Source organism: Sturnira hondurensis, unplaced genomic scaffold, assembly GCF_014824575.4.
Source record: "Sturnira hondurensis isolate 20B ecotype Veracruz unplaced genomic scaffold, ASM1482457v3 Scaffold0011472, whole genome shotgun sequence".
NCBI lineage: Eukaryota > Metazoa > Chordata > Mammalia > Chiroptera > Phyllostomidae > Sturnira > Sturnira hondurensis.
This window is the reverse complement of record NW_028084103.1, coordinates 181,154-253,242: the sequence shown is the minus strand read 5'-3', so window position 1 is coordinate 253,242 and position 72,089 is coordinate 181,154. Positions and strand designations below refer to the sequence as shown.

The window sequence follows — 72,089 nt, the reverse complement described above, 5'->3', positions numbered from 1 at the left end:
GAACATTGTCATTGCTGGTCTTCTGGGGATTGGGCTGGGCTGAGAGGCAGGCTTTGTGGAGAAGTATATATTGGAAAGTGAACAGAGGTGTTCTGCAATAGCAGCTTGCCTTACTGCCCACCCAGCCCAGCAGCCATCCAGGGGAGGGGCAGGAGCACTTGGGTCCTGCCACAGGACTGGGAAGGACAGTGCCAGATCCTGAGGGACCCAGACAGCATGCCGGGTATGCGGGCGCCTGCATCCCAGTCTGGTAGCCTGGCTGATGCACTGGCATGAGCGTGCGTGCCTGCATCCCAGCTCACAGAGAGGTCTTGCTGCAACCAGGAAAAGCAGTTTGGACAGTTTGAAACCACCAAGGGAAGGTTTTTATTATTTATTTTTTTATTATTATTTTTTACCAACTTATTTTCTAAATAATCTTATATATATATTTATTTTATTTTATTTTATTTTATTTTATTTTAAATATAGTTTATTGATTATACCATTACAGTTGTTCTATTCCCCCCTTCATTCCCCTCCACCCGCACACTCCCTCCCCCACCCTTCTCCCCCCTTAGTTTATAATCACCTGTCTCAACTTCTTTAGATTCTATATTTCCCCCACTATTCTCGCCCTCCCCCTATCTATTTTCTACCTACCATCTATGCTATTTTCTGTGCTTTCTCCCCCCTTCTCCTCCTCCCACCCCCCTGTTTCTAACCCTCCATGTGTTCTTCATTTCTATAGTTCCACTCCTGATCTAGCTGTCCTCTTGGTTTGCTTTTGTTTTAGGTGTGGTTGTTAATAACTGTGTGTTTGCTGTCCTTTCACTGTTGATATTTTTCATCATCTCTTTCTTATATAAGTCCCTTTAGCATTTCATATAATAAGGGCTTGTTGATGATGAACTCCTTGAACTTGACCTTGTCTGACAAGCACTTTATCTGTCCTTCCATTCTAAATGAAAGTTTTGCTGGATAAAGCAATCTTGGCTGTAGGTCTTTGGATTTCATGACTTGGAATACTTCTTTCCAGTCCCTTCTTGCCTGTAAGGTCTCTTTTGAGAAATCCACTGACAGTCTGATGGGTACTCCTTTGTAGGTGAGTGTCCCCTTATCCCTTGCTGCTTCTAGGATTCTCTCCTTCATTTTAGTCTTGGCTAATGTAATTATGATGTGCCTTGGTGTGTTCCTTCTTGGGTCCAACTTCTTTGGCACTCTCTGAGCTTCCTGGATTTCCTGGAAGTCTATTTCCTTTGCCAGACTGGGGAAGTTCTCCTTTATTATTTGTTCAAATACATTTTCCACACATGGCTGTTTCTTCAAATAATCTTATATATTTTTTAAATTTTATTATTGTGCTATCTTTCAATACTTTGTCCCTCTCCTTTCTTTTTTTCCGGTTTTAGTCCTTCTTCCCTTCTTCCCAAACTTTTCACTTATTCCTCCTTTCTCCTGACTTTTTTTTTGTTGTTGGATTGTTTGTTTGTTTGTTGCTTAGCTTTCTTTTACCCACAAGAGACACAAATAACTGGGAACGGTGAAAGGACCATAGTGGGAACTAAAGAGGGGGCATCTGAACAATAGAGACAGAGAGGCAAATTTCACTGTGCCATAGCAGAGAAGCCTCAAGTTGCTGCATAGTTGTATTACTTTTTTCATTATTCTCACTCCTTTTTTATTTTAATAGTATCTTTGTATTCCTCCTCTTCTGTATAGGTTTCTTAGTCCTGGCTGGTTATATTGTACTATTTCACAGGTTTCCCCTGTTCTTTCCTCCACAGTGTATTGCTAATTTTCTATGCTTCACACCACTTGTTTTCCTTTGGCACACTACCCAAGCTCTATACCCATCATTAAGACAGATCAAATAGAGTCTGTCATATGAGTGTTGCTCTAATGTTATTGTAAATAATAGCTGTTCTATACAACAGTAAATACTTCACAACACATTTGTCAGATCTTAGCCCACTTTACAGGTTCCTGAATTCTATTACTGTAGTGGTTAACTCTATTGGCTCACACGCTACATCTAGTTACTATTCTTTACTCTCACCGTACCTCAAAATCTGACTGCCCGCAACCTCATTGCTTTCTAGATACAACTCACAAACAAGCCTTCCCTTCCCAACAAGAGACTTATCTTCTGTCTATTCTTTCTTAAAAGTGGCAAGCTGGGTTGAAGATTATGGTTAACACTATATATAGCTTAAAGAGTTTCTATTTCTTCTCTATTGGCTGTGATTGTAAATAACATTAAATACTCTTCTGCTGTCATAAACCATTTTGCCTCGCCCTCCAACTGATCACACACACAAAAAGGAATAGGTGGAAGCCAAGAATGCCAAGATACCTGCAGGAGACTGCACCACTGAATTTCACAGGCATTCTACCACAGAAGTTCAGACCATAAACCGAGGGCATCAGGACAGATCAATTTAAGAAGCTGAGGCTAACAAGAAGAGGTTCACAAAAAAACGGGAAGACAAAGAAACAGTCTCCAAATGAAAGAAAAGGTGGAAGTCTCAGAAAGAAAGTTAGATGAAATAGAGGCAAGTCAACTATCAGATATTGAATTCAAAGCACTGGTTTTCAGGAAATTCAAAGAGCTTACAACTAGCTACCAGAAACTACAGGGGAGCTACAATGAACTCTCCACAAACGATATCAACATGAAAAAGGAAATAGAAACTATCAGCAAAGGCCAAGAGGAAATAAAGAATACAATTTCTGAACTGAAGAACACAGTAGAAGGAATGAAAAGCAGGATCGATGAGGCAGAAGATTGGATCAGTGAGTTGGAGGACAAAGTAGAAAGAATCTCTCAGAAAGAGCAAGAAAGGAAAAAGAGGCTCAAAAAGAATGAGGAGGGATTAAGAGAAATGCAAGACAATACGAATCGTAATAATATCCAAATACTAGGAATACCAGAAAGAGAAGAAGAAGAAGAAGAAGAAGAAGAAGAAGAAGAAGAAGAAGAAGAAGAAGAAGAAGAAGAAGAAGGGAGGGAGGGATCACAATACCTGGTATCAAACTGTATTACAAGGCCACTGTAATCAAAACAGCATGGTACTGACATAAAAACAGGCACATAGACCAATGGAATAGAACAGAGAGCCCAGAAATAAACCCAAGTCTCTACAGGCAATTAATATTTAACAAAGAGGGCAGTAACATAAAACGGAGTAAAGATAGCCTCTTCAACAAATGGTGTTGGGAGAACTGGATAGCTACAGGCAAAAAAATGAAACTTGAGCACGAACTTACACCATAAACCAAAATAAATTCAAGGTGGATAACAGACTTAAATATAAGCTGTGACACCATTAAAGTCCTAGAGGAGAACATTGGCAGGAAAATCTCAGATATTTCATGCAGCAATATTTTTACTGATATGTCCCCTAGAGCAAGGGACATAAAGGAAAGAATAAACAAATGGGATCTCATCAAAATTAAAAGCTTCTGCACGGCTAAGGAAAACAGTATCAGGATAAAAAGAGAACCAACTGTTTGGGAAAACATATTTGCCAATGATACCTCAGACAAAGGTTTAATCTCCAAAATATACAAAGAACTTACTCAACTCCACCTTAAGAAGACAAGCAGCCCAGTTAAAAAATGGGCAAAGGACTTGAGCAGACAATTCTCCAAGGAGGAGATACAGAGGATCCAGAGACACATGAAAAGATGCTCAATATCACTAGCTGTCAGAGAGATGCAAATTAAAACCACAATGAGATACCACTTCACACCAGTCAGAATAGCCATCATAAACAAAGCAACAAACAACAAGTCCTGAGAGGATGTGAGGAAACAGGGACCCTAGTTCACTGTTGGTGGGAATGCAGACTGGTACAACTACTATGGAAAACAGTATGAAATTTTCTAAGAAAACTAAAAATGAACCCGTTGTGACACTATGGATGGATCTAGAGAACATTATGCTAAGTGAAAAAAAAAACAGTCAAAGAAGGACAAATACCATGATTTCACTTTTATGTGGAACCTAATGAACAAACTGAACTAACAAGCAAAGTAAAGACAGACTCACAGGTAGTAGGATGTCCGCTGAGGGGTGGAGGAGGGTAGGGGATGAAAGGATTAATTAAAAATGAAAAGAACTCATGGACATGGACAACAATATAGTGATTGCTGAGGACGGGGATTAAGGGACTAAATGATAATGGAAAAATACAATTAAAAAAGTAAAATACATCAAGAAAGCAATAACAAAGATGAAAGAATATCTGAATAAAAAAAGAAAACTGAAAATGAAAATGGCTTTTGACCCAGCAATTCCACTGTTAGGAGTATATCCTAAGAACCCTGAAACACCAATCCAAAAGAACCTATGCACCCCAATGTTCATAGCAGCACAATTTACAATAGCCAAGAGTTGGAAACAACCTAGGTGCCCATCAGTAAATGAATGGATCAAAAAACTATGGTGCATATACACAATGGAATTTTATGCTGCAGAAAGAAAGAAGGAGCTCCTACCCTTTGCAACATCATGATGGAACTGGAAAGCATTGTGGTGAGTGAAATAAGCCAGGCGGTGAAAGACAAATACCATATGATCTCACCTTTAATAGGAATCTAAACAACAAAACAAACAAGCAAGCAAAATGTGACCAAAGACACTGAAATACGGAACAGGCTGACAGGGACCAGAGGGGAGTGGAGAGAATCACAGGGGAAAATGGGAAGGATTCACATGAACAAGTATGAAGGACACATGGACAATAACTAAGGTGGGGGGATGGAAATGGGAGGGAGGTGGGGAGCACTGGGTGGGGGTGGGCAGGGCTGGGAATATATATAAGACAGAAAACTGTACTTGAACAATAAATAAATAAATAAATAAATAAATAAATAAATAAATAAATACATACATACATATTTTGATTATATGGGCCTTCCCCAGATCAAATATGTGAGACTCCAGGTCCTGGGTCAGTAAGTGTGAAAGTTCTGCAGTTGATTCTGATTTTTGATTGTCAATGCTTACTATGCTGAAGGGTCACATATGGACCTTTTAAAAACTATGACACCAGATCTCCTTCTCCGAGGGGCTGAAGCCATAGACTTGGGGTGGGCCTCAAGCATCATGTTTTTTTAAAATTTAATCTTTATTGTATTTTTCATTATTATTTAGCCTCTGTATACCCCCATGCCCTCAGAAACTCCCACTGTGTTCCACGCCCATGAGTCCTTTTACCTCTTTGTTCAATACCTCCACTCCCTAACCTCCTGCCCCAATAGCTGTCATCCTGCTCTTCATCTCTGAGTCCATTCCCATTTTCCTTGTTCAGGTTGTTCATTAGATTCCACAAGAGTGAAGGCATGGTATTTGTCTTTCTGATTGGCTTATTTCACTTAGCATAATGTTTTCCAGGTCCATCCATATTATTGCAAAGGGTAAATTTTTTTCTTTTTTATGTCTGATTAGCATTCTATTGTGTAAATGTCCCATAGTTGTTTTACCCACTCATCTACTGATGGATCCTTGGACTGTTTCTATATCTTAGTAATTGTAAATAATGCTGCAATGGACACAGGTATGCTTATGATTTTTCAAATTAGTTTTTAGGTATCTTCAGTTATATTCCCAGAAGCGGGACCATTGTGTGAAAATGGTGATCCATTTTCAATTTGTTGAGCTATCTCCATACTGCTTTCCACACTGTCTGCACAAATCTGCATTCCCACCAACAATACAAAAGGATTCCCCTTTCCCTCCATCCTCACCAGCACATTTGTTGATTTATTGATGATAGCCATTCTGACAGGTGTGAGATGATATCTCATTGTGGCTTTAATTTGCATTACTCTGATGATTAGGGATATTGAACATCTTGTCATATGTTTATAGGCCATCTATATGTCCTCTTTGGAGAAGTGTCTATTCAAGTACTTTGCCCATTTTTTAATTGGGTTGGTTTTTGAGGGTTTTTTTTTTTGGTGTTGAGGTTTATACCTTTATAAATTTTGGATATTAACACCTTATTGGCTGTATTGATAAATATGTTCTCCAATTATGTGGGTTGCCTTTTTATTTTATTGATGATTTTTGCTGTATAAAACCTTTTTAGTTTGATGAAGTCATATTTGTTTATTTTTTTCAGTTCCCATTGTCTTGGGAGACATATATGATAAAATATTGCTATGAGTAATGTCTTAGATTTTGCTGCTTATGTTTTTTTCTACTATTTTTATGGTTTCGGGTCTAACACTCTAGTCTTTGATCTATTTTTAATTTATTGTATGTGGTGTAAGAAGGTCATCTAGCTTCAATTTTCTCAACACCATTTATTGAATAAACTATCTTTGTATATGCTTGCTTCCTCCATTGAATATTAATTGACTATAAAGATGTAGGTTCATTTCTTGGTTTTCTGTTCCATTAATCTATGTGTCTGTTTTTTTATTCTTTTAGCTGTGTATTTTATTGGTTTTATTATTTTTCATTTTAATCATTGTTCAAATAGAGTTTTTTGCTCTTTGCTCCCACTGCAGCCTTACCTGCACAACCCTCCCCACCTCCCTCCCACCTCCACACCCCCTTGTTTTTCTCCATGTGTGCTTTATGCTTGTGCCTGTAAATCCTTCCCCCTTTCCCCTGAAATTCCTTCCTCTCTCCCCTCTGGTCACTGTCAGCCTGTTCTCTATTTTAGTGTCTTTGGTTATATTTTGCTTATTTGTTTGTTTTGTTGATTAGATTCCTGTTAAAGGTGAGATCATACGGAATTTGTCTTTCATGTGCTGGCTTATTTCACTTAGCATAAACCTTTCAAGTTCCATCCATGCTGTCACAAAGAATAGGAGCTCCTTTTTTTCTTTCTGCTGCATAGGATTCCATTGTGTAAATGTGCCATAATTTTTTCAACCATTCCTTTATTGATGGATACCTAGGTTGCTTCTAACAGTTGGCTATTGTAAATTGTGCTGCTATGAACATTGGGGTGCGTAGGTTATTTTGGATTGATGTTTCAGGCTTCTTAGAATAATCCTAGCAGTGGAATTGCTGGGTTAAAAGGCAAGTCCAATTTTAGTTTTCTTTGAAAATTTCATACTGTTTTCCATAGTGGTTGTACCAATCTGCAATCCCACTAACAGTGCACTACGGTTCCCTTTTCTCCACAACCTCTCCAACACATGTTTTTTTGCTTTGTTTATGATGGCCATTTTGATTGTTGTGAAGTGGTATCTCATTGTGGTTTTAATTTGCATCTCTCTGAGAGCTAGTAATATTGAGCATCTTTTCATGTGTCTCTGGATCCTCTGTACATCCTCTTTAGAAAAGCGTTCAAGTCCTTTGCCCATTTTTTAATTGGGTTGCTTGTGTTCTTAGAGTGGGGTCATGTGAGTTCTTTACATATTTTGGAGATTAAACCTTTCTCTGAGGTATCATTGGCAAATATGTTTTCCCAAACAGTTGGTTCTCTTTTTATTTTAATACTGTTTTCTTTAGACATGCAGAAGCCTTTTATTTTGATGTGATTCTATTTGTTTATTCTTTTCTTTATGTTTTTTGCTCTAGGGGACATATCAGTAAAAGTGTTGCTGCATGAAATATATGAGATTTTCCTGCCAATGCTCTCCTCTAAGACTTTATTGGTGTCACAGTTTATATTTAAATCTTTTATCCACCTTGAATTTATTTTGGTGTATGGTGTAAGTGGGTCCTCAAGTTTCATTTTTTGGCATGTAGCTGTCCAGTTCTCCCAACACCATTTGTTGAAGAGGCTATTATTAGTCCATTTTATGTTACTGCCACCTTTGTCAAATGTTAATTGCCTGTAGAGACTTGGGTTTATTTCTGGGCTCTCTGTTCTTTTCCATTGATCTATGTGCCTGTTTTTATGCCAGTAGCAGGCTGTTTTTATTACAGTGGCCTCATAATTCAATACCTGATTCCAAACTGTATTACAAGGCCACTGTATACATGGAACATTTTCAAAGGTAGACCACATGAAAGGACACAAAACAAACTATAACAAATTCAAGAAAATTAAAATCATATCAAGCATTTTCTAGGACCACAATAGACTGAAACTAGAAACCAACCTCAATGAAAAAATTCAAAACTATTCAAACTCATGGAGACTGAATAGCATGCTATTAAACAATGAATAGGTTAATAATGAGGTCAAGTAAGAAATCAAAAAGTATCTGGAAACAAATGAAAATGAACAGACAAGAGTCCAAAACTTAGGGGACCCAGTGAAGGCATTCTTGAGAAGGAAGTACATACCAAGACAGGTCTACTTAAAAAAGATAGAAACATTTCAAATAAACAACCTAACCCTACATCTACAAGAACTGGAGAAAAAAACAAGAAACAAAACCAAGAGCAAGGAGGAGGGAAATAATGAAGATCAGAGCAGAATTAAATTACATAGATACTAAAAGAACAATTCAAAAATCAATAAATCCAGGAGCTGGTTTTTCTAAAAAATAAACAAAAATTGACAAGCCTTTAACCAGATTCATCAATGGAAAAAAGAGAAGATCCAAATAAATGAAATCAGAAATGAAAGAGGAGAAATTACAACTGATGCTACAGAAATACAAAGGATTATTAGAAATTACTATGAACAGCTATATGCCAGGAAATTTTCAAAACCTGGGTGAAACGGAAAATTTTCTAGAAAAATATAATCTTCCAAAACAGAATCAAGAAGCAGAAAGCCTAAACACTGATGACAGCTAGTGATATTGAGGCAGCAATGAGCAAACTCCCAAGATACAAAATCCCTAGACTAGACAGCTTCACAGGAGAATGTTACAAATCATTTAAGAAACAGCCAACCCCTATCCTTCTCAGACTATTCCAAAAAATCACAGAAAAGGAAAGACTCCCAAAATCTTTTTATGAGGCTAGCATCTTCCTAATCCCAAAACCAGACAAAAACACAACAAAGAAAGAAAACTACATACCAATATTGCCGATGAGCATAGACGCTAAAATTCTCAACAAAATATTGGCAAATCTCATTCAGCAATACATCAAAAACATCATACACCATGATCAAGTGAGATTCACCCCAGAGATGCAAGGATGGTACAATATTCAGAAATCAATAAATGTAATATAGCACATAAACAAAAAACAACTATGACACAACATATCAATAGATGTGGATAAAGCACTTGATGAGGTACAGCACCCATTCATGACAAAAAACTCAAGAAAGTGGGAGTATAGTGAGCATATTGCAACATAATAAAGGCCATATATGAAAAACCTACCGCCAACATCATATTCAATGGGCAAAAACTAAAAGCTTTACCACTAAGATCAGAAACAAGTCAAGGTTGCCTGCTTTCACCACTTCTATCCAGCATAGTATTGGAAGTCCTGGCCAGAGTGATTAGACCAGAAGAAATAAAAGGCATCTAGAAGGAGGGGAAAATGGAGGCAGAGTAGGACCGAGCGACTCCAGTTCTCATACCCCTGGGAGAAAATCCTGGCAGATCTACTGAGGAACAGTGCAATCAATTCCCCAACCAACAATTCCACAGCATTTATGAAAATAAGAGACCAGCGATAGTGATGGACAAGACAGCTACAGGTGGGTGGAGTCTCAGGGACACGAGTAAGGATGGAGGTGGCTGGGCCAGGAGCCCTTGGCGGGCACATAAGGGCCCTGGAACCACGGCTGTCACATCGGTCAGGGCACAGAGGCTTCCGTCAGTGGCCAGCATCGGGGCGTCTGCCGCAGAGGACTCATTGGGAGCCCGGCACCCAGTGGAGCCTTGGGCTGGCTGCAGGGTCCTTGGAAGAGAGCTGGCTCCTTCCCTCCCCAACTAGGTAGGGCTAGGTGGAAGAGACCTGTCTGCCAAGGTTTGCAGGGAGAGTGACAAAAACAGGGGGTCATATTCAGTTACGATCTCTGTGGTCGCCAGGCCACCAGCCCAACAGCCCACCAGCCTGGGAGATTTAAGAGGAGCATTGTCCTAAATGGTCGGGTTGGGGGTTGGGCTGGGCTGAGAGACAGGGTTTCTGGAGAAGTTTTTATTGGAAAGTTGACTGAGGTGTTCTCCTTTGAAGGTAGCTTGACTTTCTTCTTACCCAGCCACAGGACTGGAAAAGACCATACCAGATCCCCTGGGACCAAGGCAGCCTGTTGGGTGTGCGGTCGCCCACACACCAGTCTGATAACCTGGCTGGTGAGTGTGTGTGCGCCTGCGCCTACAACCCGGCCCACAGAGAGGTCCTGCTGAAACCATAAAAATTGGATTGGACAGTTTGAAACCAACAAGGGAGGGTGGTTTTTTTAACTTTTTTCTCAGTAATCATATATTTTTTCAATATTATTGTTGCTGTATCTTTCAGTACTTTCTTCCTCTCCTTCCTTTTTTCCTGTTTTAGTCCTTCTTCCTTTCAACTCAAACTTATTGCTTTTTCCTCACCTCTACTGCCCTTTTTTGTGTTTGTTTGTTGTTTCCTATACCACTGTAAATATTTCACAACACATCTCTCAGGTCTTAGCCCACTTTACAGGTTCCTGAATTCTATTACTGTAGTGATTAACTCTACTGGCTCACATGCTACATCTAGTTATTATTCATTACTCTCACTTTACCTCAAAATCTGACCACCCGGAACCTCACTGCTTTCTAGATACAACTCACAAGCCTTCTCTCCCCAACAAGTGACTTATCTTCGGTCTATACTTTCTGAAAAATGGAAAATTGGGTTGAAGACTACAGTTAACACTATATATAGCCTAAAGTTCTTCTATTTCTTCTCTACTGGCTGTGACAGTAAATATCATAAAGTACTCTCCTGCTGTCATAAACCATTTTGCCTGCCCCTCCAACTGATCACACACACACAAAGAAAGGAGTAGGTGGAAGTGGAGAACATCAAGATACCTGCAGGAGACTGCACCATTGAATTTCACAAGTATTCTACCACCAAAGTTCACACCATAAAACCAGAGCATCAGAAGAGATCAATTTAAGAAGTGGAGGCTAACAAGAAGAGTCTCATAAAAAATGGGAAGACAAAGAAACAATGCCCAAATGAAAGAAAAGGTGGAATTCTCAGAAAGAATGTTAGATAAAAGAGAGGCAACTCAGCTATCAGATATTGAATCCAAAGCACTAGTTTTCAGGAAATTCAAAGAGCTCACAATGAGCTACCAGAAACTAGAGGAGAGCTACCAGAAACTAGAGGGGGAGCTACAATGAGCTTTCCAGAAACTATATCAACATGAAAAAGGAAATAGAAACTATCAACAAATGCCAAGAGGATATAAAGAATACAATTTCTGAACTGAAGAACACAGTATAAGGAAAGAAAAGCAGGATCAATGAGGCAGAAGATTGGATAAGCGAGTTGGAAGACACAGTAGAAAGAATCTCTCAGAAAGAGCAAGAAAGGGAAAAGAGGCTCAGAAAGAATGAAGAGGGATTAAGAGAAGTGAAAGACAATATGAAATGTAATAATATCCGAATAATAGGAATACCAGAAGGAGAAGGAGAAGAGCAAGGGATAGAAAACCTATTTGAAAGAGTAATGATAAAAATTTTTCCTAATTTGATGAGAGAAAAAGTTATACGAATCCAGGAATCACAGAGAGTCCCATTCAAGAGGAACCCAAAGAGGCCCACTTCAAGACACATTATCATTAAAATTGCAAAATTCCAATACAAAGAGAGAATCTTACAGGCAGCAAGGGAGAAAAAGGAAGTAACATACAAGGGAGACCCAATAAGGTTAGATCTGACTTCTCAATGAAAACACTCCAAGCAAGAAGAGAATGGCAAGAAATATTTCAAGTATAGAGAACCAGAGGCCTACAACCAAGGCTACATTACTCAGCAAGGCTGTCAATCAAGATAGAAGGCCAAATAAAGAGCTTCCAAGACAAAAGAAGCCTAAAAGAATATGCTTCCACCAAACCTGCTCTACAAGAAATACAAAAATAACTGCTTTAAGGAAAGGAAGGAAAAGATAGAGACAGAGAGGAACTGTGGTACAAAAATGGCAATGAATAAGTACCTATCAATAATAACCTTAAATGTAAATGGATTAAATGCTCCAATCAAAAGACATCAAATAGGTGAATGGATAAAAAAGCATGACCCACACATATGCTGCCTACAAGAGACCCACCTGAGGACAAAGGACCATCACAGTCTAAAAGTGAAAGGTTGGAAACAAATTTTCCCAGCAAACAGACAAGAAAAAATTCAGGAGTAGCAATACCCATATCAGACAAAATAGACTTCAAGAAAAGGGCCATAAAGAGAGACCCAGAAGGACACTTCATAATACTCAAGGGAAGAATCCACCAAGAAGATATTAACATTGTAAATATATATGCACCCAACATAGGAGCACCCAAATATATAAGGAAAACCTTAGAGGACTTCAAGAAAAATATTGACAGCAACACAAATATAGTAGGGGATTTTAACACCGCACTGTCAAAACTGGACAGGTTTTACAAACAAAATATCAACAGAGATATTGTGACATTAAACAGCACCCTAGATGAAATGGAATTGACTGATATATATATAGAGCGCTTCATCCCAAAGAAGCTAAATACACATTCTTTTCAAATGCACATGGGACATTTTCAAAGATAGACCACATGATAGGAAACAAAATGAGCCTCAACAAATTCAAGAAAATTGAAATGATGCCAAAGCTTTTCTCTGACCACAAGGGACTGAAATTAGAAACCAACCTCAAGGAAAAAAGCCCCAAACACCCAAAATCATGGAGACTGAATGGTATGCTATTAAACAACGAATGGGTCAAGATTGAAATTAGGGAAGAAATCAAAAAGTTTCTGGAAACAAATGAAAATGAACTCACAACAACCCCAAACTTATGGGACATGGCAAAGGCTGGTATGAGAGGGAAGTTCATACCAATAGAGGCTTACCTAAAGAAGATAGAAACATTTCAAACAAACAAACTGCCTCGATGCCTGTAAGAACTCGAAGAACAAAAACAAAGACAGGCCAGAGCAAGTAGAAGGAAGCTAATAACCAAGAACAGAGCAGAATTAAATGACATACAGACTAAAAGCACAATTCTAAGGATCAATAAATCCAAAAGTTGGTTTTTTGAAAAGATAAACAAAATAGACAAGCTTTTAAGTAGGCTCATTAAGAAAAGAAGAGAGAGGACACAAATAAATACAATAAGAAATGAAAGAGGAGAAATTACAACTGATACCACAGAAATAGAAGGGACTCTAAATTACTACGAAGAATTGTATGCCAAGAAATTTGAAAATCTAGGTGAAATGGACAAATTTCTAGAAAAATATAATCTTCCGAAACTCAATGAAGAAGAGGTAGAAAGCCTGAAAAGACCAGTAACAGCAGATGAAATTGAAGCACTAATCAAAAAATTCCCATCACACAAAAGCCCTGGACCAGATGGTTTCACAGGAGAATTCTACAAAGCATTTAAGGAAGAGGTAACCTTATTCTTCACAGACTATTCCAAAAAATCCAAAATGATGGGAAAATCCCAAACTCTTTGTATGAAGCCAGCATCATCCTAATTCCAAAACCAGATAGAGACACAACAAAGAAAGAAAACTTCAGGCCAATATTGCTGATGAACATAGATGCTAAAATCCTCAACAAAATATTGGCAAATCGCATCCAAAAATACATTAAAACGATCATACACCACGACCAAGTGGGATTCATCCCAGGGATGCAAGGATGGTTCAATATTCGTAAATCAGTAAATGTAATACACCACATAAATAAAAGCAAAGACAAAAATCACATGATCATATCAATAGATGCAGAAGAAGCTTTTGATAAGGGTCAACACCCATTTATGGTAAAGGTACTCAGCAAAGTGGGAATAGAGGGAGCATTCCTCAACATGATAAAGGCCATATATGAAAGACCTACAGCCAACATCATACTCAATGGGCAAGAACTAAAAGCTTTTCCATGAAGATGAGGAACAAGACAAGGTTGTCCAGTTTCACCACTTCTATTCAATAAAGTGTTGGAAGTTTTAGCCTCAGCAATGAGGCAAGAAAAGGAAATAAAAGGCATTCAAATTGGAAAGGAGGAAACAAAACTGTCATTGTTTGCAGATGACATAATAGTGTACATGGAAAATTCTATACCCTCTACCAAAAAAGTGCTTCAAGTAATAAATTAATTTGTCAAAACAGTGTGTTACAAAGTCAATATCCAGAAATTAAAGGCATTTTTGTATACCAACAATGAAACAGCAGAAGCAGAAATCAAGAAAAAAATCCCATTCGATATAACAAAAACAAAAATAAAATATCTGGAAAGAAACTTAACTGAGGAGGTAAAAGACCTGTATGCAGAAAATTACACAGCAGTGAAGAAAGAAGTCAAGGAAGACACAAAAAAATGGAGACATATACCGTGTTCATGGATTGGAAGAATTAACATCATCAAAATATCCATACTACCCAAAGCAATTGACAGATTCAATGCAATACCAATTAAAGTACCAATGGCATATTTCACAGACATAGAACAGACACTTCAAAAATTTATATGGAACCATAAAAGACCCTGAATAGCCGCTGCAATGTTGAGAAAGAACAACAAAGTAGGAGGGATCACAATACCTGATATCAAACTGTATTACAGGGCCACTGTAATCAAAACAGCCTGGTACTGGCATAAAAACAGGCACATAGAGCAATGGAACAGAACAGAGAACCCAGAAATAAGCCCAATTCTCTATAGTCAAATAATATTCCACAAAGTGGGCAGTAACATAAAATGAAGTAAAGATAGCCTCTTCACAAAATGGTGTTGGGAGAATTGGACAGCTACTTGCAAAAAAATGAAACTCGAGCACCAACTTACACCATACACCAAAATTAATTCAAGGTGGATAAAAGACTTAAATATATGCTGTTACACCATTAAAGTCCTAGATGAGAACACTAGCAGGAAAATATCAGATATTTCCCACAGCAACATTTTTACTGGTATGTCCCCTAGAGCAAGAAATATAAAGGTAAGCATAAACAAATGGGATCTCATCAAAATAAAAAGCTTCTGCGTTGATAAAGAAAACAGCATTAAAATAAAAAGACAACCAACTGTGTGGAAAACATATTTGCCAATGATACCTCAGACAAAGGTTCAATCTCCAAAATGTACAAAGAACTCACACAACTTCACTCTAAGAAGACAACTAACCCAATTAAAAATGGGGAAAGCACTTGAACAGACACTTCTCCAAGGGGGACATACAGAGGATCCAGAGACACATGAAGAGATGCTCAATATCGCTTGCTATCAGATAGATGCAAATTAAAACCACAATGAGATACCACTTTACACCGATCAGAATAGCTATTATAAACAAAGCAATAAACAACAAATGTTGGAGAGGGTGTGGGGAAAAGGGGACTCTGGTCCACTGTTGGTGTGATTGCAGACTGGTACAACCATTATGGAAAACAATATGGGATTTTCTTAGAAAACTAAAATTACACCTGCCTTTCAACCCAGCAATTCCAGTGCTAGGGTTGTATCTTAAGAACTCTAAAACACCAATCCCAAAGAACATATGCACCCCAGTGTTCATAGCAGCACAATTTACAATAGCCAAGAGTTGGAAGCAACCTAGGTGCCCATCAGTAAATGAATGGATCAAAAACTATGGTACATATACACAATGGAATTCTACGCTGCCAAAAGAATGAAGGAGCTCCTACCCTTTGCAACAACATGGATGGAACTGGAAAGCATTATGTTGAGGGAAATAAGCCAGGTGTTGAAGGACAAATACCCTATGGTCTCACCTTTAACAGGAAGCTAAACAACAAGAAACAAGAAAGCAAAATATAACCAAAGACACTGAAGTAGAGAACAGGCTGACAGTGACCAGAGGGAAGAGGGGAGGGAATTTCAGTGGAAATCGGGGAGGGATTTAGAGGAACATATATAAAGGATACATGGACAATAACTGAGAAGAGTGGAAATGGGAGGCATGGGGGGAGCACGGGAGGTGGGATGGGATGGGAGCAATAGACAGAAAACTGTGTTTGAAAAATAATTTTTAAAAAATCTAAAAAAATAAAAGGCATCCAAATTGGAAGTAAGTAATACTGTTATTGTTTTCAGATGACATAATAGTGTACATAGAAAACCCTATAGACTCCACCATAAACTACTCGACCTAATAAGTGACTTTCGTAAAGCAGCAGGATATAAATTTAATATTCAGAAATGAAAGGCATTTTTGTACACCAACAATAAAATATCAGATACAGAAATCAGGAAAAATTCCATTTAGTGTACTAACAAGAAAAACAGAGAACCTAAGAATAAACCTAACCAAGGATGTAAAAGACATATGCTCAGAAAACTACAGAACACTGAAGAAAGAAATTAAGGCAGACACAAATAAACAGAAACATATACCATGTTCATGGATTGGAAGAATTAATATTAAATTTCTTTACTATCCAAAGCAATTTATAGATTCAGCATAATCCTTATTAAAATTCCAATGACATATTTCACAGATATAGAACAAACATTTCAAAAATTTATATGGAACCACAAACAACCCCGAACAGCCTCAGCAATTTTGAGAAAGAAGAACAAAGTGGGAGGAATCACAATACCTGACATCAAACTATATTACTAGCCCACTGTAATAGAAAATGTCTGGTACTAGCATAAGAACAGAGATATAGAACAACGGAACAGGATAGAGAGCCCAGAAATAAACCCAAGTCTGTATGGTCAATTAATATTCAACAAAGAGGGCAGAAGCATTAAATGGAGTAAAAACAGCCACTTCAACAAATGGTGTTGGGAGATCTGGACAGGTATATGCAAAAAAATGAAACTCAATCTCCAACTTACACCATATACAAAAATAAACTCAAGATGGGTAAAAGTCTTGAATATAAGTTGTAATACTGTAAAAGTCTTAGAGGAGAACATAGGCAGAAAAATCTCAAATATTCCATGCAGCAATATTTTCATTGATATATCCCCTTGAGCAAGAGATATAAAGGAAAGAGTAAATAAATGGGAATCAATCAAAATCAAATGCTTCTGCACGGCTAAAGAAAACATTATCAAAATGAAAAGAGAAACAATTGTATAGGAAAATATATTTGCCAGTGATATCTTGGAGAAGGGCTTGATCTCCAAAATATATAAAGAACTCACAGAACTCCACTTCAGGAAGACAATCCAATTAAAAAATGGGCAACAGACCTGAACAGACATTTCTAAGGGTGTCCATACAGAGGGCCCAGAGACATATGAAAGGGTGCTCAGCCTTACTAGCTATCAGAGACATGCAAATTAAAACCACAATGAAATACCATTTCATACCTGTCAGAATGCCTGTCATAAATGAATCAACAAACTACAAATGCTGTTGAGGATTTGGCAAAAAGGGAACCCTAATACATTGTTGGTGTGAGTGCAAACTGGTGCAGCCACTGTGGAAACAATACAGAATTTCCTCAAAAAACTACAAATGGAACTGCCTTTTGACCCAGCAATTCCACTGCTGGGATTATTCCCCAAGAATCCTGAAATGCTAATTCAAAAGGACCTATGTACACTAATGTTCATAGCACACAGTTTAAAATAGCCAAGTACTGGAAGCAAGCTAGGTGCCCATCAGTAAATGAATGGATCAAAAAAAAAAACAACTGGCATACATTTACACAATGGAATACTACACAGTAGAAAGAAAGGAGCTCCTACTCTTTGCGCCAGCATGGATGGCACTGGAAAGCATTATGCTGCGTGAAATAAGCCAGGTGGTGAAAGACAAATACCATATGATTTCACCTAGATGTGAAACCTAATCAACAAAACAAATAAGCAAGCAAAATATAACCAGAGACATTGAAATAAGGAACAAACTGACAGTAACCAGAGGGGAGAGGGGAGGGATTTAACGTGGTAATAAGGGAATATATTTTTGAGGAACATGTATGAAGGACCCATGTATAAAACCAAAGGGGGGTAGGATTGAGGGTGGGAGGTGGGGGTACTTTGGGTGGGGGAAAGTGGTTATGAGAAAATGGAGACAAATTTATTCCAACAACAATAAAAATGATAAGAATATTTTAAAAATTAAAATTAAAAAGTGACTATGAGGGGATAGATGTTAACTTGACTGTTCAGTTCCTCATATATGTCTCTCAAAACATCATGTTGTACACCTTAAATATATAAAATTTTATTTTGTCAATCATACTTCAATGAAGCTAGGGGGATAAGAATATTTACCATTCTTTGCTCTAACACTGGCATCATATAGTTTTTTTGCTGGAATCTGCAAAGGCAGTTTTGTTATTTTTGAGATGGTGGCATTAACAGCCGTTTGGGAACCTAACCTAATGCGAGATGACAGGAAGCAGCTGGAGCTACTGCTGATGTAGAAAGGAGAGGTTGAACACAGATTGCTGTCAGGAGTTTTTTGTGGTTGGACTTCACACATGTTTCATGTACACTTTTACATGCATGTTTATAGCACCTGTAGCTGCTACACTTAAGAGACTCCTGAATCTCTGTGTACCTGAGTAGTCTGCAGAAAAACTGATCTGCTCAGAAAGTTTCATTTAATGTCTTTAGGCTTTTCTTTGTACAGTGTTTACTTCCTATCCCCATATCTTAATAATAGTAACCTAAAAATAAAAGGCCAAAATGAGAGGCAACAAGCATTTGAGATTCAAAAATAAACCTATTCTGGAAGCACTGATTCAAGCACTTAGGAGGCAATAGGCCAAATGGTGTTCCCATTTGAAGATAAACCAAATAGGTATTTATGAGAAAGGGAAGGGGAATGAATACATCAATACAAGGAAGGCATTTCAAGTGGTGCAGATAAGCTAACAGTGGTGCCGATTCTAAACAACATTTTAAATTTTCAGTCTGGTAGCCATAATATATGCTTTCTTGTTATCTTTACAAACAGCTCTTTGGGGCACAGTATTGCTTTAGGCCTATTCCAAAGGTTGTTTTGACCTGTTTTTGCAGCTCCAGCTCCATTTTAAAGTGGTTTCATTTATATTATCTTTCCTATCCCCCCATGTTCTTCTCACCCCCACTTTCTTGTCTCTGTCAATATCTGCTTTAAGAAAGCATATGGGATGATAATCCTATGAAATGTGCTCCATCTCACTAGTCATCAGAAATTCAAACTAACTAGAGTCACTGGAAATTCAAACTCACTAGAAATTCAAACCAAAAGAACAATGAGATACTACCACTCACCCATCAGAGTGGCTAAAATGAAAAAGGACTAACGATACCATGTATTGATGAAGACATGGATCAACTGGAACTTTCATCAACTCTTTGTGGTAGTGTAAATTGGTACAAGTATTTGGAAAACTATTTGGCAGTATCTACTAAAGTTGAACTTATGAATATCCTATGATGAAGTAATTCATAGATCTTTATCAAGAGAAACTGCCATATGTGCACAAGGGTACACATGCATGTACAGATGTACATGAAAGAGTTTTCTTTGTGATAGTAAAAACTGGAAAATAACTAAATTACCATCAACAGAATGAATATATAAATTATGATGTATTCATCTGATGGAATTCCATAAAGCAGTTAAAATGAATTATAGAGAGGAGGAAGAAGATGGCAGCAGAGTAGGAAAAAGGATTTCGCTTCCCTCCACCCGCTGCAGAAAAACTGGGCTGCTCTGCAGAGGAGCGCAGCGAACACCCAACAGGGACCCAGCATATAGGAAGGCAGGACTCCAGAAAGTATAGCGGACACTGAATTACCAGAGGTTGAGGAGAGGAGACGACCGCAGATAAACAAGGTACAAGGGAACAGCCTAGAGGCTGCAGGCCCTCTGCCGGCCGTGCCAGGGCCCTGGCTGGGCTGCCTTGATCTCTGAGAGCCGAGGGCAGGCAATAACAACCCTGGGAGAGAACTAGTCACCCACACCCTCTCTAACCAGCAGGGCACAGATTGGAAAACACCAGGAGAGATCGGTTTGCCTGTAGTGGCAGAGAGAGGAGTGGGCATTGGGAAGCAAACTAGAGATCTCTGATAACCCATGGAGTCAGGCTGTGGTTGCCAGTTTGGGGAACTGAGCAGCCCCGGCATTCCCAGTAGCCTGAGCTGGCGCTCCCACAGTCTCTGGGAGCTTCGGGATACTGGCAGTGCCCCTCGAAGAGCACCAGTCACCAGCTCCCTCCCTACCCAGCCGGGTGCAGACTGAGAAGCACCGGGAATCTGGTTGTGGTTACCGGCTTGGAGATCTAGGAGTTCCCGTGCATTCCCGGTAGCTCGCATTCCCGGTAGTGTGCATTCCTGATAGCAGGGGACTTGAGCCGGCACTCCCACAGTCTCAGGGAGCTGTGGGCGACTGGCAGACTGAGAAGCACCAGGAGTCAGGCTGTTATTGCCCGCTTGGAGAACTAAGAGCTCGGGACTTGAGACTGTGCTCCTGCAGTCTCGGGGAGCTGTGGGCTACTGGCAGGGCTCTTGAAAGAGTGCCAGTGGGGAACTGAGAGCACAGGACTTGAGCCTGCGCTCCCACAGCCTTGGGGAGCTGTGTGCTACTGGCAGGGCCCCTAAAAGAGCACTAGTCACCAGCTTCATCCCTACCCAGCTGGGCTCAGACTGAGAAGAACCAGAGTCAGGCTGTGGCTGCCGGCTTGGAAGAATTGTGAGTCGCCCTGTGTGTGCAGCCACAACACTGGGAAAGGTCCAAGGCCAAGCATGCGAGACTAGGAAAGCCTGGCTGGGAGTGCACGCCCTCACGCCAGGCCAGAGCTGGCAAGCCTGGGGAAAACCTGTTCTCAGTGGGGCACGGGAGAGCGGCACCATTCTGGATCTTGGGAGGGCACTGGCGAGACCAGCTATGTTCACCGAGAGGAGAGAAAGGCCACACTAATAGCTCCTCAGGCTGCTGCAGCTAGGGAGACCAGAAGAAAAGGTTTGACCAGCTGGAAACCAACAAGAGGAGTAGGTGGAAGTGGAGAACACCAAGATACCTGCAGGAGACTGCACCACTGAATCACACAGGCATCTTACCACAGAACTTTACACCATAAAACCAGGAACCCAGAACAGACCACTTTAAGAAGCTGAAGCCAACAAGAAGAGCAACACAAACAATGGGAAGACAAAAAAACAACCCCCAAATGAAAGAAAAGGAGGAAGTCTCAGAAAGAATGTTAGATGAAATAGAGGCAAGCCAACTATCAGATATTGAATTCAAAGCACTGGTTATCAGGAAATTCAAAGAGCTTACAACAAGCTACCAGAAACTACAGGGGAGCTACAGTGAACTCTCTGCAAACTACACCAACATGAAAAAGGAAACAGAAACCATCAGCAAAGGCCAAGAGGAAATGAAGAATACAATTTCTGACCTGAAGAACACAGTAGAAGGTATGAAGAATAGAATCGATATGTCAGAAGATCGTATTAGTGAGATGGAAGACAGGATAGAAAGAATCTCCCAGACAGACCAAATAATGGAAAAGAGAATCAGAAAAAATGAGGAGAATTTAAGAGAAATGCAAAACAACATGATACGTAATAATATCCGAATAATAGGAATACCAGAAGGAGAGGAAGAAGAACAAGGGATAGAAAGCCTACTTGAAAGAGTAATAACGGAAAATTTTCCTAAGTTGATGAGAGAGAAAGTCACATGGATTCAGGAATCGCAGAGAATCTCAATCAGGTGGAACCCAAAGAGGCCTACTGCAAGACACATCAGCATTAAAATGGCAAACCTCCAAGACAAAGAGAAAATCCTAAAGGCAGCAAGGGAGAAAAAGGAAGTAACATACAAGGGGGTCCCAATAAGGTTGGCTACTGACTTCTCAATGGAAAAATTCCAAGCAAGAAGAGAATGACAAGAAATATTTCAAGTAATGAGAAACAGAGGCCTACAACCAAGGATATTGTACCTAGCAAGGCTCTGAATCAAGATAGAAGGCCAAATAAAGAGCTTCCAAGAAAAAAGAAGCCTAAAAGAATATGCCTCCACCAAACCAGCTCTACAAGAATTACTAAAAGGGCTGCTTAAAGGAAAGGAAGGAAAAGAGAGAGATAGAGAGGAACACAGGTACACAAATGGCAATGAATAAGTACCTTTCAATAATAACCTTAAATGTAAATGGATTAAATGCACCAATTAAAAGACATAGAACAGCTGAATGGATAAGAAAGCATGACCCACACATATGCTGCCTACAAGAGACCCACCTCAGGTCAAAAGACCACCACAGACTAAAAGTAAAAGGATGGAAACAAATTTTCCAAGAAAATGGAGAAGAAAAAAAGCCGGGGTAGCAATTCTCATATCAGACAAAATAGACTTCAAAATAAAGGGCCATAAAGAGAGACCCAGAAGGTCACTTCATAATACTCAAGGGGAGAATCCACCAAGAAGACATTAACATCATAAATATATATGCACCCAACATAGTAGCACACGAATATATAAAGAAAGTTCTGGAGGACCTCAAGAAAGATATTGAAAGAAACACAATTATAGTAGGGGATTTTAACACCCCACTGTCTAAAATGGACAAATCTTCCAAACAAAATATCAACAAAGATATTGCAGCATTAAATGACACTCTAGACGAAATGGACCTAATTGATATATATAGAGCCCTCCATCCCAAAGGACCTAAATACACATTCTTTTCAAATGCACATGGAACATTTTCAAAGATAGATCACATGATATGACACAAAATTAGTCTCAATAAATTCAGGGAAATAGAAATCATACCAAGCATTTTCTCTGATCACAAGGGACTGAAATTGGAAACCATCCCCACAGGAAAAAACCCAAAACACCCCAAAAAATGGAGACTGAATGGTATGCTATTAAACAACGAGTGGGTCAAGATTGGAATTAGGGAAGAAATCAAAAAGTTTCTGGAAACAAAAGTAAATGAACTCACAACAAACCAAAACTTATAGGACACAGTGAATGCAGTCTTGAGAGGGACGTTCATAGCAATACAGGGATACCTAAAGAAAGAAACATTTTTAAAAAACAGCCTAACCCTAAACCTGCAAGAACTCGAGGAACAACAACAAAGACAGTCCAGAGCAAGTAGAAGGAAGGACATAACCAAGATCAGAGCAGAATTAAATGACATAGAGACTAAAAGCACAATTCTAAGGATCAATGAATCCAGGAGTTGCCTTTTTGAAAAGATAAACAAAATAGGCAAGACTTTAAGTAGGCTCATCAAGAAAAGAGGAGAGAAGACCCAAATAAACAAAATCAGAAATGAAAGAGGAGAGATTACAACTGATACCACAGAAATACAAAGTATTGTAAGAAATTACTATGCAGAAGTGTATGCCAAGAAATTTGAAAATCTAGGTGAAATAGACAAATTTCTAGAAAAATATAATCTTCGGAAACTCAATGAAAAAGAAGTAGAAAACCTGAACAGGCCAATAACAACAAATGAAATTAAAGCAGTAATCAAAAAGCTCCCATCACACAAAAGCCCTGGACCAGATGGTTTCACAGGAGAATTCTACAAAGCTTTTAAGGAAGAGCTAACCCCTATTCTTCACAGACTATTCCAAAAAATCCAAAAGGAGAGAAAACTCCCCAACTCTTTTTATGAAGCCAGCATCACACTAATTCCAAAGCCAGGTAGAGACACAACAAAGAAAGAAAATTATAGGCCAATATCTCTGATGAACATAGACGCTAAAATCCTCAATAAAATATTATCCAATCGCATCCAACAATACATCAAAAAGATTATACACCACGACCAAGTGGGATTCATCCCAGGGATGCAAGGATGGTTCAATATACGCAAATCAGTAAATGTAATACACCACATAAACAAAAGCAAGGACAAAAACCACATGATCATATCAATACATGCAGAAAAAGCTTTTGATAAGGTTCAACGCCCATTTATGTTAAAGGTACTCAGAAAAATGGGAAAAAAGGGAGCATTCCTCAACATAATAAAGGCCATATATCAAAGACTTACAGCCAACATCATACTCAATGGGCAAAAACTAAAAGCTTTTCTACTAAGATCAGGAACAAGACAAAGATGCCCACTTTCTCCACTTCTATTCAATATAGTATTAGAAGATCTAGCCACAGCGATCAGACAAGAAAAGGAAATAAAAGGCATCAAAATTGGAAAGGAGGAAACAAAACTGTCATTGTTTGCACATGACATGATAGTGTACATGGAAAACCCTATAGCCTCTACCAAAAAACTGCTGGAACTAATAAATGAATTTGGCAAAACAGCGGGATACAAAGTCAATATCCAGAAATCAAAGGCATTTTTGTATACCAAGAATGAAGCAGCAGAAGCAGAAGTCAAGAAAAAAATCCCATTCAATATAGCAAAAACAAAAATAAAATAACTGGGAATAAACCTAACCAGGGGGGTAAAAGACCTGTATGCAGAAAACTACACAACACTGAAGACAGAAATCAAGGAAGACACAAATAAATAGAAACATATACCATGTTCATGGATTGGAAGAATTAACATCATCAAAATGTCCATACTACCCAAAGCAATTGACAGATTCAATGCAATACCTATTAAAGTACCAATGGCATATTTCACAGACATAGAACAAACACTTCAAAAATTTATATGGAACCATAAAAGACCCTGAATAGCAGCTGCAATTTTGAGAAAGAAGAACAAAGTAGGAGGGATCACAATACCTGATATCAAATTGTATTACAAGGTCACTGTAATCAAAACAGCCTGGTACTGGCACAAAAACAGGCACATAGAGCAATGGAATAGAACAGAGAGCCCAGAAATAAACCCAAATCTCTACAGTCAATTAATATTCGACAAAGGGGGCAATAACATAAAATGGAGTAAAGACAGCCTTTTCACCAAATGGTGTTGGGAGAACTGGACAGCTACATGCCAGAAAATGAAACTTGAGCACCAACTTACACCATACACCAAAATAAATTCAAGGTGGATAAAAGACTTAAATATAAGCTGTGAAACCGTTAAAGCCTTAGAGGAGAGCATTGGCAAGAAAATCTCAGATATTCCACACAGCAATATTTTTACTGATACATCCCCTAGAGCAAGGGATATAGGGGAAAGAATAAACAAATGCGATCTCATAAAAATTAAAAGCTTCTGCATGGCTAAGGAAAACAGTATCAAGATACAAAGAGAAGGAACTGTTTGGGAAAACTTATTTGCCAATGATACCTCAGACAAAGGTTTAATCTCCAAAATATACAAAGAACTCTCTCTACTCAACTCAAAGAAGACAAGCAACCCAGTTAAAAAATGGGCAGAGGAGTTGAACAGGCCTTTCTCCAAGGAGGACATACAGAGGATCCAGAGACACATGAAAAGATGCTCAATATCACTAGCTATCAGAGAGATGCAAATTAAAACCACAATGAGATACCACTTAACACCAGTCAGAATGGCTATCATAAACAAAGAAACAAACAACAAGTGCTGCAGAGGTTGTGGGGAAAATGGGACCCTAGTTCACTGTTGGTGGGATTGCAGACTGGTACAACCACTATGGAAAATAGTATGGAATTTTCTAAGAAAACTAAAAATGAACGTGCCTTTTGAGCCAGCAATTCCACTGTTAGGAGTATATCCTAAGAACCCTGAAACACTGATCCAAAAGAACCTATGCACCTCGATGTTCATAGCAGCACAATTCACGATAGCCAAGAATTGGAAGCAACCTAGATGCCCATCAGTAAATGACTGGATCAAAAAACTATGGTGCATATACATAATGGAATTCTATGCTGCAGAAAGGAAGAAGGAACTACTACCCTTTGCAACATCATGGATGGAACTGGAAAGCTTTATGCTGAGCAAAATAAGCCAGCAGGTAAAAGACAAATACCATATGATCTCACCGTTAACAGGAATCTAAACAAAACAAACAAGCAAGCAAAATATGACCAATGACACTCAAATATGGAACAGGCTGACAGTGTCCAGAGAGGAGAGGGGAGAGAATCATAGGGGAAAAGGGGATGGACTCACATGAACAAGTATGAAGGACACATGGACAATAACTAAGGGTGGGGGGGTGATAATGGGAGGGAGGTGGGGAGCATTGGGCGGGGGGCAGGCAGGGTTGGGAATATAAGACTGAAAGCTGTACTTGAACAAGAGTTAAATAAAAAAATTATTTAAAAAATGAATTATAATTACATCTCGCAACATAAAACTAGAGTAAAATGTATCAAAACCATATTGTTGAGATAAAACATTACATTAAATTCTGTATAATTACATTTTTGTAAAATATGAAAACAAAAAACAGTATCCTATACGGTTTATGATACATGCATAGATAATAAAATGAAAAAGTTCTTACTAAATATTTATAGAAACACACACACACACAGAGCCAGTTATTTGCAGAGCTAGGCTAGGACAAGAAGCTAGTATTCCTCCTCCTTTTTTCCTTCATCTGACTTTATCTTTTAGAGCAGTTTAAAGCTCACAGCAAAATTGAGGGGCAAGGGCAGATATTTTCCATTTCATATTCTTCTTAACCTGATTAAGTAATGGAGGCTTCCAACTCCAAAGGGTCTGCACAATCATTACTTAGCTCCTTTTTTCTGGTAGCTAAGTTTTGTGTAGCTCAGAACACATTTTGGGAGGTTGGTGAGTTTGAGGGATTAACAGGGTTTACCATTTCTTTTACATGAATATAGGAGGCAAGGTTACTGTAAGCTTTTTTTCCCTACACCCTCACCATCTGCCTACTGGCCAGGAATGCTGAGTTTGACCTGCTTAGGAGTACCAGTAAACAGGGTAACATGAAACAGTAGTAAACAGGTGACTATTCCAACCTGAAGTCGAACTCCTCCAGCACTTCTGTCATGTTTGACTAGCTCTGTCTGCAGCTTTAGGACACAAAGCCCAGCTTAGAGAACATAAAAACTACACATTGTTTTTTATTTAAAATGGACTATTGGAAGGGTGTTTGAATCAAAACTCTAAGTTCTGAACAACATAGGTTTTAATATTAAGGACCTACAAAGTATTTAGGAGAAAACAATTCTTGAAAATGAAAGGCAGTACATGGTCTCTGCTCTCCCTGATCTACTGTGGTTACTTTTTCTCAATTAGTTATTAATTGGCTTTAAATTCCTCAGGCTGTTGAGATCTTTAAAATCTGTCATAGGGGTATGTAAGATAGGGAGAATAAAGTTTTAGAAGGGTAGGGAAGAAAGGAAGAAAAGAGGAGACTTTCTTAAATGCTTTTTTTGTTGTTGTTGGTTTTTGATGTGGGAATGATGGTCTGTCCAATCTAGTTTGGACCTTTGATCTAGTAATGACTCAAGAAGAACCTTAAAAGAGGTTTATATCTTCAGTACTACCACTTACTAGCTCTGTGACCTTGAACAAATCAATTAACATATTTGAACTTCAGATACTTCACCTATAAAATACTGATAATAATATTATTTACCTCTTATGGCTACTGAGGTATGCAAAACACTTAGCACAGTGTCTGGCATGTGATAAGAGCTCAATAAGTTGTGATGTTCATTCTTATTGTTATAGCATCTTGGAAGCAAAGGAGGAGAGCATTTTGAGTATGAGAGAGAAATTGACTCTATATAATGCCAAATGAAGCAGAGAGGTCAAGGAGGATGAGAATTAAGAAAAGGCAAGTGTTTTGAGGCTTGATTAGAAATACTGAGTGATATTTGCATTTGAGACTTATTTCTGAACTCCTTATTTTTACTGGAAAGGGAAATCAGAGTTAAAAAAAAAACATCACTTTTTGTGGCCTGGATACGTATTTACTTTAACTTTGAAGAAAGTTATGGTTATAGGGAGAATGTGTGAGAAGGTAGCTAGAGCTGTGACAGCCACAGCAGACTCTTGCCAAGCTGTCCATTAGAACTTTCTGTAATGTGCACATGTTCTCTATTTTCTCTGACAAATACACATGTGTCTCTTGAGCACTTCAAATGTGGCTAGGGTAACTGAGGAACTGAAATAGTAATTGTATTTAATTATAATTAGTTTAAATTTAAATAGCCATATGTGAGTAAAAATTGGTGGCAAAAATTAGTCTAATTGGGGAAGCAAGGCATATTCTCTTGAAACCAGTCAAATATCAAAAGGATTGGGGTAAGACAGTAAAAGCTTAATAGTTCAGAAAAAAGAACAATAACCTTTTGGGCTGTGGAACTTAAGGAGGACAAATGAAACTTTGGCTTGAACTTAAAGATGTGTAGTGTTTGGACAGGAAAAAATAAGGCAGGAATATCATTCCAAATAGGTTGGAGGGAGTAAGTAAAGGTTTAGAGTTAGAAATACCTCCTATATGAGAATTTTGAGGAAAATGGCAATTCTAGAACAGAACATTCACATTAGGAGTTAGATGGCTTTGGGCCAGGTCATAAATAGCTTGAATGCTAGAACAAAGTGTTTGGGGTTTGTCTACATAGACCAGTGTTTTGCAAAGCTTTCTTAAAACACAGATTCCCAGGCCTCACCCTGACGTACTAAATCAAATTTTCTGGGTCGCAGCTTAGGAAATCAGTATTTTAACCAAGCTCCCTAGGTGTGTACAATGTACATTCAAGTTTTAGATATATTAGATAGTACTTGGTAGATTTATCATAGGAAGCATGATAAGATAGGGAGGTGTAGGATATGGAAAATAGGTAAAGAAACCAGTTAGGTTTCTTTAAAGTAGTTCAGATATAAACTTCAAAAATCCAGATCTTCTTTCTGGCTGGTATCCTTGAAATCGTCAAATCAATTCCTAATATTTCCCTTCGGGCCATATTTGAATTTTCTATACAATTTGTTTGGTGTTTTAAATGACAAGGGCCTAGGCACCAGATCCTGACTTACTGAGTTAAAATCTCAGCCCTACTATCTAAGCTGTTCTAGCTTAGACAAGCCACTTATATTTTTTGTCTTTCAATGTCCTCATCTATAAGCTGGAGATGATCATAGCTCCTATTTCATAAGGGCATTGCGAGTACTAAGTGAGATCATAAATGACTTACACCACCACTTGGCACATAGCATGCCCTCAATTAATGTTGGTAATTAATATTATTTAAACTAAAAACTCTTTTAGTGTATTCCAATTTATACAATAGTAAAGCTAATCAGTTACATTTCACCAAAAAATGTTCAACTTACCCATTCAGAATATTAACATCAAGCCTTAGACTTTTGCTTAATAACTTATGTTTCAAAGCAAAATTCTTCACTCAAGTTAACATATGATTATCCTTCATGAATTAAGTCTAAATAGAGGATGAATTATTCTACCCACTGAATGTGTTTACTAACATATATGTTTAGTTCTTGGTCATATACTTTTTATATTGCAAAAACTTGGTACTTTTTATATTGCTACTAGCTTTCAACAAATTTATTTTAGAAAACAAAGAATAAATTTCTCTTGTTCTAGGGGACTAATAATGAAATGAAATTCACTTTCTTGTGTGGACATGTACCCTGGGAACTTTTTTGAGGAATGAAAATGTTTCTTTAGGTGTTATCAACCAATGGTCATTGGCACCAATTCAACACCATCAGGAATCTCTAATTTGGGGTGCGGTGAAGAAGGAAACTTTGTTCAGTGCAAAACAGCTCAATAGTAATATAGCGTGGCTGTAAAAACAGCATGGCTATGAGGTGGCTCTGAGGCCATGCAGCCCTGGGGTCAGGACCCTGTCTGTCTAAATAGTTCTGCTCCTGCACCACTCTGCTCTGCCCTGGTGAGATATCTTTTTTGTTTCAGCTCATCTGGAGAAACACAGTCTTCAGTTGGAAAGGTAAGTGCACTCCTTGAGCCAGAGGGGAGCTAGATTATATAGATGAAGGTCCCTGCCCCTGGTCTCTGATTGGTTCAGCCTCATGAAAAGCCTACTTCAAATCCTTGCCGTTTAATTGGTCCAAAAGGCATTGTCTTGATTGGTAAGAAATGAGCTGCTCTGATTGGTCAGTGAAGATGTTGATAGTGGTATAGCTGCACAGTTCTGATTGGATAGGGAAAGCTTCAGTTCTGTTGGTTGAAACTCCTTTATAAGAGCTGGTTCAGCTGGCAGAAAAACAATACAGTGATGGGTAATTCAATGCAGGCTTCTCCCTGGAGTGCAGTTTGCATGACAGACGCCCCCCTCCCTGTGCAGAAATGGCTGCTATGCTCTTTTTATAAAAAAAAAAATTGGGCCCAGTTAGCCACCGGAGCCCTTCTCAGTAGGAATCTTCTTTCTCAGGATCCACAGTGTCTAACTTGGTAGTTTGTGAACTAGTGGCTGGTGCTTCACTCTTCTTCCAGGCCTCACCTGAACAAAAGCTTCTCCTGTCCTTTTCAGTTTCTTTTAATAGTCAGCTTCCTGAAGAAACTCTCAAGATGGACCTTTTGGTCTTGAGGGCAGAGAGGGAAGGAAACAAGCTGAAGACCCATGATAGCTACCTACACACTTATGAAACAGGCTAAGCCAAGAAATTGCCTTAGAGTCTTTTTTCTGCTTTCAGAAACAAAGTTACTCCTAACTTTGTTAACTTATGTTCTATTACATCATTGACAAAGATGGGTCTGTGGCATGGGTTGTTTTTTTTTTTAATGTTTTGAACAGATGAATACATATTTTCCTTACCATCTTCATAGTTGTTCTTTTCCCTTCCCTGGAGTCAGTCGTTGTTACCAGTTTCTTGTGTATCACCCTCCCCACCAAAGATATTCTCTACATATTTGTATATGTACCCCCTTCATTTTTATAGAAATTACAACATACCATAAATGCTATTCTGCACATTGTTTTTTTTTTTTCACTTAATATATAGAATATTTCCCTGGCTGGTGTAGATTAGTGGATTGAGCGCGGGACTGCAAACCACACAGTCGTGGTTTGATTCCCAGTCAGGGCACATGCTTGGGTTGCAGGCCAGTTCCCAGCAGGGGACTCATACATTGCGGAGGCAACCGTACATTGATATTTCTCTCCTTCTCTCCTTCCCTTCCTCTCTAAAGATAAATAAATAAAATCTAAAAAAATACTGTTTCATATCACTATATAAAGAACTTATTAGTGGCTTCATGGACATACAGTGCTTTGTAATTATTGTAGATGTACCAGAATTTCTTTAAACAGTCTGTTGGTAGATGTCCATCTTTGGCTATTACAAAACATGCTTATATATATTATATTCCACATGTGAATGTATATGTCTAGCATAAATTGGTTAATACACTTTGGTCATTGGCTTGTTTTGTTGCTTGACAGTTATGAAACCACAGTACTACATGTAGAACCAAAGACTTTAGGAGGCCTAGACATGCCTAATCACACAGACTTCACAGGGTGTTAAGCTAGAAGGGATCTTAGAGATCTCAGAGAGGGCCCAAATCACACAGAAATTTAGAAGCAACCCAGGATTAAAGCCCACAGGTTTTTATTTTTTTACTGAAGTCTATAACATAGCTCTTTTTACTACACCACAGTTTTGTCAGAGAGATTTGGCACAGACTGATTTTTGTCTCAATGAAAAGGTCTGTACAATAACTAGCCTGCTGTGTTCTCATTACCTTGTCTTTATTTGATTTCTCTTTCCAGGGTCTTACTTTGTCAACCTAATTCACCCTACTTTCCCTGATGTTCTGACTTCTTCCACTAGTAACTCCATCTTTAAAAGAATTAGAGCTAAAATTCTTTATGGTTTGGGAACCCTTTAGGAGTAAAGCTAAGAAGGAGAGGCAGGTGTGCTGGGGAGGTGATCTAGTAATGCCTCATGATTCATGATCTTACCCATTGTTTTCTACTCTTAACTTATCCACTGAGTCAGCATACAGCCTAGGGTAGAGTCCCTTTCTCTTATTGGCTCTGAGAGAATATATACTTCCTTTGGTCACAAGGTTGATCTTCTCAAGGTCCAAGTGTACATCATTTGACCCATAAGAAGAAATATGAAAGTTTTGCAGATAGTTTAACTCTTACTGAATTGTACTAGGGTGCAAACTACAGGTGATATTCTTTGTGGGCAGCCTTAGGAAATCAAGGGTTTTGGAATAAGGGACAGTGCTTTGTCTGTGGAATGACTCTTAAGTCTGTGTTAACTCTGGCCCAGGTCACAGAAGGGTCAACTGCTGCTAATATTTATGAAATGAAGACTCTGGTGATAAAATTATCCTAGGGACATATTCTAGAGCTATCCTTGGGACAGTTTTTCTCAAAGTATGATTATCTGAGCATCTGCATTGCTCAAAGGATGAATCCCTGGAGTCTGCAAGTAGTCCTCTTCCAGAAGTGATTCTTCTACGAGTATAACTGTGAGAACTACTGCCTAAGGAATGGTAAATTAGGAAGACAGTCATGAGCCTTTGAATTTGGGGTGGTCTATAAAATTAGTGACAAGAACTGACTAGCAATTCCAGGTAGCATACAGTTATTTCATTTGACATTTCAAAAAGACTGGGTTCAGTGCCCCTTCTGTGTTCTCACAGACTCTATGATTCTATCATAACACATGTCATGCTGTTATAAGTGAATGTTTTGTCCCTTCCTCATATAATTTAGATGGGTTCATGGTTGTGAGCAACAGAAATTTACTAGGTAATTTAAGCATAAAATGTTTGTCTTAAAAGCCTATTGAATAGCTCACAGAAGCACAGCTTTCACTAGAGAACCAGACTTGGGGCTACACAGCTGCCATAGTTACTACCACTGCCAATGCTAGCACTATTAGTGTGCTAGCTCAGGTCCTTGGAGGATCGGATACAAAGCTGAGATTAGACACGGAAGAGATTTATTGGGGGAAATGCTTGTGAGAGAAAATAGGGAGGAAACTGAAGGAAACTGAGTGCGCTGTTTGTGCTGTAAATCTGAACTTCATGGATGAGAGAAGGAAAGAAGGTTGGGTAGGAAAAGTCATAGACTGAAGTACAATGCTAGTAAGGTTTGGTGAGGCTGATGAGGAGTCCTGTTACAAGTCACAGGTCACATAGTCCTATGTGTCCCAGAAATGGGCCTGACTTAGTATCCCAGCAGTGCTCAGTCATTGGCTTGAAGTAGTGTGGTCTCAGAGTAAAGCAGTAATGGAGAACACAGCTGCTGGGGCAATTACACTCCCCACATTGGAATAACTAAGAAGCACATTTTCACGACTCTCTCAAATTGAGAAGATTATCTACTTATTCAGGTCATTGGCTCCCAATTCAAAGGATGGATCCTTGGATTGAGTGAGCCTGCATTATATCCCTGTGCCCAGACTGTAAGGGGCATCTTCTTCCTACCAAGATTCCTATGTTATTTCCCCCCAATAAAGGGGTTCAAATGCTGTAGAGCAACTTCCCCAAAGGACAAATGTCTACTCTACTCCCTAAGAATGGAGATCTTTATCTTGCTTGTTGCAGTTATAAATATTTACAAATAAATTTGTATTGAAATAATGGAAAGAATGTGGCTGTCTGGTATTCAAATGACCTTACACTCACACATACATACACACACAGTCAATTTAGACAACAGGGAAGTGCAAATCAAAAACCATTGGATGGCTAGAATGAGAAGAGATAACAAATGTTGAGGATGTGGAGAAACACACTACTGATGGAATTGTGAAATGATGCAGTCACTTCATAAAAATGTGGCAATCCCTCAAAATTTTATATGGAGTTACCATATGATCCAGCATTTTATTTGTAGGCATATACCCATGTGAACTGAAAACATCTTTACACAAATATGTGTACACAAATGTTCCTAGCTGCATTATTCATAGTAGCCAAAAAGTTGAAACAACCCTGTGATGTTTAATACTTTATGTCAATTTGGCTAGGCTGTGATGCCCAGTTGTTTGGTCATACACCAGTCTAGATGTATTATAAACGTATTTTTAGATGTGATTAACATTCAAATTATTAGATGTTGAATAAAACAGATTAGTCTCCATAATGAATGTGGGCCTAATCCAATCATTTGAAGGTATTAGGAGCAAAGACTAAGGTACTAAGGTACCCTGAAGAAGAAAGCATTCTTCCCCAGGACTGCAAAATAGAAATTCTGCCTGAGTTTCCAGTCTTTGTACTCAAAACTGCAACAGCAATTCTTTCCTGAATTTGTAGCCTGCTGGCCTGTCTATAAACTAGCCCCCATAACTGTATTACATAATGAAAGTGGGGTCTGGCTGCCCGTCCCCACTCACAGGCAAATTACACAGGAAGAGGTTTTGTGAGAAAAGGAAAGAGGTCTTTTATTGAAAAGCTGCACAACTTGGCAGGATGGCAGGCACCTAGTTCAAAGCCCATCCCCTCCAGAACACCCAAAAGGAAAACTCAGCCACCCTCTGCCAGACCAGTCCAAGGCTGCACTTAGAGTTCCTTCTATTTAAAAATACTATCCTTCAGGAACTGCAGGTGGCTGCTGCATGATCATCTAGGGGGCTTGTTCCAGGCTGAAGTCCAGTTTTAGGCTCCTTCCTGGGGACCTCTGCATGGGGCAAGTGCCACTACCAGCCACATGGCTTCCAGGGCTCGAGTCCCATGAAGCGCCGGCCCACACATTCATGCAGTGGGCCCAAGAGTGAACCTCTCTCCCTTCCTTTGGTTTATATAAGCTACTCCTGTGGGCTGAGCTGGGTGCTCAAACTTTTGTGCATTTCAGGAAAGTCCACCCTGCCCTCAAACAATCCCGTCTTTTCCCTGGATAGACTGATGGATCTTCACCAGACCTAAATGGAGTAGGGGGACTTTTCCCTTAGCCAATCACCCTAACTAGCCTTGGGCATGCTTGGCACAATGACTTCCTCCTGCCACATCTTGCCCAGAGGTGGAGGGCATCTGCCATCATACATCATGCTAGCCTCATTACCCAGCCAATGTGGCACTGCCCCTGCAGCCCCTGCCCTCTGCTCCTGCTCACACTCTGGGCACTGGCTAGGTTACCAGTACTGGCCAGGCCACTGCTATCAATTCCTCCTTCAGCATTCTGGGCACTTATAATCTTACCAGCACAAATGGATGAAGGTCTAATTCTTCTGTAACTACTTCCTGTTGACACCTATTCTTGGTTCCAGAGATTCCTAACAAAGAAGGGGAGTCTGGAATAGAGAGAAGCTTTTACATGAGGGAGAAAGATCTTACAAAGTTCAGGTCAGTTTGCTGTCCTGGGGAAATGGCATATGTGATGTCCAAAGGATGGTATTGCTGGATAAGTTGGCATCCTTGTTGTATTCTAGAGGTGACAAGTTTGGCAAGAAGTTTAGAAGGTATACACCCTATGAAAACAGAAGGAAGAACATAAAGATTAATTCTCACAACAAATCATAAACTAGTCTTTGAGTACACAAAATTGTCTTTTGAGAAGACACCCAGTTGCAAGGTCTTTGCTGGAATGATATTTAACACTGATAATTTGACAAATACTTCTAGCTCATAAGAGAACATCTCTGGTGATGTCATCAGGTTCTGAGGTAAATCTGTATGCAGAAACCAGTTCACCTTCCAAGTGAAAACAAAACTTTGAATGCAGCTGCACTAGAGCCTAATATCCACAACTAGATATTGTGATTTTCCTTGAAACATGATTTTTCTCCTCAAGATAACCCTAATTGTCATCAAAGAGACTTCATTAAATCCAGTTTTTAGTTGTGCCTAATTATTTGCATAAACACAATAAAAACAGCAATTAATCACATGGGCACTTTAAATTTGCTTTGCTGGGACTCACGCAAAGAACCTTTAGATTGACCCAAGCCACATGCCTGCCATAGGGCTTTACCTGTGATACCTGTATTTCTCAAGTCTTTGAGGTTATCAAAGTGTCTTAAATTTCCTCCTTTTGTGTCTTTCAGGTAAGCAACTTTTGTTCCTTACCTGGAAAGACTGGCATGAACTACATGATCAAACAAGGTACTAGGCAATTTTTTCAGTGGGCTTTCATCAGCTTCAGAAGTCAATCTCAGTTCCTCAAGGCTTTCAGGTGATATCCAGAGTCCAAGCATGCCTCCTTCAGCATGATATTCCAGTCAAAGTCTTGTTTAATAAAGCCACAATTGAAAACTGGTCTTATTAAATTTATGCAAAGAAACTTTATGCCATCACCCACTCATTAAGAATGACAAATTCTGGAGGGATCAGGTAGGGAGAAAAATACAAAGCAAAAAAGAAAATTCATGTCCTTTAAAATTACATCTCCGTGCCTTATGCTTTTTATTATTAAATCCATACAATTTCTTTCCAACTTAATGTGAACTTTTCACAAACCTCTATAATCTTCACAACCTTCTATATACCTTTCTATAACTTTCACAAACCTTTTAACCCATTCATTGTGAAAAACCCTTGTCCTTTTAATAATGGAAAGTACTGTACTCTATCAAACAGGTAAAAGTCCTTAGAATTGCAAACATATTCCATTACTTCTTGAAACAAAGTCTCTTTGGTCCTATTCCTTGCTAAATTCCTATTATGTAATAGGGCTTTGGGTGTCACCTTCCCATCACATAGCAGGAATAAATTTGCTCAGGAAGCCACCACCTGGGAAATGCAAAAAGGAAATAAAGGATTTCGCTTTGGAAGCCACTGTCTCTTTCCAAAAGAGGAATTTTAAATCTCCCACAAGAATGCAGATCCAGCTTTCCCTTTTAGCATCAACCATAGCAGAAGGGTCCAGGCCCTCCTCAGGTGTTACCCATTCTATCCATGTGTGGTGGTGGATCAATACTTGATTCCCATAAGCTTCAGAGAAGACTGTGTTGTTAGTAGGATGTCATAGGGACCAGTTCATCACTCAACTAACTGCTGTTCAGGGCCTTGAGTCTTTCAGGTCTTTATTAAGACCTGGTCTCCTGGCTGGAATGGGTGTAAGGACTCATTAAATGGATAGATGGACCTGCAATGAGCAAACTTGTACAAAATTCTTAGCGTTTGCCCTAAATGTTGTACATATTGTTTAATTTTTCACTTGTACTCTAAATCTGAAGGGGATGTTCCTAAAACAGAGATTTGGAAGGGTCTTCCATAAACTAATTCAAAAGGGCTTAATTTAGACCCACTTCTTGGTGCTAACTAACTTGGAGAAACGCAATAGGGAGTGCCTGGTCCCATTTCAAATGCGTTTTCTGACATATTTTCATCAGGGCCTTCTTTATTGTGTGATTCCTTCTTAGTTTTTCCTGTAGCTTGAGGTTCCAGGATGCATGTAGTTTCTGTTGAATTTGTAGTGTCTATCCAATCTTCTGGGAGATATCTGAATGATGGTCCATTGTCACTGTGAATACTGTAAGGAAACCCAAACCTAGGGATTATCTCTTTAAGTAAAATTTTACTACCTCAGTCACCCTCTTCTTTCTAGTGGGGTACTCCACTACCCAATCCAGTAAAAGTGTCCACAAAAACTAATAAAAATTTAAGCTTCCTCTGGGTTTAGGCATCTGTGTAAAGTCTACTTGCTGGTCTTCAAATGGGCATAACCTTTTATATTGTACTCCCTTTTCTGCCAGGGTATGTTCTGTTGTTAGGATTATTTTTGGCACATATCTGACAGGCTTGGGTAATCCTCTGAATGGCCCTTTGCAAATAAGGGCCCTTCGAATGTGGCCTGATGAGGTCCATCAAAGCATCCCTTTCATAATGGGTTCCTTCATGTAAGTGTTTGAGGATGGGATACACTAGCGCTTCAGGGATTGAGATCATACCATGGGTATCGATCTTCCACATAGACTTAGGGTCAGTGTTAGAGAGTCTCCATTCACAGGCCCATTCGTCATCTCGTTTTGTTTAATGTGGTTTAATTTTTTTATTCTTAGGATTTGTGTTGTTCTTTTTTATGGGGGGTTTAAATTTTGACAAGTCCACACAAGGGATCAGAGCTCCCTCCAGTGGCCTGTCTTGCTGCTTTATCAGCAGTTTGGCTTCCCTGGCTCATTTGGGAACCAGCCCTTTGGTATCATGGGCAGTATATTATGGCAACCTGGTCTGGTAGATTCACTGGTTGAGTCCTCTCTCTCTCCATATTGCTCCATGGGCATGGACTACAATGAAGGCATATTTGGAGTCTGTAGATATTAACCTTCTTTCCCTGGGACAGTACTGAGGCTCTGGTGAGGGCTATCAGTTCAGCCTTTTGTGCTGAGGTTCCTGGTGCAAGGGCTTGGGCTTCTATTACCTTGTCTATGGTTACTACTGTGTACCCAGCTTGCCATTAACCATTGTTCATGAAGCTACTTCTGTCTGTATATAGCTCCCAGCCTGGTGCTGCCAGCAGTCAGTCCAGCAGATTCAGACTGCTAGAGTAAACTTGGTCAATGATTTCCAAGCAGTCATACTGGAGGGCTGAGTCTCAATCTGTTTCTGGGATCAGGGTGTCTGGGTTCAAGGTTGTGGTACTCTGCAACATGACATTTGGATTTTCCAGCAGAATGGCCTGGTATTTTCCCATGTACCCCACCATCAGCCGATACCCTTCTTTCTGTTATGATAGCATTAGTACCTATTGTGGTGTGAATACCATAGTGGTCTGCCCCAAAGTGATCTTCTCTGCTTCCCATAAGATGTTACAGGTAGTTACCACTGCCAGGAGGCATGGTGGCCAACCCTTTATCATGTGATCTAACCTCTTTGACAGAAAGGCTATGGATCAAGGAATATTTTCCAGAGTCTGGGTTATTACTGCCAGTCCAATTCCTTGCCTTTCATGAATGCATCATATGAAAAGTTCCTGTAAATTGGGCAATCCTAGGGTGGAAGCTGAAACTGGCTTTTCCTTCAAGGTATCAAATGCTACCTGACAATCTCTTGTCCATCTAGAAGGTTCAGAGTCCAGTCCTTTCAGTGGTTTTGTTATGAGCCCAAAGTTTGGAATCCAAATTTGGTGGAACCCTATAATCCCCATGAAGCTGCCTCCAGTTCTCTGGGATTTTTACTGTAGCAATAGCTTGTTTTCTATCCACCATCAAGATTCTAGTACCCTGTTTCAGTAGTAATCCTAGGTATGCCACCTCCTGTTTGCAAATCTTGGCTTTGTGAGGTCATAATTTATATCTTCTTCTTGCTAAATAATTCAGCACTGTGATGGTGTTGAGCAAACAGTCTTTTTACTAGCTATCAATAAGTCATGCATATATTGTAAAGGAACTCCTGATTTCAATAGAATATCCCTTAAGTTTTTGCTAATACTTCCCCAAATATAGTTGGGGAGTTCTTAAGTCCTTGTGGCAACATGATCCAAAGTATTGGAGCATAGCTTTAGTTTCTGGGTCCTGCTATTCAAAGGTGAACAGTAGTTGAGCCAGTTCATCTATTAGAATGTAGAAAAAGGCGTCCCCTCCAGTCTGGAACTGAAAACCATTTGCTATCTCCAGGCACCATGGACAATAGAGTGTAGAGATTGGGCACCATAGGATGAATGTCCTGAACAATGTCATTTACAGCTTTAAGATCTTGTAAAAATCAATACTCATCTGAGTGAGGCTTTTTGACTGGCAAAATGGGAATATTATAGGGAGACTTGCATAACTGAATTAGTCCCAATTTTAAGAATTTCTGCAATACTGGCTGAATCCCTTCCAATGCTTCCTTTTTAAGGGAATACTGTTTTTTTTTTACATGGGATCTGCACCCCTTTTAGGTTAATTTTTGTGGGTTAGATGTTAACCACATTTCCTGAGGTTCTGTTGTCCCAAATGGTTTGACTAACCTTTTCATAGATCTCAGGTGGGAAGATTTCACCTCCAGGACCTTCTGGACAGGTCAGGAATGCCTGGAGCTGGAGAGCATGTGCCAGTGGGACCTCTACACACAATTGCTGCTTCTCAGGAAGTTATTTGTGGAAGTAATTTACAAAGTAAATCTCAGGCCAGCATTGGAATGGGGCTATCTAGCATACAGAGAAAAGTGTGCATAAGCTTTTGATCCCAAGCTGCCATTCTAGAGGTTGAAGGAACACCTGCTTTTGAAATTTTCTGGACACTCTGGTAACCATTACTGCATCCAAACTTTCCTTGGTTAATTTTGTATTTAGCACTTAATATCTATAAGGAAATCAATTAGCTTGTTCCCCACCATCAATTGTACCTAGGGCTCCTGTGGGGAAATAGTAATAGGTCAGGAGATGTCCAAGGGAGCCCGTGGGCCTCCTCCTTCATCATCAGACTCTTTTTTTAGAGGGTGGGTTTCCAGAGTGGGTTTTTATCCTCTTTATTTCTCTTTTCGACTTTTAGGCATTCCCTTCTCCAGTAGTTCTCCTCCTTGCAATAGGCACATTGATTGGCACCTACTGGGTCTTTCCTCCTTCCTTTCAAGTTCCATCCCTCCTTCTGGCTCCCCCACCTTGTTTCTAAGAACATCATGACCTGTCCTAACTTCCTAGCTTCCCAGGTGTTGTGTAAACTTTAAAGGCTATGTCCATCAACTGGGAGGGATTCATTCCCAATGCCCTGTCTAAATTTGTTGGAATTTCCTTCTGATATCCAGGGCACTTTGCCCAATAAAAGTTATATTTACCATCCTCACATTTTCTGATGCTTGTGGGTTAGCATCAGTGTGCTTTCAATAGGCCTGATAGAACTTTTCTAAAAATGCCGAAGGCTCTACATCTGTTTTTTTTTGTTGTTGTTGTTGTTGTTGTTGAATGGGCCAGTATTATAGTCAGGCTCTTTTGCTTAGTTAGGCACCCCTTTCTTAAGCCCTTCCAGTATACACCTTCTATAATATTCTAGGAATGCTAGGGCCCCACTATTTGCATTCTGGTTGGGCTCTGTCAAGGTAATTGCCCAGCTGGGTTGGGGGTCCCATTGGGATTCTCTTGATGGAGGCACTGAGCCTCTTCATTAGCCTTATTTATAACCAGCCACCTTTCATCCACCATCAGCAGGATGTTAAGGAGAGGCTGTAAATCTGTCAAATTTGGATGATGAGTGACAAAAACAGATGTGAAAAGGTCTGTCACTTTCTGAGGATCCTCCCTATATGAAGGATTGGAATTCCTCCAGTTCAGTAAATCTGAAATGGAGAATGGAGCATGGGATCAATAGTAGCCAGTGGGCTGGCCTTCCTGATTTACTCTATCTATAAGGTATTGCCTCAAAGGGAATTGTCTTGCTCTGGACAGGGACACTCCCTGGCCAAATCAGGTGCCCTGACAGGTCTTTGAGGGGAAGAGCCTCCCTTGTGATATATATATATATATATATATATATATATATATATATATANATATATATATATATATATATATATATATATATATCCATTGGCTCTCTGGGCCCTATTTCAGGGGAATCTAGCAGTGGGAGTGGTGACAGGGGAGGTCTTCCTGCTGCTAATCCTGTGTCTCCTGGATTGAGGAGATCAATGAGATTTATTTCTTCATTTTGCTTTTCTTCCTGTGCCCTACTATCAGGGAAGAGTTTTGAGGCCACTTCCCCTGTCCCTGCTGAAACCTTATTATACAATGAGATGAACACCTTAACATAACAAATTTCATCCCATTTGCCTAACCATTAGTAAAACAATTCCGGTTGCATGATGGTATAGTAATTTAGGGAACAATTTAGGGGACATTTTCTCTGCAGTCTAAAATAGACATAAGCCACATAATATTACAATAAAAAAATCCTCCTTAAATATTAAATGATGGCTGCACACAGACCAATTTGCTAAACTTTGGCCCAGTGGGCTCCCTCCAGGAGCTGAAACAGAGTAGTCCCTGATGGCCAGAACATACAGGCCCATAACTATAACTACGATGGGACCCCAGGCAAGCTGGGAACATATAAACAAAACTTGATTTTACACCCCATTATTCCAAAGAGTGCTCAGAAGAAAGTCATCTTTCAATTGGTACTGCAAATAATGGCTCCTGAACAGTGCCCCTCCCTCAAACTCGGGTGATCCTCACCCAATCTCAGAGCCTGCATCCTTCCCAGACTTGTTTCCTTCCACCAGCCAGGCATTTCAGGTGTGCCTTGGGTGTGAGTGCAGGGAATTCCTGGAGACTGGGAAATCTCCACGGTCTCACTCTAGGAGTTAGCCTGGCAGACAGCTAGTTCCCCACAGTGGAGGCATTTGTGCTACCAAACGAAAGTGGGATTTGTTTGCCTGCCACCACCCTTAGGCAAATTCCGAAGGCATAGTTTTGGTGAGAAAAAGAAAGAGATCTTTTATTGAAAATCTGCACAACTTAGCAGGATTGCAGGCACCTTGTTCAAAGCCTATCCCCTCCAGAACACCCAGACGAACACTCAGCCACCCTCTGCCAGACCAGTTCAAGGCTGCACCCAGAGTTCCTTCTCCCATTTAAAAAATACTGTCCTTCAGGAATTGCAGGTGGCTGCTGCATGATCACCCAGGTGGCTTGTTCCAGGTTGAAGTCCAGTTTTAGGCTCTTTTCTGGGGACCCGTGCATGGGGCAAGTACCACCACCAGCCACATGGCTTCCAGGGCCTGAGTCCCATGAAGCACCAGCCTACACATCCATGCAGTGCGTCCAAGAGAACACCTCTTTTTCTTCCCTTGGTTTATATGTCACCCCTTTGAGCCATGCCAGATGCTCAAACTTTCTTGTGTTTCAGAAAAGTCCACCCCCCACCCAATCAATCCTGTCTTTTCCAAGGCTAGACTGATAGGCCTTCATCAGGTCAGCAGGGAGTAGGAGGGCTTTTCCCTGCTTAGCCAATCACCCTTGCTGGCCTGGAGCATGCTGAGTGCAATGACTTCCTCCTGCTGCATCTTGCCTGGGAGGCAGAGAGCATATGTCCTCACATACAGTGCTAGCCTGGTTACTCAGCCAACTAGGGGCCCCTCCTCTCTGCTTCTGCTTACACTCTGGGCATAGGGCTAGGTTACCAGCACTGGCAGTTACCTGTATCAACTGTGTGAACTGATTGCTTAAAATCTCTCTCTCCCATCCCCTCTCCATTCTGTTTCTCTAAAGAACCTTGTCTAATACAAACCCTCACATCCATGAACAGATTAATGGATAAACATAATGTGGTATATCCATACAATGGAATATAATTCACCATATAAAGAAATGAAGTACTGGTACATGTTACAACACGGATGAATTTCAACAACATTATGACAAGCAAAAGAAACCAGAAACACAAAAGGCCATATATTGCATGATTCCATTTATATGAAATGTCCAGAATAGAAAAACCCATAGAGATAAAAAGTAGATTAGTGATTTTTCTAGGATAAAGGGAGGGGAGAATGGGGGGAGTTTAATGGGCACTGGGATTATTTTGGGAGTGATGAAAATATTCTGAAACTAGATAGTGGTAATGGTTCACAACTTTGTACTAAAAGCATTGAATTGTATAATTTAAATGGGTAAATTGTGTAGTATGTGAATTTATCTCAATACAGACATTATATAAAGAATGAATCATATCCATCAACAACTCTCTCCCATCCCTTCTCTCCACCAGGCAAGGTAAGGAGAGCTTTCCAAGTTCCTGGCAAACCCTTCATCCCCAAATTCCATGCTGCATTTTGCTGTAGTATTTCTTTCCCTTCAGTGCTGAGATAGCCATTTTAACTGATTTTAAGAAATAAAAATGCTAGGGGTAAGGGATTCAGGAACTTACTGGCATTTGGACTCCAAGCCCAGATGCCACCTTATGGAGGATACTCACAAGGGGGTGGCTTAGAACAGAATCAGCAAAAATCCTGGTCTTCAGGGAGCTTCTAGGAAAAAGAGAAGGCCCAGGGGAAGCAGTGAATGATTTTGCATCAGGTATCTTTTAAGGTTAACAATCCAAACTGGTCATTCTATAGAAGAAAGCCATTCTTCCATACTAGCTACTGATACTCTGGGCCTTGCATATCACCTTCCACCACCTAGTATTCTGTGACTGGACTATCAGCCACTTGCTGCACACCTTTCTCTTTTCTTTCCTCTCCCCTTAGAGATGCCAGTACCCCTTACAAGTCAGCTTTGGTTGCAGTGGCTTTGAAAGCTCAAACCTATCCCCGACTCTTATATGATTCAGAGGATTTCTGTATGCTTATAAAGATACTGAGAGCTTTCAGTCCCATTTTCTGTTCCTGCTGAGTTAAGAGTTAGAGGTAGGGGTGGGTAAGGAGTTAAATCTTGGGTTACCTTTTCCTGAAGAACTGTGGTTCTTCAAGAAGAAGAGTAAATTGACCCCAAACACTATCTAGCATTCAGGGAACAGGCAGCCTAAGGGTATCACTTCAGTTGACCAACCTTGGGTGATTGGTGCTCTTAATGGAGAAGGAGTTCCCAGGGCCTCGGCAGTCTCCCAACTGTCAACATTTTCCACATCAGTAGTTCTAAGAAGAGCAAAGGACTGAAGTCTGGAGATTGTCTGAAAGAGGAAAGAGTTGGACAGCCCAGGATAAGCTTCATCACCATTACTGTTTGTCAATCACTATTGTTATCAACAGGAACTACAATAAACATTCTCAGTTTCTCCCAGCAGGGCAAAAGGAACAGGGAAATAAGAGACCAGAGGATATAGTGACCTAGAGCGCCAGAGAGTCCTGAGGCTGAAAATAGAGAAGGTGGTGGGTGTGGGGTATCAGATGTCAGGGAATTTACAGGTCTATACCAGCCATGGGGAAATCCCGAAAAAGTATAACAGCAGAGGCTCTGCCTTCAAGGAGCATATGGTAATTTAGTTATGGAGTGAAAATTGATACACTTGAAATAATTGGTAATATGGTGCTGAACCGTGGTATTGACAAAAATGCATTGTAGGAACTTTGAGAAGGCAGAGATCATGTGGGCTGGCATTCTTTGTGAGCTGAATGGCTGACTGAGACAATGGGTGTCCCAAGGAATTTTGTGTCCTCATTACAGTAATTATAGCTTTTAAAGATGAGTGTGCCTGAGTCTTGCATGGTTTCCTGGAGGAAGCATCGAGGAGGAAGCTTCATCATCATTACCATTTGCCAATCACTATTGTTATCAACAAGAACTACAGTAAGTAGTAATTGTGGATTCCTCCCTGGGTCTACACTTCTGTTGGAGAGACAAGGCAAACACAGAAGTTGTTGAAGAATTAGGACAAGAGAGCATGTACCAGTAGCACAAAGTCAGAGGGAAAAGTGAGGGTGAGGGAGGTGAGAGAAGGCTTCCTGGAGGAAGTAGTACAGGAATACTTTGGAGCTATTGCTGGTTCAGTTCCAGACCACCACAGTACAGTGAGTCATAATCTTTTTGCTGGTGGAGGATTTTGCCTTCAATTTATTAAAAAAAAAAAAAACATTTGCGAAGCACAATAAAGTGAAGGACAACAAAATGAGGTATGCCTATGCTTGAGTTGACCCTTAAAGGAAGATTAGGGTTTGGACTACAGAGAAAGAATGAAGGGGGCCATAAATTGCCTCAACAAGGCACAGAGATGGGAGTGAGCAAGTCAAGTATGATTAAGTGAGAAAACCTGCTGGACTGGAGCAAAGGTAATGTGGGCAGTACAGTTGGGGTGAGAGATACTAGTGTGGTAACCATAGAGTCTTGAATGGCAGAAAAAAGGAGTGGTTTTGGAACAAAGTAGGAAGGCCTTGTAGATTTATATATTTGGAGAGTGATGAGGGCACAGGGAAGAAGAAAAGACAAAGGAAAAACATTGGGATTCTACATTGTTCTTAGCTTCAGTCTCCAGTGCTAGGGTGAACAACTCATCTTGTCTCAGCAAACTGAGACGAGTTTGTCACCTTAGTTGGGTTCCATCTTGAAAATAGGATTCTAAGAAGCCCCTAAGAGGTTCTGTATCATATACTGTTGGTGGAGAATCTTATGCTAGTTGGAAAGTCCCAACCAATCAATGCCATGTCTGAGATGTTCTCAGTGTTGAGCTGCCTGGTGAAACAGAAAAGAGGAAAGATCAGCTTGCTAGCCCAGCTGGTAGCACAGGTGCAGACCAAGATGGGGTGACTGTTTCAAAGACAACAACTTTAGAAGTTGAACTGCCTCTGAGTCAGCCCAGGGGCAAATCCAACATGACAAGACTGTCTTTCACCATTTTGGTGGCTGCTACTTGGCCACTCCTCACATAGATTTTCACTCATTTCCTGCAGCGAAAGGAGATTGTCACAGGCTCTGCTACATTTATATTACTACTGGGATGCCAATGTTTTCTCTTTTTCTCTGGGGTTGATAATTATGCAAATGAAGACACATGAAAACAAAAGCACAGCAAGATAGGGTAGTATTGCTCTTAAGAATCCAGGCAATTTTCAGAACTCTTTAAGACACCCCTCTTAGTTTCTATTAACAGCTCTCTTGGCTCCTCTCTAGTTTATTTAGAATTTGGCACCTCTTCAGAACCTTCCAGCCAAAGACCTGTAAGTTCATTCTAAAGTTCCTATCCTGGCCTCATTTTGCAAGTGGAGAAATCAAAACATATAATACGAGCTTTCACTGTCTGTAGGCTAACCTTGAGTCTTGACACCCCTCATCTTTTTCTATCTTCCCTCTCCTTCATAGGGTCAATCGCCTCCCAGGTCTTCTCTCAACCCCACCGTGGTATTATCTGGAGGGCAATAGGACCTAGGGAGGCTCAACCTTGAGGCCTGGAGACACACCTGCCTAACCGCGTGGGTTGAGCGGGTGTGGGAGCAAGCTACTTCAGGAGGGCGGGGTAGAAGTGGTTGCCTGCTGTTTTCAGGGAAGAGGATAGCCGTGGCTCCCTCCGGGTCTGGGAGTTGTGGTGAGAAGTGCTTCTGAAGATTGGCCCAAGCCCTTTTTTGTCCACCTTTCCACAACCAACATCCCGTGCTGGAACTCACAGGCTGACTTTGAGGAGCCCCAGTTGTCCCTCCCATTTCGCCAGCCCCCGTCTTCAGTGCCTCAGTTCCCGAAGCTACCATCCTCTCACAGCTGAACTAGGACGCCAGCAGCAGACGGCACTCAAGTTCAGCGATATCTGTCCGATCAGGTTGGCGCCCCATGCATCGTGCTTCTCACAAGTAAAGTTTCTTCATGGGAAAGAAACCCCTCCAACTTTCGCTGTATCGCGCGCTACAGTAATCCTGTAGTGCACACGTTCAGTTTTTTTCTCTCCAAAGACTGCGCTCAGGGATACGGTGGTAGCTTTACTCCTGCTCCGGACAAGCTTTCTTCGGGGTGGGGCTTGTGGAACCGGAGGAACGTTCCTGAGAACTCTCCTTTGAGAGCGGGTCCTGAGAGAGTACCTGGCCAGGCAACGAGCTGGTGGCCACAGCCAAGCAATAGCTGTGCCACCTAGATATTGAACCACTCAGGTTGTGCCCCCTCTACTACCCATGCTCAGTTCTCAGCTAATTTGAAAGGGCACGTAGGTCAGGTCTTCTGGAGAAGAGTTGCTGAGAATTGGTGCACGATTGAGTGGCTATCCTTCCGGCTGGGAGGCTAAGAAAGGAGGTGTCCACACGGAAACAGTGGTCTCCATGGTCCTTCAAATGCCTAGAATTGGACTTTGGACGGGGCGCTAAAATGCTTGCTTCTGTCTTGTCCAAGTTTTACAGCACGTATATTGCCGATTGGAATCCTGAGCCAATCAAGAATCAAGCTCAAAGTGGTACTTCAGGGCTCTCCATCCCAGGCTCCAACAAGTCTTATTTGAGACTACAAGAGAGGTTTTTCTTGCTCTAACTAGTATATCTCCATTTGGAATTGGCCTTGACAGCTTTCCTAACCGGTACTTGGACTGCAGTGACTATAGGTTTCTCTTAGGAGGTGGGGAGAAGGTTCTCTGAAGACCAGACCAAAACTACAGAAACTCGACAATGGAACGAGTTTATGAAATTCCTGAGGAGCCAAGTGTGGATCCGATTTCACCTCTGGAGGAAGATATCATCCGTGGGGCCAACCCCCGGTTTACCTTTCCATTTGGCATCATTTTCTCCACCTTTTTATACTGTGGGGAGGCTGCGTCTGCCTTGTACATGGTTAGATTCTATCGAAAGAATAGTGAGACCTACTGGATGGCATACACCTTTTCCTTCTTTATGTTTTCATCCATTATGGTCCAATTGACACTCATTTTTGTCCACAGAGATCTGGCCAAAGACAAGCCTCTATCATTGTTCATGCATCTAATCCTCTTGGGACCTGTTATCAGGTGAGTAAATTTTCATCTCTTCTCTCCTCTCCTCTCCTCTCCTCTCCTCTCCCTGTCTCACTCCATCCCTGCACTTGTGCTGAGAAAGATGAAGCTAATATTTACAAGACTGATACTGTGCCTCTAAGTGATTTTCTCATTCTCTCCCACTCTTGGCTTCCCTGCTTACCATCTGAAAAATCTTATTTGAAATCTTAAATGCCACCACGATGAATATGTACCATGTACCTGTATTCCAAATGTGTGTATGGTACCATTGATAAGACTTCACTAGACAACATTTGCTATCTGTATTTGCATCATGAAAATTGGTATGGGACCAACTGATGTGGTCACCTTTTGCACACAGGCCATATTAGCTTAAAGAGTGTGTTATTTTGACTCTGCCTTTTAGATGCTCTGTAAACTGAAAGAAATGTCCTTTCCCACTCCATGCCTTCTCACATTCAGTTTCTTTACCCTGAACTGCTTGGGCTTATGCTGCTAGCATTTAAAAATTTCCTGGAGATATTTGAAAATATTTTAAGCTATCTGTGGTAACCCCCAACCCACTGTAGTTCATTTTTTTTCTGTCAGTTCATTGGTGTCTTGTGTATCTCTTTGTGTCTTTCTGAAGTAAAGGTACATGGTTAGAAGGGAGCAAAGAAAGATTCCATCTAGATGCTGTAGCACAAAGTAACAGCATCAAGTCCTTCTATTCAGGTTGCATTGACGGTATAAGAATGTGCCTTATCCCAGGAAGACAGGCATCTGTGTCAGCAGTCTCATCTGGACACCATGGGATTTTCCAGATAGGGAGGCATTGCAAAACTTATGAGGTCAGGAGAAAGGAATGGACCAAGTTTGTCTTGATTGCAAGAGAGGCAGAAACCTACAGTCAGCTGAGGAAAATGGGTCAGAGTGCTGATGTTGTAATTGCAATGGAAAGATATCCATATAGAGATAAGCAGAGTCTGAAACTCATTAAGGATGGAACTCTCCCTTTACAAATGTTAAACAATATATGTTTAAACAGGGAGCAATTGATTAGGTTCCATCAGAGAAAATATGGGATATCAACAGAAACAGTGACCCTGAATTCAGGAGACCTGGCATGTAACCCTCCCTCTGTCACTGACTGTGTACATGGCCTTGGTGAAATCTCTGAAACTTATAAGTAAGGCAAACACACTTACTTAAACCAGTAAATGTCCTTAAGAAGATAAGCATTAACAGAATGTTTTGTGCCACTGCCTCCTTCAATATTTTATTCAGCAATAGCATTGATGGACTTGGGTTAAAATCTAAAATCTTTTGTTGGAAATTCCCTTAGGAATTTTCTCTAAATAGGAAGAGAATATTACTTTTTTTCCTCTCTGTTCTCTCCTTCCATCTTTTTCTCTCCTGCCTTTTGGAGTTTGTCCCTAGAAAGTGGATGTGACAAACTGCACACTTCAGACTGGCACACTAGCACCAGTCTCAAAGGAATCCTATAGAGAATGGCAGCCAGCACATGTTCCTCTTGGGAGCCAAAGGCCTAGAGAGCATATATATCATTGCTTGTCTTTGGTCTATTTTTTTAAAACTCCATTGTTGTTATTATTCTCTCCTCCTATTATTTCGCAACCTTTATTCTTTTTTTCTTTCTCACTCTTTCACTTACTCAACAAGTAACCCTTTATCAAATACCCACTATGTGTTAAGGGTGGTGGGCAAGATAAATATCCACCCCCTCCATGCTTTCAGTCTGTCAGGAAAGATGGCTTAATTTTCATCCTGACTGCTCTTACTTATCGTAAGAAATAGTCCACAGTTTTCACTCATTTCAGTGTGAATAGAGGAAGTGTTCCTAATTCAGGTGTTCCAAAACAGGAAGTTCTAGTGGCTTCTCTCCTATTCATCACACTAGAACTTCAAATGACTTCTGATTTATATGGGGGACATGGAAGGGGTACAGCAGGGAATGTGCTCTTATCACTAATTCGAGGGGCATAGGCTCTTATGAAGGTGTTTTCCTCTTTGTGAAGAAATAGTGGAGTTTGCCCTGGCTGGTGTAACTCAGTGGATTGAGCAGGGGCCTGCAAACCACATGATCGCGGTTTGATTCCCAGTCAGGGCACATGGGGGCCAGTTCCCAACAGGGGACTTTTGAGAGGCAACCATACATTGATGTTTCTCTCCTTCTCTCCTTCCCTTCCTCTCTAGAGATAAATAAATAAAATCTTTAAAAAAAGAAATAGTGGCGTTTAAAAGCTGTTGTCCCCAAACAGGTCAAGAGGCCCCAAAAGCAACCTGGAGAGAGATCTTTTGAGGTGCCCTAGGTAAATAGTACATTAATTTCTGAGCTATTAAATATTTTAAGAACCTTTGTTGCTCAATGGCTCTTCCATGTATATGAGAGGTTTTTTCCAGATTCTCTTCAAGACTTTTGGGCTGATACATACATAATCATAGTTGTCGGTTTTGTCTTAAAAAAGCAGAACTCAAAAGCCCCAGTTATGGAGCTGAATGCTTTGAATAAGGAACACTTTATCTCAGGAACTTGAGGTGTTATGATAACCAGGGCCTTTTTAAAATTCATTATTTTCTCACATTGTTTTCTTAATATTTTTTCATTTAAGTCACGTTTAAAAAATCATAGGCTTATTCTTAAGGAGATAAAGCAATTCCTTAACTCCTTAAAGAAACACTTCTGAAATGGTGTTCTTAGATTGGTGGATGATTGCCTAAAAAAAATGGATTTAGACTCAAGTAAGTTGTAGAAGGCATGACCATCTCTTTGACTCACAAGAAATGAGTATAATGGGAGAGAAGGAATGGCAAAAAAAGTGGCACACTTCTCTGAGTTATTTTCCTCCAATCACTAAAACCTCTCTTCCCAGGATAGCTTTAGTTAAGTTCCCGTGATGCTTTACTTCTGCAGATGTCTGGAGGCCATGATTAAGTACCTCACACTGTGGAAGAAAGAGGGGCAGGAGGAGCCCTATGTCAGCCTCACCCGAAAGAAGATGCTAATAAATGGCGAGGAGGTGATGATAGAATGGGAGGTGGGACACTCCATCCGGACCCTGGCTATGCACCGCAATGCTTACAAACGTATGTCACAGATCCAAGCTTTCCTGGGTTCAGTGCCCCAACTGACCTATCAGCTCTATGTGACCCTGATCTCTGCAGAGGTACCCCTGGGTAGAGGTGAGTGGGGTCAAGATGGGGGAGGGCTCCACTGAAATCAACCATCTTAGAAATCTAGACCTGAGCTATCCAATACAGTAGCCAACAGCTTCCTGTGGGTATTAAAATGAAAAATTAAAGATTTACACTCTCAGTCACAATGGCTACATTTCAAGTGTTCAATAGCTACATGTAGCTAGTGGTCACTTATTGGACAGCACACACGTTACGGAACATTTCCATCATTACAGAAAGTTCTATTGGACAGCACTGGAAGGTAGTCAAGGAACTTAGGGATCCAGACATCTCAAGTCTCCCAGATTTCTTTAACTGGGATAAGTTATTTAGACTAAAAATGCCATACATAAACCCTCTCTAGGCTAGTAATAAACCTCCTCAGAAGAAGCTAGTAATACCAATAGTCAGTAGAGCATTTTTACTAGCTCAGAGTGTTTAAATTATACTGGAGATTGTTTGACTGTCTGTTTGCTTGGTTGGTTGGTTTAGGGGGTGACTATATTTAAATAAGAGGTTCCCAAATATTACTGATCATGAAGCTCCTTTTTAAAATTACATTGTCTACTAAGACCTGAATCAATCTGAATTTGGGGAGGGTAGGAATCTGTGTTTTTTAATGTACTCTGTTGATTCTGATCAGCCACACTTGGGAGCCAGTGATTTAATCACTTTTTCCAACTCCAGTGGGGAGAAATTTCTAAAATGGGTATGGATTGAATACTGATGAGAGTCAGGCCTGGTCTCAGTACTGACCTTCTCTGTGATCTTCAGAGAAAGTCACCAAAGACATCTCTGTCTTAATTTCCCATCTGTAAAAGGGATCCTAAAATGAGTAAGACCTTCAGCAGAAGATGAAATGTGAGTCAGTGTTTTCAAAGTCAAGATACAGTACTGTTAATGAGTTTTAATAGTTTAGGATTAGCCTGCTTGGGCTGGAACTGATACAGCTCTGGATACAACTTTGGACCATTTCCTTATTATTATTATACTGCTGACCCTAATTGGCAAAGCCCCATGTCTCAAATAAATGTAAGGAAGAAATTTTTCCTCTTTTATATTTTTCTCCACTAAGAATTATTCATGAAGTTCTATTAGTCTTGAAGCTTTTCACACAACTACAATGGACAATAGTGAAAGGAGAAAGATCTCTGGAAATTATGATGCTTTTCCTCCTGAGAATTTTGATGGTCATCAAATCATCTAATTAAAATATGTATACATTACAAAAGTAATACATGCACAAGCCAATTGACTTACAGGTAATTGTATATGCACATAAAAATTTCTGGAAAGATATGCAAGAAACAATTTACCTTTGGGGAGCGGAAATGAGTCAGCCAACTTTTACTTTGTACTTTATACCTTTCTGTATGGTTTAAATTTTTATCATTATCATGTTTTATTATTTTGATCCTTTTTAATGTTAAATTTTAATGTTATTTTATCCTTATTATTTAATTATAAAAATCTAATAAATATTCATAACCATACAGAATATATATACATATAAAAGAGGAGGGGTAGTTTCACTTCCTAAAGGTAACCTCCTTTAATCATTTAGTATATATCCTTCATTTTACTATGTAAATATATACATACATACAACATATATATGTACATATATTTTTGCAAAAAAAGGACTATTAAACATTCTATTCAGCAGCATGCCTTTTTCCGAGGTAAGCCATTGGTATGTTTTTCTTCAACAGTTATTAATACATACATACATATATAATAATAATAATAAATATATAATATATATATTTCCCTGATATGAACTGGACCATTCTTTCTTAATTCCCTAATCTTTTATTGGTAGGATTAAAGTTTGTTTCCAATTTTTCCATGCAAAACATTATTTCTAATTATAAACTATGCTCTAGTGAAAATATGTGTACTGGAATGAGGCTTTGTATGATAAAGTCTGAGCAGTAGACTTGCTGGGTAAAAGGATATGCATGTTTAGAATTTTATCAGTACTGCCAAGTAACCCACCCAAAAGGTTGTATGAATTTATATTCTTACCAACAGTATATGAATGTGCCTGTTTCTTCATATTTTAAACTAAATATTATTTAATTGTGTAACTATAAAATAACTGATTTTAAAGATAATGCATTCTTCATTATGAATGAAAATGAGCATCTTTTCATGTTTGGTCATTATATTCTTTAGATTGCTTGTTTATATGTTTTACTCTTTTAGTGGCTTTATCTTTTTATTTGCAGGAGCTATTTACTTATTCTGCCTATTAATCCTTTCTCTACTGTGGACAGCAAGTATGTATATATGTGTACATTTGTGTCATATACATACACATGTTTTAAACATGCATGTGCAGGCCATGCATGTAATGTGCAGCACACATGTGATGCATGTATAAGATAATATACCTGTATCTTCAGGCATTCTGAGGGATTAGGTTTTATGTATTTAAATTATTGCTTTTAGAACTTATGCCTTTTTTATAAAGGCTCTCTCGCAAATCACATGTAATAGAGCAATTTATGTATTTATAGATTTTATTTATTTATTTTAGGACAGAAAGGAAAGGAGGAAGAAAAAGAGGGAGGGAGGGAAGTATCAATGTGTGGTTGCCTCTCCCACATGCCCTACTGGGGACCTGACCTGCAACCCAGGCATGCGTGCTGATTGGGAATCAAACCTGGTGATTCTTTGGTTCACAGGCTGGTGCTCAGTCCACTGAGCCACACCAGCCAGGGTTGATAGAGCAATTTAGCCTGATCTTTCAAATAGATGATTTTCCACAATTGATTTGTCAATTCCCCCAAAAAACAAAAAGCAAACAATAACAACAAATGAAATAACATTTCATTGAGGCTGTGATTTGGATTATATTAAATTATTTATGCTGTTTTGGAGGAAATTTACATTCTTTTTTTATTTTTATTTATTTTTTAAATAATTTTTTAATTTAATTCTTGTTCAAGTACAGCTTTCTGTCTTATATTCCCAACCATGCCCGCCCCCCGCCCCATGCTCCCCACCTCCCTCTCATTTCCACCCCCACCCTTAGTTATTGTCCATGTGTCCTTTATACTTGTTCATGTGAGTCCATCCCCTTTTCCCCTATGATTCTCTCCCCTCTTCCCTCTGGACCCTGTCAGCCTGTTCCGTAATTGAGTGTCATTGGTCATATTTTGCTTGCTTGTTTGTTTTGTTTATATCCCTGTTAACAGTGATATCATATGGTATTTGTCTTTCACCGCCTGGCTTATTTCACTCAGCATAATTCTTATAGGATCAATTAATTTCATATTAGAAGATAATATATCTCTTAATTTCAGTAAATATTTTAAATCACTTTATTGAGATATGATGCACAAACAAAACCCCCTACCCATTTAATTTATACAACTTGATGAGTTTGGAGATCAGTATACCTCCATGAAATCTCACCACAATCTATGCCATTAGTGTGAAAGCATAGTTATTTTGCTATAGGACTTGCACATTTTTGTGAGGCTTATTTCTAGGTGTTCTATCAGTTTTAAAATCACCTGATTTCCAAAGTGTCAAGGTAGTGGCTAAGTAAATGCACCCACTACACTTTTGGAAACAGGGGATGGTGATAATGATAAGAGTTAGCAGATAGCATTTACTATGTTCCTGGCATTCCTCTAGGGACATTTAATTATTTCATTTGGTCTTCACAACAATTCTATAAGAAAATTGTTGTTGTTATATCCATTTTACAAATGAGGAAATAGAAGCACTGAGAAATTAAGCAAATTTCCCAAAGTTCCATAAGTAATAGGGGGCAAAGACTGGATTAGAATTCAGGATGTCTGCCTTTAGAGCCTGTGTTTCTAATTATACTACTATTCAAAGGATGTAAAGGAAGCTTTTTCAAGGCCTTGTTTTCAATTCTTCAGTGATTTCTCCTGTTAAAAACTTTATGACAATGCCATCTCTTTTTAAGTTTTTGTAAAAAAACTTTTTGTTTTAATTTCCCTCCTGTCTTCTCTTTGCCACCCCTCTCCTAATCCCTTTTTCTGTTGGAGGCCATCTAGATTAGCATAGATGACCAAATTTACGATCAGCATTATGATCTCTCATGGCATGAGTCTATTTGTAGGGAGACAAATGGAAGGTATTTTTACATTTATTGGAAGCATCAGGCTTTCCTTGTTTTATTACAGCTACTATCAATAAATGAATTCCAATTTAAGGGAAAGCATTATCACGCTGGATAGATGTACATACACTGTGACATTCTAACTCTTGAGCATGGAACTGAGCGTGGTTTATAAAGCTAAGACTATATGAAATAATTATGTTGCACACCTTAAACTAATACAATGTTATTTTCAGTTATATCTCAATAAAAATGGGAAAAATATAAAAACTAAAGCTAAGAATATACATTTTTAAAAAGATTTCATTTATTTATTTTTAGAGAGGGGAAGGGAGGGAGAAAGAGAGGGAGAGAAACATCAATGTATGGTTGCTTCTCACATGGCTCCCACTGGGGACCTGGCCCACAACTTAGCATGACTGGGAATTGAACTGGTGACCCTTTGGTTTGCAGCCCATGCTCAATCCAATGAGCTACACCAGCCAGGGCAGAATAGACATTTTAAGAAAATCTCCCATTGCAGTCTTTGAGATTCCAACACTCTACTTAGAGTTGAAAAAGATGTAGAAAACAAAGCTGCACATCCTTTTGGGGGCATGGGGATGTTGTCACTTTTCTTGCAGATTATCTCGATTGCTCTAGTTCCCTGGATGCAGTGTTTTTATGGAAACAGAAAACTCTAGCTGTTTTTTTTTTGGACAAGTACCCCTCAGGCCCCCTTATTCTCCTTGAGAGTACTAGACTTTTCTTAGTTACAAGTATCCTTTGATATAAAGGAAGAAAAGTAAAGGGCCTTGGTGTGATCTATAGTTGAGATTTTGTATAGCAGGTCAGGAAGTATTCTAACCCTTCAGGCCCCTACTCTAACATACAGTGGTATGTATGTTGTAGGCAAAGAAATGAAGTTTCTATACATTTATTTATTTATTTATCTTTAGAGGGGAAGGGAAGGAGAGAGAGAGAGAAATATCAATGTATGGTTGCTTCTGGTGCATCCCCTGCCAGGAACTGGCCTGCAACCCAGGCATGTGCCCTGACTGGGAATCAAACCGCAATCGTCTGGTTCGCAGCCCTGCACTCAATCCACTGAGCTACACCAGCCAGGGCTGAAGTTTCTATATTTTAAAGCATTCTGCTGGAAGTTTGACAATCCTAAAGTATACCAAAGCATTGGAGTGACAAATTTCCAGTATACATTTTGATACATTCTAAGAAATGCCCACAAACAAGATTAGTTTGTTGAAGAGATTATATATCAAGGAAAAAATCTAGAAACAAAGGAATTCTTTGTGAATCTCCTAAGACTGGATTTTTTCAGATGTCATTTTTTTCTGTTTTCTTCATTGTTTGGTCAGAAGCCTGTTTCAACAGATAGGTGCTGTCCTATCTCTCTATATGTGCTGTGCTGGTGTTAGTGGCCTCTCAATGGTAGTTTTCAGACCTACTCTTTTTTAAGGTTCATTGTGTCCATTTATATGATTATTAAAATGTTACAGTATATGTTCATCATGGCAAATTTAGAAAACAGAAACATAAAAATGATTTTTAAAATTGATATAATCCCTATTATGAAAATATATTTTTTAGTTTATTTTTTTCCATTTTCTTTCTGTGAATGCTATATTTACATAGCTGTGTTGATACATGAGTTTGCTCTTAACTGGGGCCCTCAAGTCTTACCTATCATCTCTCTGGATGTCTGGGTCAGAATATAAGCTTCACCAACATTGACTGAATGCCTATTTTTTGTTTCTTTTTTCCCTTCTTACAGCTGTGCTAATGGTCTTTTCCCTGATATCTGTCACCTATGGGGCTACTCTCTGCAATATGTTGGCTATCCAGATCAAGTACGATGAATACAAGATTCGCCTTGGGCTGCTAGAAGTCCTCTGTATCACCATCTGGAGGACATTGGAGATCACTTCCCGTCTCCTGATTCTGGTGCTCTTCTCAGCCACTTTGAAATTGAAGGCTGTGCCCTTCTTATTACTCAACTTCCTGATTATCCTCTTTGAGCCTTGGGTTAAATTTTGGAGGAGTGGTGCCCAGATGCCTAATAACATTGAAAAAAATTTCAGCCAGGTTGGCACCCTGACAGTACTGATTTCCATTACTGTCCTCTATGCTGGCATCAACTTCTCTTGCTGGTCAGCTTTGCAGTTGAAGTTGGCAGACAGGGACCTTGTTGAAAAAGGTCAGAACTGGGGACATATGGGCCTGCACTATAGTGTGAGATTGGTGGAGAATGTCATCATGGTCCTGGTTTTTAAGTTCTTTGGAGTGAAAGTGTTACTGAACTACTGTCATTCCTTGATTGCCTTGCAGCTTATTATTGCTTACCTGATCTCCATTGGCTTCATGCTCCTTTTCTTCCAATACTTGCATCCACTGCGCTCACTCTTCACCCACAACATAGTGGACTACCTTCACTGTGTCTGCTGCCATCAGCACTCTCAGGGCAGGGTTGAGAACTTGGAGCCATCCTCTGATCCTGAAGGAAGTCAAAGCATTGTCTGATTCTATCTTCTGGGTATTTGGAAATTGGTTTAATGTAGCTAAGAGCAACTGTGTAATTGGAGAGGATAAGGCTCATAGGTGACTGCCCACCAGGACATTTTCTTGAGTTTTCTGATAAACCTTTCAGAAGGAAGAGTAGCCCCCAAATAGGTTTTATTTCTTTAAGATCGACTGCTATGTTTGGGCACAAGGGTAGCTACCACATATCCAGAAGGGTCAGAGGTGCAATTTACAGTCCCCACACAGGTCAGCTGTCTCACCTCCCTATAGAATAACTTAGCCTCCATGCCCCTTAGGCTCTCTATGACCTTCTAGTTCTGTTCATTTGCTTAAGGTGTATTACTGAGCTTTCCCTGGGCTGAGCCGAAGGCCCAGAACCTAACCAGAATATATCCTGACTGATCAGAGGATATGGCCACTTAGCACTTATGGATATGCCTCAGGAAACAGTCTAACTAATGTGGAACCTGTAACTGTAAAGTGTGGCTGGGGTCTTTAATTCCAATGGGAAACTCTGGTTAAAAAGAAACTCCCAACTATTAAAAGAACTTCTCCCCAAACAAGTTAGCTCTTCATTAGGATTTTACTGGCAACCATTCATCAAGGACCACTCTTTTCAGTGGTCCATTGTAAGCATTCTCTGAGGATGTAGTGCAGAGTAGGATTCCTTCAGGGCATATACCAGAATGATTGTTTTCTCAGGGTCCTGCATGGGCCTGCAGCTTGTACAGTGGAGTAATTGAGTAAAACCTCTCATTTTGTGCCTCATTATCAGGGGTTCTCTCCAACCTTGCTTTTCTGTGCTTTTGGCATTTTACTACTTAGCAAAATGAACCTTAGCAAAGCTGGACTGTAATTAAAATGTTCCTAATGTGTGGAGAAATAAAGATTTTATTATGTCTTCTACTGTCTTGAGTATTTTGCTGATTTGGGTTTTTTTTTAAAGGGAGAGAGAAGGTAATAATAGCTGGGACATCACCTTCATGTTGTTTGGGATTGGGATGGAGGCTGACACTCCAAGGTACAGTGGAGGCAGAAGAGGGAAACCAGAGCACAGTAAATCATCTGATACAGGATTTTATGTTCTAACTAGAGCATATGTTTATCATTTTCATATCCTCAATGGATGAATGCAGGTCTCCTTTTCTCATGTATCTCAATGTTTACACTTCAAATCATTTGGGTCTTTTGATGGGGATGTCACTTGGATACCTCTAAGTTAACAAAAAATTGAGGTTACTATAACCACTGCCTACTGGGATCAAGAATCCTGGTATTTACCTAACTTATGCTTGCCCCTCACAGACCAGGTAGGTGAGAAGAACTCATTAGTAGCATGTGTTTTTTTAAATTTTTAAAATATTTTATTTGTTTATTTTTAGAGAGGGGGAAGAGAAAGATAAAGAGAGGGAAAGAAACATCAATATGTGGTTGCTTCTCAAGTGCTCCCTACCAGGGACCTGGCCTACAACCCAGGCATGTGCCATGACTAGGAATAGATCCAGCGACCCTTTGGTTCACAGTCCCAAGCTCAATTCACTGAGTTATATCAGGCAGGGCTGTTAGTAGTATGTTTTAAAACATGCAATACCTAACTATTTAGTACCACAGTTGCTGTAAGAATTGTGAATAGTCCAACCTAAGACTTCTCATTCCCATCTAACTTTACTCTTGGGATCATGCTAAGAATTTATCTTTAGCCATTTTCCTTTCTCTTATTCAGTGTCAGGACATGTTGCAGGAACTTCCCCTTCTAAGTAGGCAGCAGGGCTGTTATTTCCTGGCATATCTAGTGTGGTTTTCCCATCTTCAACCATTGCTGGGGGCTAAAAAGATTGGATAGTACTTAATTTGGGGGAAACTGAAGAGACTTGTTTGGAGCAGTGGTGATTTCCTTTGTCAATCCAACTCCCTCATTCCATCTTTCATGATGAAAAAGAGACTTATGAAAAGCTCTTATGAAACTTATGAAAAAAGGTGATTATGAAAAGCTCACACTGCTGCCTTCTGATTCAAGATGAATTTGAAAGAAATAACCTATCAGACCTCCAGAAGAACACACTTCTTTGGAATTCATACAAGAATTTCTCCCCAGTGGTTAATATTCCCTCCATTAAAAGCAGAATCAGTGTGGAACTATAATTTGGTCCATAAAGGCTATGTGAATCAGCTATTTAAGGAGTGGATGCTCTGGAAACTTAGAGACACACTGAGATAGGCAGGTTAATTAGAGCTAGAATGGAGATACACAGGGTGGAAAAGCATGTCATGGTACTGAACCAGGTATATTTTCCCAATGTATCCTCATCCTCCCCAGTCTGAGTGACTTAATATTCTGGGAATGCAGGAAGTTTAGGGTGAAGGGTATGGAGTAGCTTCTGACCTGAAAAACCTGCTGCCCTTACCCAAGGATCTGAAGAGACTCTAATGATACAGTACAGACAAATTGTCAGAACCTCCTATAGGCAGTGGCCTTTCTGTTCTACAGTAGTCTTCTAGATACACAAGACAGAATTGTGGAATATGGTGCTACAGCAGGGGAAGTTCCCCTTTTTCCCATGCAAACACTTTTTAATTGACTACTCTCTTTTTATGCTCTGAAATCTTAAAAGCAATGCAGAGTACTCACATAGGAGCAAGTCTGACTGAGTGGGAGAGAAGGCAGAAATTGGGCCTATAAATCAGTCTTGGAAGAGGCAGGCAGATCCACAGGTTGGGGAAAAGGAGACAGGCAATTGTAACAACAACTTTTCTCATATTGGAAATTTGGTTGGCTAAGTATGGGCAAGTGGACATGGTAAATAAATGTATCATATAAACCAACAATTTTCAAGAGGTGTGCCTCCACAAGAATTTTTAAAACATGCAATACCTGACTATTTAGTCAGGGGCCCTGACCTCTTTTCTCTTAGGCTGTCAAATAAAAAAAATGACAACAGCACACACAACAATAGCCATCCAGTGTGAATGAATCAAAATTATATCTATTTTGTCAGATTAGCAAAAAATGTATGTATTTGTGGTGCTGCAGAATTTTATAAATTAGTTTATATGTGCCATGAGATGAAAAAGTTTGAAAATTGATGATATAAATGTATTATTTGTCAATTTCATTTGTCCCACAAATGCTTTGAAGACTATAGGCACATATAAAGACTGTGAGGTACTGTAGGACAATTATATAATAGCTAATATTAATGAGCATTTACTATATGTCTAGCATTGTGCTTTATATGCATTATTTCATTCAATCCTAAGAGCACCCCTTATGAGATAGGTACTGATACTATCCCACATTTTGCAGATGAAGATTCAAAGATGTAGAAAAATGAAGTGAACTGCTAAAGTTCACGGCTAATGTCAGAGCCAAGATTCAATCTTAGGCACTAAGGCTCCAGAGCTTACACTCTTTTTTCTTTATTGTTGTACACTCTTAATCATGATCCAAGCTTTTAAATGCTCTTAGGTCCTTTGTGAGATTATTTAAATGTTAGTGATTTCAGGAATATTTTCTGGGCTATGGCTGGATTCATACCAAACATTCTTTCTCAGAAACACTCCTTATCAAGGGGCACCATTCAATTCACTCTAGAGAGAGGAGTCAAGTCCTAAAAAGTTTAGGATGAAAATGGAATGTTTGTTCACATGCACTTGTACGTTGGAACTGGGAGGGGGGTGAGGTTAGGGAAAATGGTAAAGGGTCCCATTTCCTTTCTAGTTTCAGGATTTTACCTCCTGTATGTTCTTAAGAACACATCTTCCAGACCCTGGTTGTGGGAACAAAACCAGAGGGAGCAATTTCCACTCAGGTTTGTATGAATTCTTCCTCCAGAAACAACCAATCAGAGCAGGGCTGTGCTGAAGCCTATTCTTTTATGCTTCTTCATGGCAACACTGCCCTTACTCTCACTGAGAAGCTGACTTCTAGTTCTTAGAGCAGACTACCAAATGTGGATGGTGGATAATAATCCCCCCACAACTGGAGGTTATTGGGGATCCATTCTGTGTTAAGTAATTTGCAATATTTGAATTTTCTATAATGTTAAATGATATTTGTAATCAGAACGTAAACATATGTAATTGAAATAAGCCAGTCAGAGAAAGACAAATGCTATATGATTTCACTTATTTGGTGAAATCCAATGAACAAAATACATGAACAAAGTAGAAACAGGCTCATATACATAAAGAACAAATTGACAGCTGTCAGAGAGGAAGGGGTTTGGGGGCTAGGTGAAAAAGGTTAAGGGATTAAACAAGAAAACCTCACGCACAGACAACAATATGGTGATCACCAGAGGGAAAGGGGTGTGTTTAGAAGTAGAAGAGGGTAAAGGGGGATAAATGGTACTCAAACAAGGCTTGACTTTGGATCGTGAACACACAATACCATATACAGATGATGTAGTGTAGAAGCCTACACTTGAAACCTATATAATTTTATTAACCAATGTCACTGAAATAAGTTAAAAATTCAATAAACATTTTAAAAAGTAAATATACATAGAAACAAATGCTGACTGTATGAAAGGACCATAGTAATAACTTATTTGGGGAAAACAACAAGATGAATTGAAATAGTAAATCACAGTAACAGAGGGTAATCCCTACAAGCCACTGACCTGGGTCCATACTGCCAATTTTCCTACAATCTCTCAAAAGTCGACAAATCCCAAGTGAGCAGCCATTGGCCTTGGTGTGCCCTGGACCTCTTGCTAAGTAATCCCGAGCCAAGCACTAGTGGCAGCCAGCCTTGGTACACAGCATTAACACCTCAAAGCACCTCCAAGTCCAGCACAGGGAGTTACAAATCTCAGATCACTGTGTAGCTCCTACTAGGTGGTCCTGGGCTGGGCACAGGCAGTCGCTGACCTGGGCCTACACTGGAGCCCCTCCAAAGAGGCTCCAGAACCAACGCATCTTGTGGCCAGCTTCAGACCACACCAGAGCAGGATTCAATTTGCACAACAAATGACACACCCTAAATGTGGACTGGGAAAACACCAGAGCACTGTTAAAGTGAATCCTGCTCCATGGGGTCAGCCCCTGCACAGCAGTTTGTCCACTGTAGTCATGGCCATTTCTCACAGACAGTTAGCCTGAGGGTAATTCTCATAGCTGATGTGCTCAACCATAATAGGAAGGAACACACAACCCACACAAGGGATATCCATGGAGCACCCAGCTCAGGCGACAAGGGAGACTGCACTGCTGGACCCCAGAAGACACCTGTTACATTAAGCCACAGGCTAGGAGAAGTGTAGCAGATCTACCTAATATATAGACAAAAAAACACAGGGAGGCAGCCAAAATAAGAAGAAAAATAAACATGTCCCAAATGGGAAAACATATCAAAATTCCAGAAAATAATTAAACAAATGGAGGCAAACAACATACTAGATGCAGAGTTCAAAACACTGGTTGTAAGTACACTCAATGAACTTAGGGAAAGAATAGAAGATATCAGTGAGAACTTTAACAAAGAGATAAAAATGTGAAAAAGATATAGGAATCATAAAAATGAAGCAGTCAGAAATTACTAATACAATAACTGAAATGAAGAATAAATAAAATGGAATCAACATTAGATTAGATGAAGGAGAGTATTGAATTATCAACTTGGATTACAGGGTAGTGAAAAACACCAATCAGAACAGGAAAAGAGGAAAAAGAACTAAAGATAAATGAGGATAGTTTAAGGCACCTCTAGGAAAACATCCAGCATGACAAAACTCACATCATAGCAGTACCAGAAGAAGAGAGAGACAGCAAGAAATTGAAAACTTATTTAAAGAAATAATGACTGAAAATTTCTCTAACCTGTGGTTAGACATACAAGTCCAGTAAGTGCAGAGTTCCAAACAAGATGAATCCAAAGATGCCCACAGCAAGGCACAGTGTAATTGAAATGCCAAAGGTTAAAGACAAAGAGAGAATCTTAAAAGCAGCAAGAGAAAATCACTTACTTACAAGGGAGTTTCCCATAAGACTATCAGCTAATTTTTCAACACAGACTTTGCAAGCTAGAAGGGATTAGCATGAAATATTCAAAGTAATGAAAAGCAAGGACCTACAATCAAGATTACTGTAGCTAGCAAAGCTATCATTTAGAACTGAAGGAGACTATTGGCCTGCCCTGAACTTCTCAGACTTGTCAACCAGATGGAGCCCTAGAGGTGGAGATATTGTGGAATTGTTGTCAAAGAGCCATGGAAGAACTCATATCATCTGCGCTTGAAAGAGACTGTACCTGTTCTTCCTCCACTGCATGGAAAAATGAAATAATCAATAGAAAGAGTTGAAGTTTCCAGAACCAGTGACTGGCAGAGGGACAAGGCACAGGGGGATTTGCAATGTCATGTTTCTGAATACTGTGCATAAGACCTACAAATTACATAGAATAGAATAGAAAGAGAGATAAAGAGTTTCCCAGACAGGAATAAGCTGAAAGATTTCATCACCACCAAATCAGTATTAGAAGAAATGTTTAAAGGAATTTTAAGAAGAAGAAAAAGAATTTTAAAAATAAGAGAATATTACAAAGAAAAATTCTCACAAAGTCAAACACATAAAAGCAGTATGATCAACCAAGTATAAATGCAGTACAAAGGTTAAAAGACAAAAGTAGGAAGACTGTGTGTAACTGCAACAGTAAATTAAGGGGTACACATAAACACACACAAAGGAAATAAAAATAATGATAAAAACATAAACATGGAGAGGGTGAGTAAAAATAGTAGTGATTTTAAAATGTGTTCAAACTCGAGCAATTGTCAACTCAAAACAGACTGCTACAAACATAGCTTTCTTGGCATATGTAAAGCACACAACAACCACAAACCAAAAATCTACAAGAGAGTTACAAGAAATAAAGAAAAAGGAATCCAAACACAAGACTATAGAAAGTCATCAACAAGCATATAAGAGAAGAGAGCCAGAGAATAAGGAACAGAGAAAAACTATTTTAAAAAGAAGAAAAAAGTAAAATGGCAATAGCAACATATTTATCAATAATCATTTTTTATGTAAATGGTTTAAATGCTCCAGTCAAAAGATGAAGGGATAGCCCTGGTCAATATGACTCAGTTGGTTGGGTGTTGTCTCACAGTGAAAGGCTGCCAGTGCAAATACCAGTCAGGGCACATGCCTGGTTGTGGGTTTGGTCCCCTGTCAGGATGCATATGAGAGGTGACTGATAGATATTTGTGTCTTACATTAATGTTTCTCTCCCTCTCTTTCTCCCTCTTTCTAAAAATAAATAAAATATTTTTTAAAAGATGAAGATATAAAGATGGTACATGGCCCAGGGGTGTTCAACCTGAGGTCCACAGGATGCATATGGCTCAGGATGGCTATGAATGTGGCCCAACACAAAATCATAAATTTACTTAAAACATTATAATTTTTTGTGATTATGTGTTGCAATGTATTAATGTGTGGCCCAAGACAAATGATCTTCTCAGTGTGGCCCAGAGATGCCAAAATGTTGGACACCCCTTGTAGACAATAGAATATTACTGGGCCATAAAAATGAAAGAAATCTGACTATTTGAGACAGCCTGGACGGACCTAGAGGGTAATATGCTCAGTGAAACAGCTCAAAAGGAAACAAATACCATATGACTTTACTTATATGTGGAATATAATAAACTAAATAAACAAACAAAACAGAAGCAGATTCATACTGATGGTTGCCAGAAGGGAGTAGGGTTGAGGGGCTGGGTGAAAAAGGTTCACAGATTTACAGACTCATAAATGGAGAGCAGGATGACAACTAATAAAGGGGGAAGTGAGGAGGTTGAGGGATTGAGCTAAAACAAAAAAGGACTCATGGACATGGATAAGTGTGGTGATTACTGGGGGTTGGGGTGTATGAAGAGACTAAATAGTAACAGAAAAAATGCAATATAGATTACATTTTTAAAGTACAAATTGGTAGTTTTATCTTATTTTGTTAAATTACTTTATTGTCGTTTGTTCAATTACTGTTGTCTGCATTTTCTCCCCACCACTCCCCTACACCTCAGCCAAATCTACCTCCCTTGCTTCCACCTTTCCCCTTGGTTTTGTCCTGTGTCCTTTATAGGAGTTCCTGAAAACCCTTCTCTCCACTGTCCCCTGCCCCCTCCCCTATGGCTATTGTTAGATTCTTCTTAATTTCAATGTCTCTGGTTGTATTTTGTTTCCTTTTTTCTTTTGTTGATTAGGTTCCAATTAAGGGTGAGATCATATGGTATTTGTCTGTCTCCGCTTGGCTTATTTCACTTAGCATAATGCTCTCCAGTTTCACTCATGCTGTCTCAAAGGGCAGGAGTCCCTTATTTCTTTCTGTTGTGTAGTATTCCATCATGTAAATATACCACAGTTTTTTTATACATTCATTTACTAGTGGGCACTTAGGTTGCTTCCAGCACTGGCTATTGTAAATTGTGCTGCTATGAACATTGGGGTGCATAGGTTCTTTTGGACTGTTGTTTCAGGGCTCTTAAGGTACAATCCCAGCAGTGGAATTGTTGAATCAAAGGCAGTTCTATTTGTAGTTTTCCGAGGAAATTCCATACTGTTTTCAACAGTGGCTGTACCAGTCTGCAGTCCCACCAACAGTACACTAGGGTTCCCTTTTCTTAGCATCCTTTCCAACACTTGTTTGTTGATTTGTTTATGATGGTCATTCTGACTGGTGTGAGGTGGTATCTCATTGTGCTTTTAGTTTGCACTTTTCTGATGGCTAATGATGCTGAGCATATTTTCATATGTCTCTGGGCCCTTCGTATGTCCTCCTTGGAGAAGTGTCTGTTCAAGTCTTTTGCCCATATTTTAATTGGGTTTTTTATCTTTCTGGCATGGAGTCATATGAGTTGTTTATATATTTTGGAGATCAAACCCTTGTCCGAGGTATCATTGCCAAATATATCTTCCCATATACTTGGTTCTCATTTTATTTTAATGCTGTTTTTTTTTTAGCCATGCAGAAGCTTTTTAATTCAATGAGGTCCCATTTGTTTAAAATTTCCTTTTTGTCACTTGCTTTAGGGGACATATCAGCGAAGATGTTGCTGCATGGAATGTCAGATTTTCCTGTTGTTTTTCTCTAGGATTTTTGTAATGTCATGATTTATATTGAAGTCTGTTCTCCACCGTGATTTTATTTTTGTGTATGGTGTAAGTCTGTAGTCGAGTTTCATTTTTTTCCATGTAGCTGTCCAGATCTCCCAACACCATTTGTTGAAGAGGCTATTTTTGCTCCATTTGATGATTCTTCCCCCTTTGTCAAATATTAATTGACTGACCAAAAAGATTTGGGTTTATTTCTGGGCTCTCTGCTCTGTTCCACTGGTCTATGTGCCTGTCTTTATGCCAGTACCAGGCTGCTTTGACTACAGTGGCCTTGTAACATAGTTTGATATCAGGTATTGTGATCTCTCCTGCTTTGTTCTTCTTTCTCAAAATTATTGCAGGTATTCAGGGTTGTTTATGGTTCCATATAAATTTCTGAAATATTTGTTCTACATCTGTGAAATATGTCATTGGTACTTTAATAGAAATTGCATTGAATCTATAAATCGCTTTGGGCCATATGGCAACTATGATGATGTTATTTCTTCCAATCTGTGAGCATTGCACATGCTTCCATTTGTCTGGGGCTTCCTTAATTTCTTTCCTCAGTATTGTGTAGTTTTCTGAGTACAGGTCTTTTACCTCCTTGGTTAGGGTTATTCCTAGGTATTTTATTTTTCTTTTTTGCTATAACAAATGGAAATTTTTTCCTGATTTCTGTTTCTGATGTTTCATTGTTGGTGTACAAATATACCTTTGATTTCTAAGAATTGACTTTGTATCCCAGTGTATTGCAAAATTCATTTATTAGGTCAAGTGGATTTTTGGTGGAGTCTATAGGGTTTTCTATGTACACTATCATGTCATCTGCAAACAATGACAGTTTTACTTCCTCCTTTCCATTTGGATGCCTTTTATTTATTTTTCTTGTTTGATTGCTGTGGATAGGACTTCCAGTAATATATTGCATAGGATTGGTGAAAGTGGGCATCATTGTCTTGTTCCTGATTTCAGTGGGAAAGCTCTAAGTTTTTGTTCATTGAATATGATGTTCGCTATAGGTCTCTTTTATATGGCCTTTACTATTTGAGGAATGCTCCCTCTATTCCCACTTTGCTGAGTGTTTTTATCATAAATGGGTGCTGTACCTTATCAAATGCTTTTTCTGCCTCTATTGATATGAGCATATGATTTTTATTGTTCATTTATTTATGTGGTGTATTATGTTTATTGATTTGTGAATATTGTACCATCCTTGCATTCCTGGGATGAATCCCACTTGATCATGACATATGATCTCTTTAACATATTGCTGGAAGAGGTTTTTTTGTGTAGGTTTTTGAGGTTTTTTTGTGGAGGTTTTTTGAGGTTTTTTTTGCCAATATTTTGTGGAGGATTTCAGCAACTATGTTCATCAGCGATATTGGTCTGAACTTGTCTTTCTTTGTTATGCCTTTATTTGGTTTTGGGATTAGGATGATGCTGGCTTCATAAAAATAGTTTGGGAGTCTTCCATGTTTTTGAATTTTTTGAAATAATCTGTGGAGGGTGAGGGTTAGTTCTCTCTTAAATGCTTCATGGAATTCTGTGAAACCATCTGGTCCAGGGCTTTTGTGTGTTGGAACCTTTTTGACTACTGTTTCAATTTCATGAGCTGCTCTTGGTCTGTTCAGGCTTTTTGCTTCTTTTTTATTGAGTTTTGGAAGATTATATTGTTTTAGAGATTTGTCCATTTCTCTTACATTTCAATTTTTTTGGCATATAGTTCTTCTTAGTGATTTCTTACAATCCTTTATATTTCTGTGGTATCAGGTGTAATCTCTCCTCTTTCATTTCTGATTGTGTTTATTTGGGTCCTCTCTCATTTTTTTTGATGAGCCAGCTTAAAGCCTTGTCAATTTTGTCTATCTTTTCGAAGAACCAGCTCCTGGATTCATTGATCCTTGGAGTTGTGCTTCCAGGCTCTGTGTCATTTAATTCTGCTCTGATCTTGGTTATTTTCTGTCTTCTACTTGCTCTGCACTGTCTTTGTTGTTGTTCCTCAAGTTCTTGCAGGCATAGGGTTAGGTTGTTTATTTCAAATATTTCTATCTTTTTAGGTAGGCCTGTATCACTATGAACTTCCCTCTCAAGACTGCCTTCACTGTGTCCCATTAGTTTTGGGTTTCTGTGAGTTCATTTTCATTTGTTTCCAGAAACTTTTTGATTTCTTCCCTAATTTCATTCTTGACCCATTAATCGTTTAATAGCATACTATTCAATCTCCATGAGTTTGAGTGTTTTGGGTTTTTATCCTTGAGATTGATTTCTAGTTACAGTCCCTCATATTTGGAGAAAATGCTTGGTATGATTTCAATTTTCTTGAATTTGTTGAGGCTTGTTTTATGTTCTATTATATGGTCTATCTGTGAAAATGTTCCATGTGCATTTGAAAGAAATGTGTATTTTGCTTGTTTTGGATGAAAGGCTCTCTATATATATCACTTAAGTCCATTTCATCTAGGGCATTGTTCAATGTCACAATATGTTTCTTAATATTTTGTTTGAACGATCTTTCCATTATTGACATGGGGTGTTAAAATCTCCTACTATAATTGTGTTGCTGTCAATATCTTTCTTGAAGTCCTCCAAGATTTTCTTTATGTATTAAGTGCTCCTACAGTGGGTGCATATACTTTTACAATTTTTATGTGTTCTTGATGGATTCTTCCTTTGAGTATTATGTAGTGACCTCCTGGGTCTCTCTTTATGCCCCCTCCCCTTTTTAAAAGATTTTATTTATTTATCTTTAGAGGGGAAGGGAAGGAGAGGAGGAGAGAAGTATCAATGTATGGTTGCCTCTCGTGAGTCCCCTGCTGGGAACTGGCCTGCGACCCAGACATGTGCCCTGACTGGGAATCAAACCACGATCGTGTGGTTCGCAGGCCTGTGCTCAATCCACTGAGCTATACTAGCCAGGGTATGGCCCTTTTTTTTGAAGTCTATTTTGTCTGATATGAGTATCGCTACCCCAGCTTTTTTTCCTGTCCATTTGCTTGGAATATTTGTTTCCAGATCTTCGCTTTCAGTCTGTCTTTTGTTCTGAGGTGGGTCTCCTGTAGGCAGCATATGTGTGGGTTATATGTTCTTATCCATTCTGCTATTCTGTGTCTTGTGATTGGGGCACTTAATCCATTTATGTTTAAGGTTATTATTGATAGGTTCGTGTTCATTGCTATTTTTTTTATAGCTGTGTTTTTTTTCTCTCTTTTCCTTCCTTTCCTTAAAGCAGTCCCTTTAGCATCTCTTGGAGAGCTGGTTTTGTGGAGGTGTATTCTTTTAGACTTCTTTCATCTGGGAAGTTCCTTATTTGGCCTTGTATCTTGATTGAGAGCCTTGCTGGGTAAAGTAGTCTTGGTTGCAGGCCTCTGGTTGTCATTATTTAAAATATTTCTTGCCATTCTCTTCTGGCTTGGAGTGATTCCATTGAGAAGTCAGCTGCTAGTCTTATTTGGGATCCCTTGTATGTTACTTTCTATTTTTCCCTTGCTGCCTTTAAAATTCTGTCTTTATCTTGGAATTTTGCATTTTCATTATGATGTGTCTTGAAGTAGGCCTCTTTGGGTTCTTCTTGATTGGGACTCTCTGTGTTTCCTGGACTTGTATGACTTTTTCTCTCATCAAATTAGAGATGTTTTCCATCATTACTTTTTCAAACCGGTTTTCTATCCCTTCCTCTTTTCCTTCTCATTCTGGTATCTATATTATACTGATATTATTATGTTTCATGTTTTCCTGCATTTGCCTTAACCACTCTTCATTCTTTCCAAGCCTCTTTTCCTTTTTTCGCTCATTATGGGTGTTTTTTTCTACCTTGTCCTCCAGCTTGCTGATCTAATGCTCTGCTTCATCAAGCCTGCTTTTGATTTTTTCTACTGTGTTCTCTAAGTCAGAAATTGTATTCTTCATTTCCTCTTGGCCCTTGTTGATGGTTTGTATTTCCTTTTTCATGTTGATATAGTTTGCAGTGAGTTCATTGTAATTTCCCTGTAGTTATTGTTAATTCTCTGGGAGCCCATTGAGCTTCCTGATAACCATTGCTTTGAACTCAATATCTGATAGTTGACTTGCCTGTATTTCATTTAGCATTCTTTCCAAGGCTTCCTCCTTTCCTGTCATTTGGGCATTGTTTCTTTGTCTTCCCATTGTTTGTGAGACTCTTCTTGTAGGCTTCTGCTTCATAAATTAATTTGTTCTGGCTCCCTGGGTTTATGGTGTGAACTTCTATGATAGAAGACTCATGGTTTGTGAGATTCAGTGGTGCAGTCTCCTTGACCTCCTGAGCTTGCTGGTCTTAGACTGTCATTCATGTTGGCCCCCTGTATGTCTTTGTTTTTTATTGCTGTTGGGTCTTTCTTTTGTGGGTTCTTCCCTTCAGTTGGTTACCTGAGGGTCACTGTGCCCACCATGCCTTGTATTTTGTTGAGCAGGTGTGGCAGATTGTGTTGAAGCTGGTTATTCTGTGTGCACAAGGTTTTGAGGATTCTCTCCTGCTCTTGTTCAGTTGTTTGTTCTGTGTAATTTCTCCACCTTTTAGTTTTATTTCCAGATAGGTCATGGGTTGAGTTAGTGTGGTTTCTACTCCCTCCTTTACGTTCTTCTGTTGTTATCTGTTGGTGGCTCCTTTGTTGGTGGGTTTCCTCTTTCAGGAGGTATCCTGTTGTTCACAGCTTCCCCTTACTCTTTTTTGTGATCATTTGGAAGGGGAAGGTGAAATGGTTTAAGACAGTGCAGCAGCCATGCCAATCTTCTCTGCATTGTTCCAATTTTAGTATATGTGCTGGCAAAGCAAGCACTAATGTCTCAATTTAATCAGTATCAACTTCAACGGGTCTACCCACCCATGGAGAATCATCCAGTGAGAAATCTCCAGCACAAAACTTCACAAACTACTTTTGACACATTTGATCATTCACAGCATCTTCTCTATATACTGCACAGATCTTTTTTTGCATTTCATTTGCATTTTTATCTTCCTTGAAATCATAAAGCATAGGCCTCTGGTCAAGATTTCATCATAGGTAAAATGGCTTGCGGGACTTCTGCCAAGATGGCGGCATAGGTGGAAACACTGTGCCTTCTCCCACAACCAAGTTTGAATACAACAAAGGTTTGGAGAACAAAGACACAGTCAAAGAACAGAAAATTGAATTATATGGAAGTCCGACAACAAC

The 72,089-nt window shown here is 39.4% G+C and overlaps 1 protein-coding gene and 1 pseudogene across 3 annotated transcripts; one reads left to right on the top strand and one right to left on the bottom strand.

The window, feature by feature from the left end:
- Positions 1 to 46,182: 46,182 nt before the first annotated feature.
- On the top strand, positions 46,183 to 58,693 carry XKRX (XK related X-linked). Of its 3 annotated transcripts, none has more exons than XM_037060185.1 (4): positions 46,183 to 46,278; positions 47,970 to 48,035; positions 50,938 to 51,206; positions 57,074 to 58,693. In XM_037060185.1, the coding sequence occupies exons 2-4, from the start codon at positions 48,004 to 48,006 to the stop codon at positions 57,817 to 57,819; spliced, it is 1,047 nt and encodes a 348-aa protein (XP_036916080.1). In that variant the 5' UTR covers positions 46,183 to 46,278; positions 47,970 to 48,003; the 3' UTR covers positions 57,820 to 58,693. The 3 variants fall into 3 exon arrangements, with proteins under 3 accessions (XP_036916080.1, XP_036916081.1, XP_036916079.1); XM_037060186.1 differs by lacking the exon at positions 46,183 to 46,278 and adding an exon at positions 46,576 to 46,871; XM_037060184.1 differs by lacking the exon at positions 46,183 to 46,278 and having other exon boundaries at positions 46,576 to 48,035.
- A 12,950-nt stretch (positions 58,694 to 71,643) lies between these two features.
- On the bottom strand, positions 71,644 to 71,711 carry LOC118996684 (uncharacterized; annotated as a pseudogene).
- Positions 71,712 to 72,089: the final 378 nt, after the last annotated feature.

What these genes read in the sequence shown, in the direction of transcription:
- XKRX (XM_037060184.1), top strand. Translation starts at nt 47,701, where the DNA reads ATGGAACGAGTTTATGAAATTCCTGAGGAGCCAAGTGTGGATCCGATT. An exon ending in CTCTTGGGACCTGTTATCAG is followed by an intron (nt 48,036 to 50,937) that starts GTGAGTAAATTT and finishes TTACTTCTGCAG; the next exon opens with ATGTCTGGAGGCCATGATTA. An exon ending in AGAGGTACCCCTGGGTAGAG is followed by an intron (nt 51,207 to 57,073) that starts GTGAGTGGGGTC and finishes CCCTTCTTACAG; the next exon opens with CTGTGCTAATGGTCTTTTCC.